This window comes from Struthio camelus, chromosome 1 (assembly GCF_040807025.1).
Source record: "Struthio camelus isolate bStrCam1 chromosome 1, bStrCam1.hap1, whole genome shotgun sequence".
Classification (NCBI taxonomy): Eukaryota; Metazoa; Chordata; class Aves; order Struthioniformes; family Struthionidae; genus Struthio; species Struthio camelus.
Genome location: NC_090942.1, coordinates 204,916,369 through 204,988,457, shown reverse-complemented (window position 1 = coordinate 204,988,457; position 72,089 = coordinate 204,916,369). Strand labels below are relative to the sequence as shown.

Sequence of the window (72,089 nt, the reverse complement as noted above, 5' to 3'; positions counted from 1 at the left end):
AATAGGAAATTGTTTTAAAACAGATAAAAGTGATTTTCTACTCAGGAGGAAGTAAACCTCCAGAGTTTGTTGCCACAGGAGATTGTGGAAGTATCTAGCATCAGCAGGTTTGGAAAGGGCTTAGACAAATTCATGAGCAACATCATGGACAAATGCAAAACAGAACCTGGAGGGCACAAGCAGGGATGAACTCTTATACCATCCCTGATCCAATGGTTGTGGTTCTGTGGGAGTATGAGGGGGTGGGTCAGACAAGTTGGCAGGCTCATCTGCTCTTCCCCTATAGCATCTCCTATTGCCTCTGCTGGAGGCAGTGCACAGGGCTGGATGGACCATAGGCCTGAGTCAGCAGGGCCTTTCTTATGTTCTTCTCTGAAATTTACAGAAGAAATGCTGAAAATATCACAGCAGTATAAACAGGTCTATTCAGCTCTATGTGGAAATGAAAACTTATGGATTGGCATCCACTGTACTGAGCTCTGTGCGTGTGTGCGTGCGTCTAGCCTGCAGTTTCATCCCTGCAGGTCTGGGGCAAGCAAAATAAGAGGCTGGAGTTCAGTGTGTTAATTTTGACCTCTTTACTGGCAAGCCACACTGAACACATCTGTTGTGTCCTTCCCACCAAAGAACTGGCTTTGCCTTCGCACCTGGGCTGGTATTGCTGTAACTGCGTTATGAGGTAAAGGCAAGCACCCACAAAGAGGAGGCCTGGCTGTATCAGCTGAGCTGCAGTGTAACTGCCAGTTTTGCACCAAGTGAGTCATGAAGAGTTACACTTGGACAGTGATGTGTTCTGGGCCTGCAGTGATACCTTGTGAGGAGAGGAACGGCCACGGCCTCAGCACCCCATCCCAGGCAAGGGCAGGGGCTACTCACTCCATGGATTTTGTAATTTTGCTAGGAAGTACCCGTCTCATGCGTGTCAGGACTCTGTGGGGGCAGCTGCTTTTCTCCAGAGCGCAGAGGCTGAGGGTCGCCTGGGCCTGTTCTTTCAAACACACTTCACCGAGGCCACGGCCTCGTGGGCCTGCTTGGGAACAGAGAGAGGAAAGAGATGTGTGCATGGGTATGTGCTCTCCTATCTCTGCACTGAAGATCAGTGTGGACTTTGAAAACTCTAGCAAACCTCTACCAAGTTTAACTTCTGTGCTTAGTCTTTTCTCTCCCGTGTCTTCACCCCACTCACTTTTCTTTACTCATTCTTTGCTACGGGAGTTGTTTTAGTTTGATATTTCTGTTTCATAAAGACACTTTCTTTTAAAATATGGACAGAAAGCTCCTGAGCTCCTGCACTTTCAAAATTACCATGACCTCAGAGATGGAATAACTTTAAATGATGAGCACTAAAGCTATCCTCATGAGCATAAATGAAATATTTAGGATCTGAGGAAGCTTCCATTTTAGCTGTTCATCTTCTTTTTAGTGTGACATTTCTATACAGTTCCTGTACACATACCTCATTTCATACTGACTAAAAAAAAGGCAGGCTTTGCATAGCTACTCACAATAGTGAAGAGAGAGCTTTCATAGCTTTATATACATCGAGATGTCTGTAACAAAGAGCTTACAAGCTCAATCCTTGCAAATATATCCCCAAAGCTTGCAGACATTTTATTTCTGGATCCTGATCAATTGAAAAAGGAACCTGGTTTTCACATTTCTCCAGTGGAAGCTCTAATGCATTTTGAATAGTGGGAATCTCAAGATAAAATTTTGTAGTAGACTTTAGCATATGTGTATTCATGTGAAAGACACAATGAAGGTTTAAGAGAACACTATCATACAAAATAAGAACAGTATAGAACAGAGTATGCATTACCAAGTTAATACTAACAAGAAGAGAATATTATACTTTGGAAAGCAGAAAAATTGCCTTTGCACTGTAAACAACCTTGTAAGCTTTCTCCCACGTATCACAGAATCACAGAATCGTTTAGGTTGGAAGGGACCTCGGGAGATCATCTAGTCCAACCTCCCTGCTCAAGCAGGGTCACCTAGAGCATAGTGCCCAGGATCACATCCAGACGGGTTTTGAATATCTCCAGGGAAGGAGACTCCACTACCTCTCTGGGCAACCTCTTCCAGTGCTCTGTCACCCTCACAGTGAAGAAGTTTTTTCTCAGGTTCAGGTGGAACTTCCTGTGGTGCAGTTTCTGCCCATTGCCCTTGTCCTGTTGCTGGGCACCACGGAGAAGAGACTGGCCTCATCCTCTTGACACTCCCCCTTCAGATACCTGTACACATTGATGAGATCGCCTCTCAATCTTCTCTTCTCCAGGCTGAACAGGCCCAGCTCTCGCAGTCTTTCTTCAGAGGAGAGGGGCTCCAGCCCTCTCATCATCTTGGTAGCCCTCCGCTGGACTCTCTGCAGTAGTGCCATGTCTCTCTTGTACTGGGGAGCCCAGCACTGGACACTACTCCAGGTGAGGTCCTCCCCAGGGCTGGGTAGAGGGGCAGGATCACCTCCCTCCACCTGCTGGCAACACTCTGCCTAATGCACCCCAGGAGACCATTGGCCTTCTTGGCCACAAGGGCACACTGCTGGCTCTTGCTCAACTTGTTGTCCACCAGCACTCCCAGGTCCTTCTCGGCAGAGCTACTTTGCAGCGGGTCAACCCCCAGCCTGTCCTGGTGCATGGGATTATTCCTGCCTAGGTGCAGGACCCTGCACTTGCCTTTGTTGAATTTCATGAGGTTCCCCTCTGCCCAACTCTCCAGCCTGTCCAGGTCCCTCTGAATGGCCGCACAGCCTTCTGGTGTGTTAGCCTCTCCCCTCAGTTTAGTATCACCAGCAAACTTGCTGAGGGTGCACTCTGTCCCTTCCTCCAGGTCATTGATGAAAAAGTTGAACAAGACTTGACCCAGGACTGCCCCCTGGGGGACACCACTAGCCACAGGCCTCCAACTTGACTCTGTGCCATTCACCACAACCCTCTGAGCTCGGCCATCCAGCCAGTTCTCAAGCCACCTCACTGTCCACTCATCTAACTCGATCTTCCTGAGCTTACCTAGGAGGATGTGATGGGAGACAGTGTCAAAAGCCTTGCTGAAGTCCAGGGAGACAACATCCACTGCTCTGCCCTCATCTTCCCAGCCACTCATTCCGTCATAGAAGGCTATCGGGTTGGTCAAGCATGATTTCCCTTTGGTGAATCCATGCTGACTACCCCTGATCACCTTCTTGTCCTCCACATGCTTAGAGATGACCTCCAGGATGAGCTGTTCCATGACTTTTGCAGGGATGGAGGTGAGGCTGACAGGCCTGTAGTTTCCTGGCCTCCTCGTTCTTGGCCTTTTGGAAGGCTGGCGTGACATTGGCTTTCTTCCAGTCCTCAGGCACCTCTCCTGATCTCCAGGACCTTTCATGTTCAACATGTCACCTTTCATGTTCAACCCAAGCGGACATATGCCAATCTCTGCAAGCTTGGGGATAGCCAGCAAAATCCCTACTGTGCAAGTGCGCGAATAGGCAAGAAGTCCTTACCACGTCTTAGTCTTAGTTAAAAAAAAAAAAGTGGAAACTTGTTACACGTTGTAGCAGGTTGCCATATGGCAACTCCAGCCAAGCACAAAAAGGATTCTCTTAAGCTCCCTTTGCGTTATGCCACCACTGCATCTCACTATTAAAATATACGGATAAAAAAAGATGCTAGTGAGATGCTGATGGGGATGAACCCCACTGCCCCTAAGGTTAGTGTTACCCCTGCATTTCTCATCATTGCAAGAGACAAAACCAAGTATCAGTTTCTTGTGGGAATCTCTCTTTAGTGTCTTCACATCAGCATCAAATCACTGGTGGGCTGAAAGAGGAATATTCCTCTGGGTGTATTCTCTGGCAAGGAGATTTGAAAGTGCAAATGGTCAAGTGTAAAATGTCAATAGTGAATAGAGACCTGGGGACAAAATTACTACAAGTATTTGGAAAAAATCTGAAAACTCACCAAATTCCTCCCCCCCCCCCAGTCTTTCAGACTGTCGTGGGGTAGGGTTTGGTTCGTTTAGTCTTCAATGAAGGATTCCTACTACAGAAATGTAGATGGGAAGGGACATCTGGAGGTCTCTAGGTCAACCTTCCTCTCAAAGTGGGACCACCTCATCATCAGGTCAGGTCAGCCAGGGCTCTGTCTAGCTGAATCTTGAATATCTCTAAGGATGGAGATTTTATAGCCCCTCTGGGGCTCTTGTTCCCCTGCTGACCTACCCCTCCAGTGAAAAGTGTTTTTCTAATGTTTAGTTTGAACGTTTCAAGCTGCAGTTTGTGGCTGTTGCCCCTTGTTATCTCATCAGCCACTGTTGAGGAGAGTTTGGAGCTCTCATCTTTACAACTGCCTTGCAAGTAGTTGTGGGCTGCCGTTGTATCCCTCCTTAGCCTCCTCTTCACCAGACTAAGTAAGGCCATATCCTGCAGCTTCTCTTTGTGGTATGTGTGCTTTAGGTCCCTGACCATTTTAATAGCTCTTTGCTGGACCATCTCCCATTTCCTCACATCCCTCTTCGAATGGACACAATGCCAAGTAGAGGGGAATAAGAATAATTTCCCTTGATCTGCTGGGTGTGCTCCTCCCTATGTTGTATCTTTAGTCTAGATATCTACATCTGAGCTACTTCTCTGGATTTTGCTGATAGAGAACTGGAGAGAAATAAGCACTTGTAAGTATGTTTCATCTCATATTTAAGTAGATATCTAATTAGGGCCAAATAAATCTTGTCTTATTACTTTCCACTGGCTATAAAGGGAGAGTGTGGGGTACTTACTCAGTTGAGGTTATCTATCTACAGCGGAAATGTCTAACACCAAATAAAATGAATCCCATCTGCACAGTCCCTAGGGGGTGTCCATCGTTATCTAGTAAATAATGATAACAGAGAATGGGTAATTATCAAAAGCTCCTAAAGAGGAAGTAAGTCTTTTCCAATTCCAATGTACTGAAGTCCTGGTGATGTTTTCTATATGTAGGGCCTGATTTTCAAAGGTGTTCAAGCATATAAATATGCAAATAGGTACCTACTGGAGCTCAGTAAAGTGACCAAACTGATAAGGTATTGAAAAGCAACAATGAACAGGGTTCCTAACTCATCTCCAGGCTTTTGTAAATCTAACTAGGTATCTCAGTTCCTTTGAAAATCTGGCTTTTAATGCCCTTTTGATCCTGGACTTCTTAGTGAGCAACTTTTGGAAATCAGACCCAGCAAGCCTACATTTTCCACAGTGTCAGCCAGAAAGGCATATGATTACATCTGGTACATCGTTTTCCAAATTCTGCTTAGGCAATATCAGTTCACTGTATGTCCCCATAAAAACCACAGCACTATGTTCTCTGCTCTCCTATAAAATATGCAATCAAAAAATGTATCTAGATGCAAATAAGTCTTGATGCTAATGCATTTGCACTGCAATTCCTTTCACAGTTTGAATGTCTTTAATTTCCTTTACCAGATGCAATTCCTGCAAAGAACTGGCAAAATAGTTGCAATTAAAAAGGTACTCTAAGCTATTAGGTTGAAAAATCAATCTTCCCTGACAGTCATCTGTAATTCCCCGTTTGCAGGCGGGCAGCCGGGTAATTACATGTCTCTACCACGCACACATAAATGTGTACACCAACCCTTTTTCTATATCAAGTTGCATTATTTATGGTGACCAAAATATTATTTTCAAAATGACATTTGATTCACAATAAACTGATGAAGAAGCCCTGTGATGCCTTAAAATATCTATTCACCAGAGGAGGACTGTGTGTGTTTGAAAATAATTACAAAAATGAACTCCAGATGGTCCTGCTGTCAAGGTACAGTAGGTCTTTGTTTGGCTTAACTACCAGGAACTGTGGTAGACAGAAATCAGATAATCACCAAGCTGAACAAAGCACATATTTAGTGACATGTCTGTTGTTTTCTGGACTATTCAAGTAGAATACTTTGAACTTGAGAGGAGAGAGAAAATAAACCTGTGTGAGCAGGAAAACAAACCACAGAACCCTTAGATGCTGTGCTGGGTGTCATATTTTGAAATTATGCGTCTATAGAGGATGGTATGGCATTGAACATTTATATATACAGTTCATGATTGAGAGGGATTTTCACAGAATACACAGCAACCTGGGGGAAAAAAAAGGATCAAACTATAACATGTAGGATGAGAATAAGAGCCACCACAGTCTTTGTAAATCCAAACAGGGCTGCTGCTGCCTGAAGAACTGAATGTCTCTCTGTTACTGCTGCCTCTGCTGGCTCATGAAGCTCAGCTGAAGGAGCTCCATGGTGAGGAGTGCCCAGCCCCGATAGCATTGTCTTTCCATGAACAGTGTGGAAACAACCTTTTCTGCCTGTTTCCCTGCCCCATCCCTGCAGCCGGTGCATCACAGCTGGCCCATCAGCAGCTTACGCAGTCAAGCCTGGCCATGCACTAACCTTCTGAGTGTGCTGGGGCATGAAATATCTCACTGGTCTTAGAGGGCCCTGCTGGGGCCATTCTTCCAGCCTGGCCACCAGACGGCAGGCGAGTCTGGAGTAGGGACCTCAGGGCTGCCTGTCCCATTCAGCATGGAGGCACCCTGGGGAACAGGAGCAACTTTCGTGGACAGGCAGTGCTGTTACAAGAGAGTGCTGAAACTTCTGAGCGCATCCTTGGTGCTGGTAAAGGCTATTGTGATATGTATTGTAATAATTATAAACCATGCAGGAGTATAACTATTTTTGATATTGATGCATTTACAATTGTAACACAAACAAACCCTCAAAAAATCCCCAAATAAATCCTCAGACAGGACACAGCTCTCCTCATTCCTTGGTTGTCATCATAAAGAAAACCTCAGTTTAGTCTGCGCTGCACTCCTCTGTTGTTAATCCAGCCTGCATATCCACCACACATTTGGAAAACTGTTTGTGAATCTGCAGTTTCATGAATTTTTGGTGCATGGTTTTTGACAGGATAAAAAATATCCTGGGAACCCACCCACCACAGCTTTTCATCTACTAGAAACTGCAGCTTTCCACTCACTCATCAGGCAACTGAAGGCCACACAAGCAAGCCATGGAGTGTTAAGCAACTGGTCTACGTCAGCTCTTCACAGCTACCAACTGCAACGACCCCTGTTGTACTGGACCAAAGCAGGCGGCCTCCTCTGTTCTCATTAGCTGAGAGGTTTATCTAAGGTTTGGCTCATGCTGCAGCGAGCCAGGGGTTGCACTCAGTTTAGGCATTACATCTTGGAGTAAGGTCTGATGAGCTGAAACCACAGCGCCTAGCAGAGTGCTACAGCTCTGTTAGGTCTCCACCTCAGAAATCTGTACAGGACCATGAGAGGGGATGTGCTGTTTCAGCATATGGATTTTGGAAATAAAGTGGACAGTGGGGTCATGGAGAAAAGTGTTAGGCTGTGTGCAGAGTTGGGAGGATGCCAACTCCTGAGGTAGATGCAACATTAGTGATATTGAAGAACAAGTGCAAACCAAACATTTTACTTGGTACTGCCAAGCCTTCACAACAGAAAAAGCTGATAATTTCTGAGTGGAGGTAAACACTTCACGAAGAGTCAACAATCTGAAAATAAGTCATACAAACAATTTATAAGGACATTATTAAAGCTCTTACAAAGGAGGTGAAGAAGAGGTGAAGAAGAAAAAAATATATGATCATTAATGTTATAGAAAATAGGTTTACTGTAAGCTTTTCCTCTTGTGTTTCAGTGCACACAAAATGGGACTTGCAACGAAATTAAAAAGTAGGAAGCTCAAAAGAACTTAAAGGAAATATCTATTCACTGAACTGGTAAGTGAAGTAACTTCCTTGTCAAAGGAAGTTGTTGAGACCAAGAACTAGAAGGATGCTTTTGTGAGTATCAGAATTACCATGCTTAATTACTCAAGTTCTGGATGCGGCATTAAACAACATGCCTCAGAGCTGATTTTCAGCTCTTACACACCTATAATGAGAAGGGGAGGGGAGGAGAAATAAATAGATTATCTGACACCTGACTACTGCGATACGTTAATAGCTTCTGCTAAAAGTTCTTGTTCGAGCAGAAACAGAGTACAATTCCACAAGCCTCAGGTTCAATCCCCATAAGTCAACCTCTACTTTCCACAGCAGTTGCCTAGCCACAACCTTCTGAGTGACTAATTACTCAAGTTTCATTTGCACTGAACCACGAGGACACAAGGGGATTAGAAAGGTCAGGCAGCACTGGAGTGGTGAGTCACTGGAACAGCATGTTCTCCTGGAGGTGCATAAAGAGCGTATTTTGTCTCTCGACAGCTGAAACTGGTCATCTAAACGTGTCCCAAGGTAGTCCAACATAACTTTTTAAGACTTTCAGAAGCTATGAATTTCCCTGTTCTTCAACATCCTCTTTTATAGAATTAGGAATGTGGATATTCTGTCATTCCAATTGCAATGCCTTCTTGTACACTCCTCCTCATTTTGAAGATGTAGGACACGATATCCTCTAGTTGCCAGAAAGACTCTGTTTGTGAGTGTTATTGGGCATAAGTTTGACATGGCTGCTGGTGGTCTTCAATCCTTGGTGGGTGCCTTTGAAATCAATGGGTGACTGAGGTGGGACAAGCAAGAATAGATTTCTAGTTCTGGAACACTTTGCTCATAGCAAAGCTAATTTTCTAGAACACGATGATAATCAAAGAAATATGTTTTTTCTTTATTTTCTTTTCCTGACTGTTCATATAATTGCACACCTTTGCCCGGATCAGATTCATTTATAAATTGCAACTGGGAAAGACAGTTGAAAGATAATTGGGTAGTTTGCATAAATTAGATCCCTCAGGTATATCTAGGACAAAGTCGAGATAGGCAAGCAGGAGAAAAGAGATGCTAAAAGTACATAAAAAGACAGAATTAATTAAAAAACGACCCACTTAGGCACGTGCAGAGTAGGTTATTTACTGAAACACACAACAGCCCTAAAGGGCAGTAATCTATTTTTAGTTTTTGATATGACTGCAATCAAATGACTACGGAATGTGTCTTCTATGTGTTATCTCTATTATCTTTTTTAATAATAAGGTGGTGAATGATTGTAGGTGGGTTGTCATGTTTTGGAAGAAAAATTCCTTCTGAATCCCACCTCCACCATACAATTTTCTTCTCAGGCTGGTTCTGCACTGAATTATTTGAGTTTAACATGAAGTTATCTAGTTTATTTATTGCATGCTTTCAGTAACTCTTTTTGCATTCGGATTTCTAACAAGTTTTTTGAGACATGTATTGCCCTCCCATAAAATAAGGATGAGCAAAGACTATGTCAGATTATAAGCTAGACATTACTAAAGACTGGAGAGGATATCCTTTTCTTGTCAAAGCTAATGATACAGGTTTGAAACATAATAGCTGTGAGTCGAAGAGATATCAAATGTTATTTGAGGTGGCTGCAAATAAAGTGCGTATTTGGTCAGAATAACTATATATTCCTTTATTTTAGCTACCCCAGCCGTGGACAAATAAGAAATAAGAGACAGCAAATTCATTAGCAAGAAGCGGGAGGTGCTCTGCTGTGGGTTAGCATAAAACAGAGCAATTCATTTTTAAGGTATAGGACAAATTTATATTACCTATGTTTGTACTCTGCAACTAGGGAGCTACTGGTTAACAAATCTGTATAGTAGAAATTTCTTCTCCATAGCAATTGAGAAAAGAGCTTGCTTTCTCTTCCCTGCAGACAGAAGGAGGAGGAGGAAAAAGAGTAGCTCCCCGCCCCAGTCAGCAAATATGAGGCTGTGGTGGAGAACAGAGTTTCAGAGGTTCGTCTACTTAAGTAGCTGTGTAAGGGCTGTGACATCACAATGATGGATGTTTTATAAATGCCTAGATAGGTAGATAGATATGACAACCAGAATAGTTCTAGGTTAAAACTGGAATGAGGCACTCAATCACCATGTCATCTCGAGAAAGTCACTTGACCTTCTTGTTCCTGAATCAGACCAGCTGTAAGAGCTGATAAAAAGCTGATTCTCCCTGAAATACAGGGCTTAATCCAAACTTATTGCTTCCCATGGAAGCCTTTCAGTTGATTCTAATGGGCTTGGGCCCAGCTCTTAAATACTTCACGCTGACTGAACAAGTGTCAGTTTGCTATGCCTCATCTTCCTCCTCTCGCCTTCTTGCCCTCACTCCCCACCAGGTATGCACAGATCATCAGCTGCTAGAGATGGCTGAAAGGCTTCAGAGCTTGCCAGTCTGGCCTTCTCCCTCCCCTCTCTTACCCCTCACTTTCTGCTTGTTGTACATATGACTTCTGTTTATGAGGAGTTTAAAATTTTGGTGTTTTATAAGTGTATTGTGGGGCAGTGCAATCTATCCTACAAGGGCAAAGCTGACAGCTTGGTAATTAAGAATAGAATAAATGCTAAGGGTGAGAGTAGATTGCAGTGAATGACTGATTATTCTTGATAAAAAAATTGCTCTGCTAGTAGTAGAATCCACAGTATTTAAGAGCTGAACAGAGGTGCCAGAAATAAATGCAAACAAATAATGCCTTCGTCAGCATAAATATACTGTCTATGCTGTTCATCTGCAATATATAGTCTATCTCTGCCAGTAACTTCCAACGAATAAGTGACCAGCAAGAGAAGCTTATTATTTGCACACAGATAAATTGACTGGTAAATTCAGAACCTGCATGTCTATTATGTGACTGGAAAGCGAATTTCATTGCCATTGGCACTGCAGCAAGACTAAGCATGGACTCCTCCAGAAACTGAGATATGACTCAAAACAATTTGTGTGAATAATGATGCCTGACATTACTGTTTGGGAAGGATCTTGGAACGCGTGAGAGACAGGAAAGCGCGAATGCTCCAGAAACCCTTGTCTGGAAGAGGGTTGCACCCTGTAAGGATTATTCAAATATGCAAACAGCCATGTTTTAGCCTCCGAGATTTCATTCCAGGTACCTGATACCAAATTTATCCCAACTGAGATTAGACTATACAAATTCATCCATTTATCAGCAACGCAGACCTGTGAGAAATAGGGAAATGACTGTCAGTGCAAACAGCACAGGTGCCACCCTGTGCTCTTGAGCAGTACTCGGGCATCGTGCCGTTCACGTGCAACTTGTATGCCAGGGCAGCATTGCCCGGCTAACAGCAGAGCTGTGTTTGCCTGCAAGACACCGCTATGCAGACGGCTCATTTGGGGATGGTGGGAGGAATAAGCCATCAGAGGCTGCTGAGTCTAGTGTCACTGAGTCACCCTGGGACCCAACGGCACACATCCCCTAGCACCCAAAAAGCTGTTCTCCTCCTGAGAGAGACACTGTCAGCTCCCTCTTGTGAACTGTTCCTCCTGCCCCAGCTCTTCCAGGTGCGTGGTGTGTCCTGTGGCTCTCAGCCAGGGGAGCTCTTGGGATGTGGGATCAGGCAGAGTGGCCATTCTGCTTCTAACAGGGCCATTAACACCTCCTATCACCACGGAAGATTTTGTCTTTCATTTGATTAGGAGGGGGACTGCAAAGTAGATTCCCATAATCACTGGTAATTCTGGCTATATCGTGCTATCTCTTTATCAGTCTTCACTGAAAACTATCTTATTTCCCTCTCCCTCTTAAGGCATGGGAAGAAAGAAAATTCTGTGAAAATATAGAGGGAAAATAGAACCTCTTTTCTCCAGCAAAACATATTTCTAGTAGCATTGTTGTGTGACTTTTAATTTCACCAAAGGAGAGCCAATAATTATTTGTAGTTTATCACAACCGGGGAAAGGTTTCCTGAGGTACAAACTAATTATGTTTTTAAATAAACTGATTGTCTGTGTAATAAATGATCACATTTTCTAATCATTGGGAGATTTATTTTACTTTATTCAATCATGTATGTGTAGAATAGAAACCTTAGTAAATCAACCAGAAAGAAAATGTCTAGATTAAAATGAGAGTTGTGCGACTCCAAGGCATTCTGAAGTGAACTCGATGGGAGAGAACAGGCTGTGTGCACAAAATCCACCAATACATATAGTTTCATATTTTAAAAGAATGGGGGTAATTGACAGGCATACAGAAATTTATGGTCATTTAAGATCAGCTCTGAGCCTGTGCTGCACGGACTTGGCATGTGCTAAAGGATAAAGGCAAAGACAGTCCTGTTGTCTGCAGGATATCTCACAGTCATTTGTCTAAGGGCAGTAATTAGAAATGAGTTCAGGAATGAAGAATTTGTTACTGCATATGACATTTCATTTATGGCTGGCAATAAGTGACATGATCTTATCGTGAAATTAGTCATCATTATAGACTTCTCCTGTTGATCTGTAAAATGAAATGCCATGGGGAGCAGGATATTTTTCATTGTTATGCCAACATGGCTTTTTCATAATGTACATCATTAAAATAAACCTGAGAACTGGAACATGCAATCGTAGTAATAACATTAAAAATATTTAATTTATGTGTTCCTGTGCACAAAAACCTTTTAGTGCCTGAAACAAAAATGATCACAATTTACCCTTAGCAAGGCAGTGTGCAGTGCTGCAAAAGCATCAGTAGAGTGACAAAAAAGTCAAGTTATGGGCTGATGAAGAGCACTGGAGCTAAGCAGCACAGAGCAGCACACTCTGCTGTGGATGGCGAAACCGTTGGCAGGGACTTGCTGCAATGGGGCAGATCCTCAGCTGCACAGTGAGTCCCTTTGCAGTCCTTAGTGAGGCAGTGCAGAGCAGAGAAGGGGCTGGCAACATGTTTTGCAGGACACGCCACGTTTTATTTTTCTCTTCCACGTTCAGAACGAACCATATTGGATGAAAGTCAGTAAGATCTAGGAGATTTTGTCAAAATTACCTGGTGTAGATGATTAACTATAGAAAACCTCAGTTAGGCTTGTTCTTAACCCAAATTCTTGGGGGGAAAGATGTGGCCATGGAATGATGCAGATATTCTAGTAGACCTGAAAAGGCCAGGAAGGTCCAGCAGGAAGCCAGTGGTGAGCTGGGTCAGGAGACAGGGCTGGAAGGGATCGCTTGCTCAGTGAATCCAGTTGTCTTGTGATCATAGGTAATGATCTGATGCTTGTATAGTCATCCAGCACCTCTGTGCAGTGGCCACAAGACTCTCCCCAGTGTATCATGACAGGGAAGAAGAGGTTGAAGTCCCGGTCGCAGCAAGTATATTACAGGTCCCTGTAAATATATTACATGAAATCAGCAAATCATCCTAGGATGTGGATTATGCCCCGGACTAGAGTTGACGACAAAGCTTTCCTCTGCCAATCTGATCCAGAGCGTCTCTTGTCGGTCCCAAATCCCTTGACAATAGCAAATCTAGTAATCAGTTTATTTTTGATTAGTGAGTAGGACATGCTGATCATGCACCTGAGAGATTTTAATTAGACTTGGAGCACGGGCACACTTCCACAATTCTCACGGTCTGGATTGTGAGGACTGTATTGAAGGATGTGGCAAATGCTACCTGAAGGCCTTCTCTCTCTCCCAGAAAGAGCCTGGCAGAGTCGCTGGGGTGACTAAGATGTGCTGGGTGAGCCGCGTGCTCACCCCAGCCTGTGCTGGGCCCTGCCCAGCGGCTGGCTAGGGGCTGTGCTGGAGACCTTCAATCCCCCATTGTGGGAGGAAGCATGCTAGTTCACTTACTGGGACCAGCATCACCAGGTTTCCCTGGTCAACCTCATCCTCCTTCCAGCCGGGCTGTGCCCTGGAGTAGTGGGACTCTCTGAAAGACCACTGTCACCTGCTGGCTGTGAACTGCTCCTGAGCTCCCCAAGGAAGATGCTAGTGGCTAAGACAGGACCAGAAGGGACTGTTCCTCAGCTCTGAGGTGTGTGACATTGACCTCACGATTCTTGGCTATAAGTAAATTTTGTTCACAGGATTAGGATAGCTGGTGAAAGGGTAATGACTCACTGAGAAAACTGGGCTCCTATCTCTTTTCAAGCGGCAGTGGCAAGGGACAGGTTCAAACATCAGTGGGTTACTATCAAAACCCCATTCAAACTCCACAGCCAGAAACCTGGGAAAGTTATTCTAAGCCTTCTCATGTTCAAGTAGATAGCCTTCCCACTCATAAAGGTGAATTAAGTGGCTAGGAGCCACGTTTTCATTAACTACAGGAAACTAATTAGACAAATAAATAAGTTAACAGTAACTAATTCCTAGAGGATTATTATAACAACAGCAGTTTTCTCAGTTTTTCTCTGCTGGGGGCATCTGTTACCCGTCATTGTTCTCTGCTAGCCACATGTGCTGCTTCTGCCACCATGGCACTGTTTCACGCAGCTTGGCCGGCTGGCTGGGTTACTGCTGCACGTGGAAGAAGATGTCAAGTTTTGGGAGCTAGAGATGAGCTCTTGCTCCCCAGAGCTTGCCACAGGGCTTTCGTTTTGCCATACCTTAGCAGAGTGCCTTCTACCACATGCCTGCCTCGGCAACTCTGGTGCTGAACCTCTCTGGCGTTACGGTCACCATTCAACCCACACACGCTTAGATAGGATTCCTGTAGCTATCAGAACTACACAGATTTATCTGCTTTGTTTCTCCCTTTACATTTAAATATCTTCCAAAAAAAAAGTATAAAGACTCCCTCCACAACGTTTTAGCCTGCCCGTTTTCACTTGTCTCTTCTCCGCTGCCTCACGTCACCAGAAGTCCATTTCTTGTTTGCGATTCTCTCCCGGAGCCTTGGGGAGGGGAGGGTGCAGGGATCTGCTTCCACGCTGGGCCACCAGACTTACGCAGGCATATTGGGAGACCCAAGCTTTTACCCAACAGCCTTTCCTGACCTCAGATGGGGCCTGCAATTGCTGAATTGACAAAGGGACTCTGGGGACTAAGCTTGATTCCCTGTACCAGCTGCACTGTTAATTAATTCCCTGGGTCTATATTCGATGCTGTGACTAGTTTTCCCTAAGACAAATCTGCTGTAGACAGGCCAACCAGCCGGGCACTGGACGCTCCATGTTGTCTTACTGCCAGGCCCACAGTTGGTCCCAAACTCCATGTTTAGCAGCAGAGCCATAAGGATAAAGTGCCACGAAAACACACACGAAGGGCCAGGTAGGTGTCATTAGGAGGCTGAGCAGACTCGAATGAATCTGGAGACTCTGAACCTATGCAAGTTTCCAGCTCAAAATCCAGACGAAGAAAGGTTTGCTAGGTAGAATATATAGTCTTAGCTATGTTTACCCTAATTATATTAAATTTCCAAATGTATTGAAATCATCAGAAAAAGCAAGAAATCACCCTGATATACATCACATTATTTGTATAATGCAGCATTTCCAAGGGGAGGGCACATTCCTGGGGAGCGAGAAAATGAGAAAATGGAAAGCTGGAAAAGGTCTCATAGTAGTTAAAGCGTCACCTTTTAATTACCGGAAGCTTTTATTTCTTCTGTGCGCAGAGACAATGTGAACACGTAAAATAAACTCTCTCTGGTAAATGCTTTCCTTTGTGAGGAAATGTTTTCAGGAAGCAAAGTGAGAAGTATTTAAATTGAATTACTTGATGGTCACTGAGGGTGGAAATTCGTCTTGCTGTTTAAAAGTTCAGTGATGCTGTATTCTACCATGCTAACATAAGCAGCCACAGTCCGACAGACTTTTGTAGGTGTAGTAGCATAAGAATCGCTCTCATCTCTTCCCTCCTCCCATCTGTGACCCAGTTAGAGGTCTCAAGATGATCCTTTGGTTATTTAAGCTATAACAGCTAACTGCGCTAGAGCACACTTGAAGGTCACATGCTCAGATGTGTGAAGGGAGTCGTGCAGCTGTGGGGAAGCAGAAGGAAAGGAGGAAGGGAATAACAGGCATTTGGAAATTAGTAAACTGGCACTGCTGGTTCCACACGAATGTCCATTGGCCAGACAGGGCCGCAAGCTCCAAGTCCTGGGTCCAGTCCTGATTGTGCCATGGGCTGGCTGTGATGAGCCTTTAGCAATCATTTACTCATCTGTAACTTTTTAAATTAGGCTTGCTTCATTCTTTGCAATCTTCATGTTAAAATATATTCTAAAAGAGCCTGGCACTAGTGTTATTCAAAAGCCAGACAATCTGGAAGCAAAAATTCATTTAAAGTGCCTCTGAGTGAACAGAAGACTCTTCTGATTAACCTCTCAACAACAACATCCAGCTTCTCAAATCAATTAAGCTATCTGTTGGCTCACATTGTTCATTCTGTTGTATATCAAGTCTGTTTACTGTTTTGCCATTCAAACAAAATGGGAATTGAAGGAAGGAATGCATGTATGCATTTGTGTGGCTACAAATGTGTTTAGTTTCCTTTCTGAAAGGAAGTATATAGCATATATATACACTGTACTATATATAGACTATAGACTATATATATAGATTATACTATATATGGTCTATATATGCTATATACCTGGTGCAATATACACTGCCCAAGGGCCTCAGCAGAAGCAAATCAGTACTTTTTATTACTCCAATTACTCCAGCAGAGCTGGACTCAGATGATTTATATCCATGGAGGATTTGGCCAGCTGAGTCTGCAGTTAGAACAGCTCAGTGCTTGGCTTTACATTTTGAGGAGAGATGTTGGCATGAAAGTTTTGCAAAGCAGGGAAAGTACATTTTCAAAGCCCAGGACATTTCTGTAATAATATCTGTTATTTATGTGGTCAATCTGGTCCACTCCAAAAGCAAAGGAGTTGCTCTTTGGAGCTATTTCTATAATTTATTTCAGGTGGGCAAGGAGTAGAACTTTTCCAAGGAGAAACTACCCAAACCCTCTGGGGAGCTAAATGGCAAGTTTCTCACAGTGGATTCCTAGGAACCTCCCTCTGCCTCTACGCTACAGAGGTTGAATTTACTCATCAAGCCTACTCCTATAGGCCAAAGAGATCTGAGGAAGGCTTGACACAAGAAAACAACCATTAAGGAATGAGGCAGGCCTAGGAAATCTTCTTTATTTTTTTCCTCAAGGATAGTATTAAACAGGACTGAGCAACAAGATGCTACAAATATTCAGTCCAGATCGATTTAGTGAACGATGCATTATCACCAAATGTCAACCCTTAAGGAGAATATATGGCTCCAAACAGGCCTCCTCATCTCCCGTAGCAGATCGCTGACTCGCCAACATTTCGTTGCATACTAGAAACAAGCCTAGAGATTTCTGCTAGCCCAGTTCCACTTGCCCACGTACTTACCAGATTCCTGACAAAGCTCAGGACAGTCACTACCTCTTCCAGGCAGGTGGTGACCACGACCACTTACTTAGCAGGGGTTCTGATCCTTGTGATGAAGAAAGACACTTCTTGAAATAGTAACAGGAGCAACCACCGTTGAGAAGAGAACAAGAACAACAAGCACTGTGCACCTCAGCCAGTGAGGGTGTTCACAGAAAGAGCAGATCCCCAGATCATTAGGGAAGGTAGGTATCTGCAAACTTGAACACCTGCGGGGAGCAGAGTGTACTTGGATTAAAGTGAAAAAAACCTTCCTGAACTCAGTTTGTGCAGTGTTTTACCAGGTCTGAACTTTGCTTTGTGCTTCAGAGTTGTGGCTTCCTCAGCCTCTGGGTAACCAATTATATGCTACAGTCGCTTCCCCTTTCAGTCCTTTATGTACTTTTCTCAGATATCCTGTTGATTCAGGCATCTTGGTGCTTCATATTAACTATTCTGCTTCAGAGTTACTATTTTGCTGTGGCTTTTTGTAAGTGTCAGTCTCCTGTTTTCCCACATAAAGAAATGTGGAATATCCTGGAAAGAATGTGAGATACTAAGAAATGCATTCAGATAAATGCTTCTTTGAGGAGCTGACAAAAACTCATTATAAGAAAAATGAAAAGAACTGGGCAGTGACTTGTCCCCAGGTTACTGGTGGCTGAAGGCCCAGCTGAAGGTCCTCCTTTTAGAACGTTACAGGAGCCACAGGCTTATTTTTCTAAATTGGTGGCAAATACAGTAATTCCCTATTAGATGAGCCTTGTATAGGAAACGAAGGCACCTGAGCTATCCTGCGAGTAGTGCCCAACAGAGGTGAGGGCTAGAGGAGCACAGAGCTAGAGTAATGCTCTCAGAGCCAGCTCGGATCCATGTGTGGGCAGTTTCATTTTCCCAGATCTCCTGAAGACCAGATGTTTTATTTTCTAGGCCAAGATATCAGGGCAGCACTATCAGGCAGATATTTGATTAACGAGAAACAACCAAAAAATCTCACACAGGTTGTCACGATCTCCTGTAATACTCAGTTTAGGGTAAATAGAGGTAAGAGTTGCCCTGGAGAGCCAACATTTGAGGTTACCCTGTGGTACTCGAGACACCATAACTGACATCATAAATAACAGGAATAATTAGCTGTGTGGTGACTGCCAGCAAATGTTCATTTTCTAGAGACCACCACTGGAAATTATTTGCTGACTCATCTTTTATTCATTTTCTGCACGTATATTCTTCTGTAGTTGACCACATCACCTAAAGTGCTTACTAGCCTTAGGTATTCATCTCTGCTAATTCTTTGGGACCTCTTTCTCCCTGCAGCCTAAACGCAAGATAGAGCTATAGCAGAAGCACCAGTTTCCCCCTTATAAGACACTCTTCCAAACCCCAAGAGCATTGCAATTATCACTGAAACACGCAAGGAACTCAGAAGTCCCGTGCATATAACGTCGTTACCGTGCATGTCCGTCTCTGTGATCTGTCTTTTCCTATGAGAAATAAGCTGGGCTTGATTTTGAGAATGCATACCTGGAGATGTGCTAGAAATCCATATGCGAGGAAAAATAATCAGTTTCCTAAGCGCAGCTGAAGACCATGGAGGTCTGACATTTGCTTTTGACAGTTTTGCATCAGCTGGTATGTGCTTTCAGCAGACATACCGCCGTGTTTTGGAATTCATCACCACATACCGATCAAAGCTCCCTTGCTCATTAAGGTCCCCATGTTCCCTCCTATTTGTTGTGCAAGCTACATTTAAGTCATCTGATTCATACATTTTCTTCTACCCTTTCATATAGGTAATAATCTTTGAAATGTAGAAGAGCACTAGTAGCAGGTGACAGCTTCTTTGTAATGATACTGAGATCAAATTGTTCTATAAATTAAAATATGTATTTTTCTTCAAATCTCCAGTAATTCAGCACTGACATTAATTATAGTTTTTCTTATCTATCCTAGTGCCTCTGAGTTGTTTTCTTTCAATGTTTTGTTTCTCATTTCCCTCGCTATGCCCATAAGCTGACACAAACAAAGGATACATAGGCAATTTTTAGGATTTCAAGCCAAATTTGGCAGCCTCTGTGTTCACTTTGACTCAGATGTCAGTCATATATGACACTTTTTCCAGGATCACTGTTTTCTAGCTGGATGAATGTAGGTTAGCAGTGTTAGCAGAGCATTTCCACTTTGGCTAAAAACCCTGCAAATCTACCTTGATTCAATATTGAATAACATTTATCTCTACAAAAACATAGAGAATAAAAACATTTTGAATCCAAAGTATTTCTCTATCCACTCTGTTTTGCATAAGTTCCATCAATGCAATGGAATTTGCTTTGTAGATTGCTGCTAGCTGTGGTGATTGATTGATACATCTCAGGTACTCAGTGTCTTTGTGACCTACAGTTTTTCCTTGCTCTATTGAAAAAAACCAAGCAGATACAGAAATCTCCATTTCCACGGACAGCCACGATTGCTCAGTCTTCCATATCTGTGGGCAATTAATAAACAGTGAAGTGGAGTGGAGCTGGATCAAATGTTTCCATTATAACAAGTTTACTGGAAATGATAATATAAGTCTGCACCACTTTATGTTTTGGTTATGTAGGTCTAGATCCTCTCTGGCTGTTATACGGATATGAATTGAGGCTGAGATATGGAAGAGAGGACATTTCATGCATAATGGTTAGACAGTTTTACAATCCTATGCTTATACAGCCATAGGGACTGCTCTTTTTTAATTTCCTTGAGTGAGCAGGGCTCCTCCTCAGGCCATGCATGGGGGCACCCTAGGAGCAAGGTAAGGTTAGAAGCAGAGGCGTGAGGAAGGGGTATTTGTACATCTCCGTCTCTTCTATGCTTGCCCTCCTCCAGCCTGAGCGTGCTACCAGTGGGCGCAGCTCCTGCACCCTGACTCTAGCCAGTGTGGATTTATGGAAGCAGCACACGTGTGTGCCTGTGTACAGGTACCTTCCAGCTCTGGCTTCCTCTCAGCCAGCCCTCTGCAACCACCCCACTTGCCTGTGGGGAAGGAGCTGAGTTTTCTACACTGCTCCCCATCCTCCAGCATCCTCCTGTATTCCCTGGGTCCGAGGCAGCTGAAACGAGACCCAGCAGGACAGGAGAAGAGGAGGACTCCATCTTTAAGGCTCCGTTTGCTTCCTCCTTCTGCACTCCCTTTACTCTCTCTGGGCTACACAGGGCCCGGAGATGGGCCTCAGTGCGAACTCACAATCATTCATACTGCTGAACAATTAGCACACTCCCCAGCGTGGTTTCGACCCAGGTCTGGGTGTCAGTGTAGGCCAGAAACAGTTGTGGATAAGTGTCTCAAATGTGGCACTTGCATGGTGAGCAAGAAAGGTTAGTTGCATGGACATGAGCCATGCTATACCAGTTGGCCTCTGGGCCAGAGATTGGTCCCTGACTCATCTTATTTACTAGCATGGAGATAGCTCCCTAAAGTTAGGCATACTTGATAAGGTCAGGAGACGACCGGAGATGGTAAGAGAGAAAAAGGCGGGGGGAAAAAGCAGCTAGGAGATATATCTGTTCTTTCACTAGATTATCTTCATATGTCTCATTAATTTTAATGTGTGACAATGAAATAAAAAAGGACTTCCAGTGGACCCACTTCTCAGTTAGCATTCATAATTCCTCATAGACTTACCCTTGTGTAACCCACATAAATATGAGACAGGATCACCTGGGCTGTGCTCTTGAGACCTGAGCTATATGTCTTTCCCGAGGCTGCCCACTTGCTCTTCCCACCACACAGACTATGCCCCTGTGGAGCATCTGTGTAAATTCACTGCCCTGTGATGGGGAATGAAACATCTTTATGCAGACTGGATTAGACTGAAATGTCAAATGCTCACATGTGGCCTTGACTTCCCCACTGGGGAAGCAGACAGCAGAGACTTTCTGACGTCTGTACTGTAAAGAAGGAAGATGTTCAGGAAAGTGGCTGTGAGGTGTAGATGGTCCACAATTATAGCATGCCGAAAAATGAATTTGGTGTCTCACAAGACAGACATAGCCCTTATCACAAAGTCTCAAAGAAGTACAATCCAGGCACGAGACTGAAGGAAATATGAATGTGAATGGCTTCTCCTAAATGTCATGCTCTAAAGATAAACTCCAGGAACACAGGTTCCTCAGGGACAGTCATTTCCAGTGGCTTCATGATATGATCCTACAGCAGAGCATCCTTTGCAAATAGCTGGTGAAATGAACTTGGAGAGTTCAGGCTCAGTTCAGCAATCTCAAGCACAGCTGGTGTGAGAGAGATTGGATTTCCACCCAAGCTGCTTGCTATGGTACCAGGGGAGAGTCAGTGACTGCACATCCAGCCCAGGACAGGTAAAATATCACAGAATCACAGAATCACAGAATCACAGAATCGTTTAGGTTGGAAGGGACCTCGGGAGATCATCTAGTCCAACCTCCCTGCTCAAGCAGGGTCACCTAGAGCATATTGCCCAGGATCACATCCAGACGGGTTTTGAATATCTCCAGGGAAGGAGACTCCATTACCTCTCTGGGCAACCTGTTCCAATGCTCAGTCACCTTCACAGTGAAGAAGTTTTTTCTCAGGTTCAGATGGAACTTCCTGTGGTTCCGTTTGTGCCCGTTGCCTCTTGTCCTGTTGCTGGGCACCACGGAGAAGAGGCTGGCCTCATCCTCTTGACACTCCCCCCTCAGATACTTGTACACGTTGATGAGATCGCCTCTCAATCTTCTCTTCTCCAGGCTGAACAGGCCCAGCTCTTCAGAGAGAGAGGTGCTCCAGCCCTCTCATCATCTTGGTAGCCCTCCGCTGGACTCTCTCCAGGAGTGCCATGTCTCTCTCTTGTACTGTACTTGTACTGGGCTCCCCCAGGCTCTACATATCATTGGTAGAACAGGTGCCCAGGTAGGAGGGATGCTAAATTAGTGTAAAAGGATCTTATTCTATAATCACATTTGCTGGCCTAAATCAGGAGTAACTGTAAGTGGTGTAAAGGAATATATTCCAGTCCAGTCTCCAGTAAGGACATTACCAGTGTTGTGCCCCATTCCCATTTTTTTAAGTTGGATGAAAAAATGATATGCCCCTGGGTGCCCATTGCCTCACAGCTTGCTCACTGCAGAAGTAAAGACTTCTGTGGAAAAGCTCTTGACACCTCTTAGTCCTTGTGTCAATGCACAGACCACAGATCAGTAGAAAAAAAATCAGGTCCTATTTCCATCTGCAAGTTGCCAAGTCCCATTTTCATTTTTAAATGCTTCTCAGGATGTCAGGAGTGGGAAGAAAAAGCCCTGAAAGTACTTCCTAAGCTTGATTGGTTTCGTGTCCTTCTACCTGTAAGCCTCAAGAAGCTGCCTCCTGGACTTAGATGCTACACGATGATGAAAGGAGACAGAGCAGAATTTGTAATTACTGCTTGCTATCAGCTCTAACTGTATATTTATCTGTCAAGACTTTTTGACAAATTACAGGCAGGTGCATGGCACGTCCTACCCTGTGCAGTATAACAAATCCCTCTTGATTCATGCCAATGAAGAGATGCCATCAGACCTTCCAAGACTGGGCAGTACCTTAGCCTGACATTGGGTTTGTGCAGCAAGTACTGAATAAAAGGGCATCTTTCTTAGCTGATTCTTCATATGAAGAGGTGCAGATATTGAAGGGAGGAAATTTACACAGGTTCATTTTCCTAACTCCTCCTTGCCCAGCTATAGGAGATCCTTTGGAAGAATATGAGAAAAGCCATTGTTTTCTTCTACAAAGGACATGGCAATGACTAGGTAGCTTTAAGCACAGTGCGGCCATTTTAGAAGGACCATATCACAGTCTCTTATACTAAAAGATTAACAATATTAGCCTCTTTATGTCCTCTGATCCTTAGAACCTCCATCACGGATTTGCACACTACAAAGACACAGAAAACCTTGTAATACTTTCAAATAATATTTGGCAGAGCCGAACTCTCTTTCAAAAGCGATTTAAAAGCTGTATATTAGAGAGGCCCTTGCCTTGTCTCCATCACACACTACAAGGGCAAAATCATGAACTGAACCAACTGCCACTCTTCTGCTACTAGCTTATGCCTCTTTTTAATGCAAACTCAAGAAAGTGCAACGCGTGAAGAGATTAAGAATTAAGTGGGATCAGATTTTATATGGTTGTATTTTCTGAAGCCATCTGGTTAGCCGCATGTATTAAGAGAGTGAGACAGCTGCTCTAAGTATAACAGTAAAGTTGATGAATGCGGATTAAAACCACCAAGAGCTTAGCATATTAGGCTGGGGAGACACTACACATGCCCTGGTAAACAACTTAATGTCATCACCTGAAATATTCTCGATGCTTTGACTTGCGGAATTGGATCTTTTATATAATATCTTTCGGTTTCGTCCAGGCCATCTGGATTACGAGCTGCCAAAAGCCATAAGAAGTTTGCTGCTAACTTGCTTCAGTGCACATAGTTTTGGTTTTTTTTTCAAAGGATGAGAGAACTGCAAATAACAAGATGTCAAAGTGTTGGAGGAGATTTTCATTAAGACTTCACCCTAGAAACAGGTGTCCTTTTTTTTCCCTAGACTTTAACAGATTGAAATATACACAGTGTGCGAGAAAATTATATTGCCATTTCTCTTCATTGTGGCACAATTTTATTTCTTTAAGCTACGCTATCACCTTCTCCAACATAAGCTTCTGGAGCACAGCACATTTATATTTTGTCTGTTGAACACAAAAATACAATTCAGTCAAGCGCTGAAGACCACAAGGGCTTAAGCCAGGGCTTTCCTGAAGAGTGCTGAAATAAGCTGTGCACTTAAGTTTAGGCATGTTCAGAAATGTTTCACAAAATTGTGGCTACGCTTCCCCTTCTCAACATAGCCGTTGCTTCTACTTTCTTCCTGCGAAATACTGACCTCATGAATACAAAACAGCAGACGGCGAGTATCTGAAACAGCCTGAAAAGTAATTATTCTCAGAAGTAGATGCAGTATAGCACAGTTGTGTAGCTGCCTGCTAGAGCTAGCAACAGAATAGAGTTGGCTGAGGCTGCAACCGTGTTGGTCTGTCCACCCCTCCACCCAACTGAAGGTGCCAGTCCACGCTTGGCTGACCTGGAGCTTGAGGGAATTCAGGACGTGGCAATCTATGCCCATCAATACTGACAAAACTGGAGAGGTGTTAGAAGGTAAAGTAGATATTACACTCTATTTTGCTTCTCTGTGACAGGTGGAAAGCTAAATAGTTTTTGTGGTTATGGGGGTTTTTTGTTTTTGTTTTTTTTTTTTTTACATTTTCTATATTTTCTGTTCAGGTGACAAATTGAAGTTTGTTTGCTCTGTGCTTCATGGGTGACTCCACAGGTGGCTAGAAACAAAGCAGAATTTATCACACACAATACTCTACAAAATTAAACCTAATTGAGATAGAAATAAAGCTGTATTCTTTCTGTTTAAGACTGTCTTTTGAATTGCCTTTGCTGACATCCACTCAGCTGATAAATCATTACCACTTTTGAGTGAAGAAGTCTTTGTTAAAGATTCAGCATTTCCTCTATTTTGCTCAAGTTTGAAAAGACAGCTGGCGATGGATTGACTACATTCAATAGATTGATTCATTCCTGAGTGCATCTTTGACATTCCCAGTTGTTGCACCTTCAATACCTTCTGTGAGAGGAAACTGCTAAATAACTTACATGTTATCATGGCTGAAAGCATCAGATACCAATTTTATCCTCTTGGACGTCTTTCTTGTCTTTGCCATAATTTTAGTCACGGAAGTTTTAGTTACTACCTCCAGCAACAGTCAATCCTGGAAGCAGTTCCTCTGCAGAGATGAGCATAGGTTCTGGGTTTAATTGCCTAGAAAAGCTGGCTGTTTGAATGTCTTCTATTAGAGAACTGGTTTATATTTATAGATAAAACAAGATATATCAAAAGTATCTCCAGTCACCACATCAGGTCACTGCTTTCTTCCAGACAGGGAAACACAAACCTGAAGCCCCACCAAAACTGCCACTACCTTGTAGGATGCACATAACACTTGGGCTCTTTCCCTCTCTGAATTGCACATAGGAGCAGTGCTCTGCCCACGAGCAGCTCACCATGGAATCAGGACCACAGTCTGATTAGAGCTAGAAAAACAAACAGTGGGAAAAGGCAGGCAGGAAACTGCAAGAATTACAGTGATGGTTCACCCTTGAGAACTTAAAGAAATTTTCAAACAAGTAAGGGCGACCTCAGCTTGACATTTCTCATATTGCTAAGATAAAAACAAACAATGGGAGAAAAAAGAGAGATACTCTTCTAGGTCTTGTCTGAACAATGTAAAGGAGTACAAAGACAAACACATACACACACATTTTTACCCATTTGCAGGTGGCATTAAAGAAGTGAACTCTTTGACAGTGAAAAGATTTTCTTCTCTACTTTTGAGTGGTAAATCTCAATTTGCATTATTGTGACATACTGAGGAGGACAGAGATGTACATTGATTTTGTCATTGGTCAAAGCTGTGATGCTTGCCACCAAATGACAGGTTAGTGGGGACCTCTGGTCCCCAAATGTACACTTTCCATTTTGATAATTGGTGCCAAATCCACCCAAGTGTAAATATACGTAAGAATTTTGAAAGTGGACCTAAGAAAAGATTGGCAGGAGCTCAGTGGACAATGCAACAAGCAAAGTAAAGCTTTCCATATCAAAGAAGCGAAATACCCTAACAGTGCTCTCCAATCTTTCCTATGAAAATTTCTCTATTTATGACCTGTTCAAGTATCTATACCATCTGGGTGATTTAATTCACTTTTGTAAACTACGGATCCATGACTAATGACAATACAGATTTCTATGAAGATTAGGTAAGATTTCTCTCTTTTACATTTGCCTTCACTCACTGAAGCTGGCCATTGGATTCATTCATGGATGAAAACAGACGCTGTAAATTGTGTACTTAATGGGTTTGGGGAGAGCTGCTATTGTGTGCATGTTAGAGTTACCAGTTCATTGGTGTTCATTGGCTCACAGGATGAAACTTCCTCCAGTGTGCATGCTCTGAGTGAGCAGCACAGCCCTGGGAGCTGTATGGGTTTCCCTGGGGACATTCTCCGGACTGCAAGGATCTGCGGTCCTTGTCCGTTCTCCTGAATCAAGTGGTAGAACTTCCCACCCCCGCAGTCACTGCCCTGTTCCTCTGCAAAGACTGGGAAGGGCCTTTCCTTTTATGAATATTTTATTTATTTATGACTGTACAGCTCATGGCTACCTGATCAGTACCCCCTTAAGTAAACAACTGCTTCATCATCTGGTCCCATCAGGATCCTTGCTTTGCCCCTCTTCTTCAGTATGCCTCTGTCAGTGTAGATGACGGAGCAACTTTTCCCTATTCCTTGTACTTCCAGAAAGAAGTTAACTCCTGTGGTCAGATAACAGAGAGTATGACATTAAACAGGAAAACCACAGGGAGTCATATTATTTCACAAAAAAAGCATGATTGTTTTCCATTTTTTCTATGTGGGGCATTTATAGAAGCAGAACGCTGGCCTCTACTATTACCAAAGCCAAATATGTCACTTTTATTTGATAACACCCCGGTAATTTTCCAGAAAGCATAACAGCATTCTTAATCTAGAATGCTTACATATGACAATTCTTGAGTAAACAAAGAAAGAAATGAAAGAAAATAATCTAACATGTAGCTGCCTCGTTGCACCTCAGGAACACTTCTCCAAACAAGTAAAACTATACAGATAGAGGATCTTATGCCATGGTATGTAAAAACTAAGAGAAAGTTGCTACTCCAATCATAATTCCCTGGGACAACCAGAGGAAGCTGGGCTGGATGTCCTGAGCAGCTCTGTGTGGCATTTAGTGTTTCTTTGGAGTGCTTCCTTCTGTCCTAATGCATGCATTCAAGACGCATTTCTAGAGTAAAGAGAAAATCAAATTGTTTTCACAGAATTTTCAACAATTTTCTATGTTTAAGACTGTGTTTACTCTTGATCTTTCTGATGTTGAAGGAACTTACAATACACTTCCAAAATGTTGTAAGATTCCTATGTTAGTTATTAACCCAATAATGTGCTGTTTGATAGTAGTGACCACTGGGCAGATTTTGAGGTACAGTCTAGTCTGTCATTCTTTGCCCTGATTTTGTTCATTGACTGAGCAAAATGTGTGAACCTATCACCTAAGGATTAAGGTGAGGAGGGAAGAAATCAGTGATAAAATGGTGTCTGTAAGAAGTTCCTAAGAAAAGGAAAAGGGTCTTATTACCCTTAGCAAAAAGGGTCTGGTCCGAAGCTAGATGTTGCTGTAGATCTGGAAAATGCAGAGTGCCTTCAGTTACCTTCAGCAGGATTTTAGTGCTTGTATCATTTGGCAGAGCTATACTGGTCCTCAGAGGGCTGCATATTTGCCTTCACAGCTCTATTAACCTAACTGATACTTGTTGATTGCCTTCCACATTTTACATGATGAGTATGTCCTGGTGACCTGATACCAGCATCTGTCTCTTCAAACAGTACAAATATGCCTAATTTCAAAATGTTTAATTAGAAACATCACGTTACCTCACTTTATTTTTGTCTTATTCTTTAGAAGTATGTCTCCTTGGTGATCAGGTACTGTGGAAAGAAAAAGAAAATAGATTATCTCCTTCCAGGAGTACACAGCAGCTGGGTTCTGGGAAGGGAGAATAGGGAAGTGGCTAGTTCTGCCTTGACTACTGTGTTTGCTGAAAGGAGAAGTACAGGGCTCTCCACAGAGAGCCAGAAGTCTTCATGAGACATCAGAGCTAAACTTGGAAGCAATGACCTGTTCACGATTTCTTAGGAACACATAGATTGCAGAGGAAAAGGCTGCAGGTCTACATTTGCTTAGCTCATTCTGTTTCCTCTGCAAAAGTAACAAATAATTAGCAATACCCTAAAGGGAAAAAAAAAAAGAAAGAGAAGAATACAAATGTAAGCATTATCTCAAGCTAGTTTTCAGTCCCATTTAAAATTAAAGGTTCATATTGTCAGCCAAACTAAGAGGCTCTGTAAATATAAGGGTAGATTCAAACAGCTTCAAGCTTCCCAGCTTGAAGGCTGTTCTGCAAAATTGGAGATGGCACCAACTTAGTGATTAATGGAAATGTTAAATGCATGAAAGGATAATGTATTCATATTCAGAGCAGCATTACATTACCAATCGGTTGTTTTGTTATAATATGCCTCAATTATCCTGTGTTACTAATGCAAATACGTTTTGATCAGTTGAATCAATAAGAGAATTTCATTATTACAGCTTCTTGTTCAGTTTTGGAGAGCCTGGAAACAAAGAGGTCTTGATTAGCCTTTGTGTAAATGTTGACAAGTGTTACTCATATTGCTTAATGCACTACTGGAAGACACTGAGACTTTACGGTGAGGATGTTGGGCCGGTGGGATAGTATGGGATGGGATGGGATAGGCTAGGAAGGGATGGGATAGGACGGGACAGGGCAGGAGAAGACAGGACAGAACAGAACAGCTCAGTATGGAGCAGAACACAACAGAATATAACAGAAAACCTCACTGAAGATATTCGAACTACAATGACACATATTGACTGACTTCAAGGAGTACTCTGTGACCTTTCTTTAGTCAAGGCTGTGTCTGCGTTAGGAAGCAGTGCAATGCATTGGAGTGGGTCTATACAGCAGAAGAGTTGGTGCCGAGCAGTTGGTGTCCATGTTGCTCGCATTTCAAGGGGGTTTCCTTCAGACTAGATCCAGTCTGGCTCCAAGGACGGATAGCTGCCAGAAAGGTTGCTGAGCACTCCTGATTTGAACTGAAATGCTAGTGCCTGTGCAATAGCACCACAGTTCTGCTGCAGCTGAAAGGAATTATTATAATTCTGAGGGGTTTCTTGTAAAGATAGCTGTATTTGATATCCTTAATATTTCCTGTCACTCTTTCTCTCACTCTCACTGTAATTGCTCATCACAGCAGGCATTCAGATTTTTTTCTATATTTATCTAATAGTAAAATTTTTACATTCTAATCAGTGAGCTCAGCTATGGTCAAAGAACCCCACCAAAAAAAGGAAGAAATGACAGCTCATTATAAAACTTCACACCCTGCCGTTCTTTTAATGTTTCAGAGAACACAGCAGAACTGTTCAACATTTTTTACTTACAAACAATTTTTGATGGAAAAATGAAAAGACCATGAGAGACGAATCAGTGCAGTAGGAAAATGTTGTCAATCAATCAGCTGTATGTCTGCAACTGCAGCTGATGGTAAAAAGATGAACTTAAAAGAATCCAGCTAGTTGAAATATAAGGTAAAAAAGTAAGACGTCTTTCTTTGGGCACAATGCCTGACAGTAACCAAATGGCTCCGGTCTAGAGCTTGTGCTTTAAGGCAAGATAGCAGGAAAGCCACAGAGAGCAAAGCAGTGAGCCAAAGATGACAGCAGACTTAGAGATCACATTCAGAAAAGCCTGGCTATTTTACGCTTCTCTCATGATCATAGCCCTGAAAGCTTGTAGGAGCTGATCAACGGCTTCCGACTTTGAAGGAAAAAAAGTCCATTTACCCTAAGTAGTATCCTTTAGTATTTTTTTAAGAGAAACCAATACCCAGATCATTTTCTTTTTTAGTGTTTTCCTTGTTTCTTCTTTTCCCTCTTAAATTTCACGTAAAACAAGTAATTCATACTTTGCAGCTAGTTTTATGCATGATCTTAGGTTTGTTAGAAGAATTTGAAAAATTATGTTTATATGATTAGCCCAGTGAATACAGAGATCATGATGCAGACAGACAAGCATATTATAGAGTTGCAGTTTTTGGAAGAGGCCATAATTTTCAGAAGCCTGTTTAGCTAGGAAGAAAAATTAGATAAAGTATAGCAAGTTTTACTTGCTACTCCTAGAATAGTCTGTTAACTCCATAAGTCCAGGCTAAGTCTGCATGTGAGAGCAGCCCTTTACATCCTCTTGCTGTGTTTTTAATGAAACGTACATAATTATACTAATTTTCTATTCATTTTGTTTATTATCCCCACTGTAGGCGTATGTGCACATGCATAAATGCAAAGATTTTAAAACATGAAAGTAGGGAGACACTTCTCTTGGTCATTTAATGGCTGAAGGTGACACAGTAACTCTAGAATAACAGCAGCATCATTGAGAGCACACTTTAGCTCATTGCACAGTTTTACAAATTATTGTGGTTTCTCACAGCTCTGCACTGTTGTGATACTTTTAGCTCTCCTTGCTATAAACCTGAGTGAGGCCACTCCTCACCATTTTAACTCTCTTTCATACACAAAGAAGACAGCTTCAAGCAAAATATATCGTCCAGAGTCACTCCCCTTGGCCAGCAGACCCAATCCGGACTGCCAGCCATCCAGCAGTGGTGGACTGGGAATGGAGGGCCCTACTCCTGCCTTTAAATTGAAGACCGATTCACAGCCTCATCCTTTTTCTGTCATTGGGAGATGGCTGGGGGCTCTGATGGAGGTGAGGGGCTCTCCGAGTCGCTGTCCTCCCATGCTGCTACTGGGACGACGGATCGTTCCCACGCCCAGGCAGAATGATCAGTATCACAATACTGATTTAATCTCCTTGCATAGGGCTATTGTAAAAATTGGCTGAGCAGTGGGAAGGAGCATGGCTTACAGCCAACGTTGCGTTATGGCAGAGTCGGTGGGCAAAGTAGGTGCATTTCTGGCCAACGGCCCCTGGAGGAGCCTATCCTGGCAGCAGTGCCCTGCCTGCTGTCCTGGACGTAGAGAAGACAGTGTCACCCTGCTTCTGTCACCCCCTGGGGATGGCCCCAGCCTGGCCCAGCAGAAGGGGACACTCTTCTTTGCCAGTCACAGGCATCAGCAGGGGCAGGGCTCGTCCCTGGGCCTGGCAGGCGTATGAGACATACAGATCACTTCATAACGCTCTGGATTCAAAATGGAATCTTTTTTTTGACTCATGGCAGCATACAAAAAAGTGCCCGAAAGTGTCCCTTTGGCAAGGATGCTCACTCTGACAGCCTCCTGTGCACAGCTGTAAAGGAGCTTAGTCCCCAGTCCGCAGCAGGAAAACCCACAGCCAGTTTCCCACAGCAGCCCTGAGCCACTAGTGACTTTGGGGGGCGGCTTCCCGCAACCAAGCTGCAACTCTCTCCAAAGCGGTGACTTACAACCCATGTGAGTGCAAGGAATGCTTTTCCTCCTTGCTTGCCATGTATTTCAACACAAATTTTGGCGAAACGCAGACACAGTTGAGTTTTCAATGAGAGTCCACGCAGTGCTGAGCAGAGGTCTCAGCCTACAACTGTAACTTGAAGCATTGACAAAATCCAGGCAAGAAGTGCTCAGCAGAGTGTTTCTGAGGCAAATAACTTCTCCTGCTGTGGTGAGAGCTCTGAAATATTTCAGAGTGAGCACAGGAAATTTCTACCTCTCTGTGTATTCATCAAAGACATCATAAGCATTGCAGCACCCGAAGTTCCCATATATTTTATCATATTATTAACAAGCGGATAAGCCTGAATAACCTCTCTCAAAGTTAGATAGGAATAACTATTGAAGATATAAAAAGCTTTTAGAGCGAAGAGAGATTCCCTGGAAGGAGCTGAAGTTGTCTGTGTGCTGAGGGAGGATTTTTGCATCTGCTCTATTCTCACAGGTACAATTTGCTTCCCAGCAGCTCGGCAGCTCTGCCGTCCTACATGCTGCGAAGTCAGACCGCGCTCTCCTTCCGAAATGGCAGCCACCCCAACTGAAATTTTTCCCATTTATTTTCCAGGCAATAATGCCTGAAAGTATGGTAGACCCTGTGGCGGGAAGGCAGTAGAAAGCTTGGCCATCACGAGCACGCCGATGTGGCCGGGGCAGCCTCCCCACTGCTCGCCCCAGCTGCACAGGACTTTCTCTAACACCTGGTTGTGAAGCACAGGAGAGGCTGTGAAATACGCTGAGGACTGGCATTAGTCCGTTGGTTCAAAACATTTGGGAGCAGCTTTTGTGGCAACTAGGCAGGGATATAAGGGGAACATAAAGGAGTCTAGGATTTCATTCCTCCCAGGTGGTGCAGTTCAGTGAGGCACCCAGAACCATGAAATGCAAAAGCACTGAGGGACTCCACAGTGTCCTCCTCAGTCTCATGGCTGCCTCCCGCCTTGCTGGTGGTCAACGACAAGCAGAAAAGGCGATGTGGAGGGACAACCCTTGGGTGATACCTGATAGACAGCAGACTCAGTTGTCTCTGTTAGTTAAAAATTGAAGCTTATTTTTTGTGCACTTGCAAAGGTGCAGTTTAGAAAAAAATCAATAATTCAGGGTGCTAGGAGTAGGGGAAGATGGCTGTAAAGTGCACAGTTATTCCAGCAGGATGTTTCTCCGTTGTGGGTGCAGGCGGGAAATTGCAGCTGTGACTCATCAATTTTCCTGTTCATGGTGTCAGGTATGAGTGTCACTCTATATTCTGAGATATCCTTAGCAAGGATGATAAGAAAAAACATGAAGCACAAAAACAAGTCAAGCAAGAAGAAAGTCCTATACCCCTCAAATATAGGAGAGGAGCTGCTAAAAAGAAAAAAAAAAAAAAAGACTAAGCTTTCTGGAAGGTATTGACGCAGATTAATTTAATGGTAGCCATATGGAAACTGGAAATTCAAGCTGTTTTCCAAAAGACTCCCACCAGTTAAAAGTAGAAATCTTACTAAAATATAATGGGATTTTGGAAACTAATATGCATAGGCTTCTTTTAAATCCCAGCCTTCATACATAAACTGGGTATATTTCAACAGACAGGGCAAGATCTGTAGCAGGTGTAAGTCAGAGAAAGTCTGTTAGAAATGAATGGCTTTAAACTAAGGCTGTTGTCCACAGGAGTATATAAGCACCACACCACTTGTATTGGCTGCTTGTGCATGAGTCCAGTCTGTGCAACAATTTAAAAAGTACATCCTTTAATTAATAATTTTAAGGAACAAGTAAAGCAATGCAGAACAGCAGAAACAAAACCTTTGTGGTAAATACCTCAAGAGAGAGCATCTGGGTTTGTTCCGGATTTGAGAGGTACTAAGTGCATAAGGCAGAGTGACATTAGCCTAAGATTAAGGCTTTGGGCATTGTCACTGTATATTAAAAAAAAAAAAAAGATGAAGACTTTTGAAAATTTTTAGACACTCAAATTTGCCAGGAGTCCCTTCTCCAAAACTTTTCTTGAGCCATTTCCTCAGAAAGTCTACAAGGCACAAAAAGCCAGCAGACTTCAGGAGATGCTGCAGGTGGTAATTACCCACCATGACAATAGAAATCACTAGTAAACACCATTCTTTTTGGATTACACCAACATCCTAAGGGCTTCAGTCTTTTAAAAACAGTTATCATCAGCTGAAAGCACATAGAGCAGCATTAGTGTGAAACCAGGGAAATGAGGATGTGACCCATGACAGATATCCCATCCACACCGCAAGCAGGCTGTGTTTATGGTTTTGTCCTGCACTGATGAGGAAGCTGGCATGTAAAAAACACAAAATAAATCTAGACTACCCAGACAGCAGAAGGCCATCTGGTCTCAAAAAGCATGCAGTGACAACAGTGGCTTTCTCTCTTGAGACCCAACAAGTTGGCATCGGACAATTATTTTGTTTTCCTTTGAACACTACATAATATTGTCATGCCTAGCCCTAGGGATGCCAATAGTTCCCAGGATCCTGGATGGCATCCCTTCATACTGGAGGTTGGTTTCTTTCTTTGCAGCCACATCCATGTCTTTACACAGCTGTTCCTTCGCACAGTTCAGATAGGATCTGGCTGCAGCCTGCACTAAATTGCAGAGTTTACTCATGGGGAATTCAGATGGAAAAAAAAAAAAAAGCCATTCAAGTCAGAAGTTTCATTATATATTGACTAAAGATGCAGTGCCATGGACCCTAGAGTATGCAGACCCACTATGGAAGTTATGGAGTCTGTCAGCTTAGCTAGAGACTGCATCACTAAGAACCTGTTTTTTAATTTCTTTAGCTAGTTTCCTTAAAATATATTCCTTAAAAACACGTTTTTCATGAGAATCACCAATGTTGTTTGTTTGTCCACCTGTTCCATATAATCATTCTTTACAAAGATAAGATTGTAAACGTGCGAAAACTCAAAAGCCTCTGCAATATGAGGGTAGTATGGTTAGCGGCCTATCTTGGATAATTCAATTTCATTAGCAGACCTTTCATCCACAGTGAAAGCAAGAAGAGTGTATATTTTTGCATGCCTATCACTCCTTTGTATATTGCGTTCAATGAATTATCAGTGTCAGATTCACACAAGAAAAAATAAAGTGTTAGCTTCTGTTGCAACCCCCTATATGTTAATATGCTAGACAATGATATTAATTCAGACTTCGGAAGAAGAGGAATCCGCGGGATAGTCGCAATAGAGGATTTCCATGAGAGTTGAGTATTATCCTCTATTACTATCTTAGTTGCTATCTATTTAGTTCTTGCAATGTACAGAAGCATATACAGCTTCAGATGGGCACTTCTTTCTCACTTTTATTTGTCCAAAAAAAACCCTACAAACAGATAATTTGTCAAACTGTGCGAAGCAGCTATGACACCTAGAGCAAAGGGGTCAGGCGCACCGCAGAGAGGGAATGTGGGGCGTACTGCTGAGAAACAGCAGCTGCGTGTGTCCTGATACAGTACTTAGTTCACCAAGGCGAAAGGCATCAGGGTGATAGCCTGCAGTAACCCTTTCATCTCAGACGCTCACATGTTATTGCATTAGGGATGCTCATTGATAGGAAACTGTCATATATCTATATCTCTTTTTTCCTGCTGCCTTTCCTCCTCTTTTGTTACAACATATGATCTGGTTATAATCGAGATGAAATAGAACGATTACAGGAACATAAGTGCATTAGGACCTGCAGTCAGCTGGAATTGTTCTTTCATGCTCTTTTATGAATAGCTGCTGAGTGGTCAGGGGAAAGTGAATATAGGCCCTTGATACAGTTCATTGCTTTCTGCATGAGTTGTGTGAAATGTATACTCTCCATACAATTATCTGACTGAGGCTTTTTACAACCCCGTCCCTTTTTCAAGTGATGGACTAACAAGCAAAGGCAGCGCTGTATATTAGGGTGGCCACAAAGTAGGTATATGCATGATATATTGCAGTGCTGCAGAGCAGCTAATGCTCCATTGCATCTTGTACTACACAGCAGCTCTGCAATGAGTAGTGTAGATCAAAGCAGAGTGCGATACGGCTTTCTTCTTCCAGTAATATAATTAGATCCATTGCTCATCTGTCACACCAAAGTGCTGTAGCACCAGACACTCAGCCATCTGTGACACCACTCTGCTTGCTCCTCCATCAGGCTCAACTGACAGGTTCGCATGTTGTAGTGTGCCCTGGTAGCAGAAGCTTAGACCTCTGGCTTCAGCTTCATCATTTTTTCTTTTACCCACTCATCATCAAAGATGCTGTCCCCAATTCTGACAGGGGACAAAGGACAGAGAAAGTAAGTGTAAAGCTTTACAGAAGTATCTTTTTCTCTGGGTATCTCATTCTTCTTCCCCCTCCATCTTTTGTGTCTTGCCATCTCTTTTTTAGTGTGTTTTTCTTACTCTGAATGCTCCTTGGGGGCACTGGATCTGTCATTATTATTTAGCTTCTCCTGTGTTATCTAGAGCCATAATAAAGCCTGAAGAAGGTCACTGTCATCAGCATATTGCAGTGTAACCCCTCAGAGAAATAGGGTCTGTCCCTAGAGGGAGGAAACATCCAGTGTTTCCGAAACAAGGAACTTGCCCCTTCTAACATGGCAAAAGGTAAAAAACAGCTTCCTTCACTTCAGTGCTGATTTTGCAAACTCCTAGCTCCAAGGCAACTGCAACAGTCAAAGGCTATGATACAGTTTACTGTTTAATAGTGGTCTTCCAGGAGGACACAAGCACGGCGAAGAATGTGTCCCATGGAAGGACTGTTTGATCTGACTTTATGACAGATAGACTCCAAAAAATGAAACTGAGGTGATTTTTTCAATATTTCCAAATATTCCTGCCCAAGTGGGATGAAAAGTGGAAGCATGGCAAGTGTTCACAGGCAAATATTCTTAAGAAACAAAAATTAGATCCCTACACATCAGTTAAAATTCTTCATTTCTGTCATAGGCTGTTTGTTTATGGGGTTTATTATAGTTTCTGGCTGTATTAAAAGCCTTTTTTGACATCAGCAAAGAGACAGAATGGCTCCAGATTATGGTCATGACCTGCTTCCCGATGTTGCCTGGTTAAAAACAAAGCTGACAGTGGTGGACAGGCTGAGGACTAGAACTTCCCTTCCCTGCATGAAATGTGGAGAGTGGTTCATCCCTATGCTTTGCATCAGCCAGAGCCAGCTGAGCCAAGTGCCAGAGGTTATTTTCCACAGTGTCCCACCTTGAAAGGCCCCTATGATTTTGTAGCCATTTCCAGTGGCTGCTACAAGCAGAACAGCTGCAGCTTCCAGTTGCAGCAGTCACTGCTTGCAGAGGGGGAGCTGGGGGCATCTGAAACCTCCACCATGGCCAGCAGAGAATCTTCTTGCCCTGCTCCTCATGTCCTCCAGTACAATCCCTTGCCCTACATGACTAGGAGTATCATCAATTCTTCCTTCAGAAGTAGCAGCCTCTGCTACTCTTGGTATTATTTGTCATCTCTGAATTCACACAAAGTATGCAGCAAAGTGTTCAGTTACACTCTCCTGCAGTACTTTAAGATCACTTGAGCAAGGATGTTGCCAGCAAAAGCAAGCAGGGAAATGCTGTGTTATCAGACCTTGTTTATACGTAGATGAAAGGCTGATGCATTGCTGAACTCTTGTGGGATGCTTTGTGCCACATTATCTGGGAAAAGTTGAATCAGACTGAGCTGGATGAGGCTCTCCTGTCTGGTATATGTCATAGAAATCATATCTTCAGCTGATGCCTTGCCACTAGAGACAAATGGAATAGTCTCAAAGATCTCCAGAAATGAAGGTTTTCTGGTAAGAAATTCTGTGTTTTTATTTTGTATGAAACGTCTCAAGACCTCATTTCCTCATGAGTTAGCATGCTTAGCCCAGGGTTGCACCTCTCCACTCAGCAAGGTGAAGCGCTGCTCTCTCAACAGGAGAAGACCGATGGAGAAGGGGCAAGAGTCTGTCAAGGATCTTGTAAAGTCTTACCACGGCATGCTTATGAGCCATCAGCTGGATTTCCTCAGTGCTCTCCTGTCACCACTTCCCCTGCCTGGCTGTCAGCTCCCTTGGGTGGTCTTTGTTCTTGACGTTGTCACGGAAACATGGAATATTTTTTGTTGTTAGTGGCCTCAGGAGACCATCTACTCTAACACATGATCGGAACAAGGCCAGCTTTGAAATTAGGTGCAACTTCAAAATTAGATCAGATCATATCCAGCCACTTTGCGAGTATCTTGAATTGTGAAGACTTCACAGCCTCTCTGGGCAACTTGGTCCAGTGTTTCACCACCCTTGTTGAGATTTTTTTTCCTAATATCTAATTGGAATTTCTTTTTTTGTACACTTGTGCCCTTTGCCTCATGTCCTACCACTGCACACCTCCAAGAAGAGTCTGGTGTTGTCTTTTTTATAACCTCCCACTAGGTAGCTGAAGACAGGAATTAAATTTGCCATCTCCTCTCAACCTCCCCAAGCCTTCTCTTCTTCAAATTGAACAAGCCCAGCTCCCTCAGCCTCTCCTCGCACACCGTGAGCTTCAGCCCCAGTCTCCATCCGCTGGATTCACTCCAGTATGTCCATGTCTCTTTCGTACTGGTGTCCCCAAACCCAGGCACAGCACTCCAGGATGCTATCTAACAAGTGCTGAGTAGATGGGGTTAACCACTTGCCTTGACTTTCTGCCTATGCTCTTGCCACGCAGCCCGGTACACAGCTGATCTTCATTGCCATGAGGGCACATTGCTGGCTCATGTTCAGCTTGCTGTCCACCAGGACTCCCAGGTCCTTTTCTGCAGAGCTGCTTTCCAGAGACTTTGCAGTCAGCCTATCCTGATGCATGGGATTATGATGTCCAAGGTGCAAGACTTCATATTTATCTTTGTCAGACTTCATGAGGTTGTAGGCCACTTTCTGAGACATGTCTGACAGATGTTGTGAGGTCTCTGGAGGTTGTGTTCCCCTGGGGCCGCTGTGAAAGATTAGTACTGTTCTCACTTAGGCACTTGCTGGTGTCTCTTTTCTGATTTCAGATCCTTGCTGGCAGCAGAGTCAGACCTCCCCTCATCCCAGCTCTTGCAGCGTAAATATTGCTAGATGCTGTGTTACTGGTATTACACTATCATGGCTCAAAGAGGCTGATCTCTCACTGTCATGACTTGAAATTTAGCAGTGTTTAGAAGGGGCTTGCCACTTTGTGAGCTCTATTTGGTTCAGAAAGCATAGTTTCTTCACTTGGCCCTTGGATCTGTTTTTGCTTTGTAACTCTGTTGCCATCTCCAGTTCTAGATTCCCTTGGAACAATGTCTGCTGGTGTGACAATTCGGAAACATCTACTGTTTTCTGCCATATCACATTTTCCAAGTTCCCCACACTCTGACTTAGATATAGCAAATTCCGATGAGTGGCAACTTTTCCTGAGACACAAATAACAGGGTGGTGGGGGGATGTGCTAGCGAAGCACCCTTTAACACTACCCTGCTCTCATATCTTTCCTTTGGCAGCTGCTGTCAGCTGCTGTTGAAGGCAGGGCCAGCTGTACCTTTGGTCTGGCCTGCTTTGACTCTTCATTTGGTTCTGTTTACAACCCTGGACCAGTAAGCAGAGGTGAGTGGCAGCAAATATTGCCAGAAGATATCCACATTGGTATCTTTATTGCCCCTTCTCCTTTCGAATCCATTGATGCGAGGTAGCAATTTCTGATGAACAGCAGCCTTTCACTTAGAGTCTGATTTACTTCCTCTCTCTCCTTATTCTCTTACAATTGTGTCACTGCTTTTAAGTTGGAATATTCAACTTGCTGCTGGCAATAGATAGTAGGAGTAGGCGAGGGGTTATCAAAAGATGTGGATAGGATAGGATGCCAAGGGAATCAGAGGAAAACTTAGGTTGACCCCTCATGAGGTCTCTATCCGTTCTCCTGCTCACAGAGGGATCAGCTCAGAGGTCAGACTAGGTTGTCTGGGAATTCATCGAGCTGGGTCTTGAAAACCTCCAAGGATAGAGACTACACAATCCCTCTGGGCAACCCATGCCATTGCCTGACTGTCCTCATGGGGAAGAAGTTTCTGCATACATCCAATGCATAGAGGAATATACTTAGGTCCTTCAAACGCTGGCTCTGCCCCTGCTCATACAGCCCAGAGTGCTGTTGGCCTTTGCTGCCAGGGCACACTGCCGGCTCCTGCCCAGCTCACTGCCCACCAGGACCCCCCAGGGCCTTTTCTGCAGAGCTGCTCCCCAGGCCGTTGGATCCCAGGTGTGTTGCTGCAGGGGTGCTTCCTTCCCAGGGACAGGACTTAGCGTTTGTCCTTGCTGAATTTAATGGTGTTCCTGTCGGCCCATTCTTCCAGCCTGACAAGGTCTATCTGAAAGGCAGCCCTGCCCTCAAGCATATTGACTGGTGCCATCTGCAAGCTTGATGAGCAAGCCCTCCATTGCCTCCTCCCAGCCACTGATAAACACGTTAGACAGGACAGGTCCCAGGACAGACCTCTGTGGGGCTCCCCTTGTTGCCAGCATCCAGGTCGAGTGCAACCCCTTCACCACTCCCCTCTGAGCCCAACCATCCCGCCGGAGTTTTACCCCGCTGGTCGCCCACCCATTCAGACCATAACATCCCAGCTTGGAGGCTAGAATATTGTGGCAAACAGTGTCAAAAGCCTTGCTGCAGTCGAGGTAAATGACATCCACTGGTCTTCTCTCATCCACAGATCCATTCATTTTATCTGTGAAGACAATTGGTTTGGTCAGGCGTGATTGACCCTTGGTAAATCCATGCTGACTCTTCTCAGTCACCCTCTCCTTCCTATGCCCTGGGATGTGCTCCATGAATTTCCTGGGAACAAAGGTGAAGCTGACTAACCTGTCACTCTCTGTCATTCAGCTTGCCATTCAAATTTCCCTTTGGCCTTTTTTGAAGATGAGTGCAACATTTGCCTTCCTCCAGGCATTGGGGATCTCCCCGATCTCTACAACTTTATGATAATGAGCAGCCTTGTAAGCTCTCGTAGGATCCTTGGGTGCAGCCTGTCAGGTCGCGTGGAACTGCATGGTTCAAGTACTCCCAAGTAATCCCTGACTCAACCTTCATCCACTGCTGGCCATTCTCTTCTTCCTTTAACCGTTTCTTTAAGTACAGAGGCCTGGTAGACTTTGTTGGTAAAGGATGCGGTAAAGAAGGCTTTGAGCACCTCTGCCTTATCTATACCTGCTGTCACTAAATCACCCACTCCATTCAGTAATGGGCCCATGTTTTCCATGTTCAACCTTTTACTATTACTATTACTATTATTGCAGTGGTAGAAGCTCTTCTTGTTGCCCTTGGTGTTCCTTGCAAGTCTCAACAGCAGTCGAGCTTTACCTTTCCTGACAGCGTTCCTACATGCCCGAGGCATGTTTCTAAACTGCTCTTATATAGCCTGTCCCCGCTTCCCTCTCCTGTACTCTGCCTTTTTGCATTAGAGCTCCATCGTGAGCTCCATGTTTGGCCAAACCAGTTTCCTGATACATCTAGTTGACTGAAGCCAGCTGTGCAGCACTTCTGATTGGGCCCTGAGTGCACTACTGGGCTTTGGCTGCCCTGACCAGCCTCACTTAGGACCTTCACCCCATGCCCCCCTTCATCTGCTACTAGAGCACTGAACTTCTGCTGTTGCTGCTGATCTGTGGGCGGAGGGGAAAGCTGTCCTCCTGTTGCCAGAAGTCATGAGTCTGCAGCCTTCTCCAAATTGAGTGTCTCCATTTGTCAGTCCAACAAGCACAGTCATTGGCTGCCTCTCCCTTTGTGCATTTGGGGCTTCAAGCTCCAACCTCAGCAGCATCTCTGTGAAGATCCTGTCAATCTCTTTTCCATCCTCCCGGATGCTGTGCAATCTGCTGACATACTTTGCAGCTCCTTAGCTTGATGAAAGCCCCATAATCAGCACACACCATCCTGCAAGCAAGGACACCATCTGCCCTTGCCCCGCAAGAGGCCTTAGGCATCTCTGCAGCCCCCAAGGTAGAGAGCTGCATCTTCCTTCCAGACCTCGATCTGAGTCGAGGCCCCTGCTGTGTTGCTCTTGCTGGTATTGGGGACCGTGCTTGTGCTGCCTCACCATCGTTGCTGAGCACATATATACTGTTCTCAGCAGAGTTTCTAGGCCCCTTCCATGCACCTTTCTGCACAAAATGCTTCATCTTTTAGCTGCTTCTGCTTGCTGCGCGCTGGGCCTGGCACATATATAGGTCTTTTTCTAGCACCAGCTGAATGGGTGGTTGGTACTTCCTCATCAGCAGTCAGTTGGAGACAAAAGGTCAAAGCACCTTAAGATGAGGAGTAGCTGGACTTTCCTAGGTGTTGCTGCTGATCTGTGGGTGGAGGGAAAAGCTGTGCTCCTGTTGCCAGAAGTCATGAGTCTCCAGCCTTCTCCAGCTTGAGTAACTGCTGTAGCTACCCTTTCCCACAAGAATCAGGCACCCTGCAATCCCTAGGAGAGTTCCCAGGAGTCTCCAAAGAGCCCAGGACACTGAAAGGGTCTTGAAGAAGAACCCAGAAACTGGTGCGCAAACTGCTGTGGCTGTTGGCTGCTCTATTTGCTGTCCTCTGGAGAGCGTGGAGACCATACTAGTACTTGTTTTGTGCATCTGAGTTCGATGTTTCTTCATATAGCTGTCATTAACAGTGGCTCGTATTATCTTATTTTATGGAGTGTCTTGTTGGAGCAAGATGACGGCTTTTGCTGTGACGTAGGAGGAGAGGTGTATACCCATCTCAAGGATGTGATTACACTTTATTTTCTTCCAGATTAGGTAGATTTGTCCAGATAGGTCACAGGGCTGTTTTTCTCTCCTGAATATTGTCATGCAGTGTAATTTATTACAGCAGCCTGAATTTTCCTCAGGAGGAATGGCAGGGTTGATATTTTACAAATCTGGAGTAGCATGCGAGAGGAACAAAAGCCCCTGTTCATGCTACAGACTAGATGTAGAAAGCATCCGTTTGGTAATACTGATCTAATCTTGTGCTTTCCAAAGAGGAGTGGGACTTTGTCCCACAGGGCTACTCTGTCCTGCTCCCAAGGGACAGTTGTGTCACCATGCATTTTGCTGGCATGTTGTGGCATTATTTGGAGGAGAATTAACAGATTTCGAAGGTTGGAGACACCATCACTGCTCTCCAGAGGTTTGTGATTAACTTCTGTGTTAGAATATCAGGAGACAACACTTAACTGTGCATTTGTGAAGTTTTGGCAAAGCCTATTCTTTTATCTTAAAAAGTAATTATTCTCAGTATCCATATTTTCTGTGGTCCACCTCTTCATCCTGCTGTCTCTGGATCCCTCCAGGGATCCAATGGACAGAGGTGTAGGGTTGTAGGGGACCTCTGCTGCCCCAGTATCACCTTCCCCACAAACAAGGCAGTGTCTCCCATCTGGTGTCCTCTGCTCTACAGCAGCTGAGGCCCTCATAGTTTGGAGAGATGATTAGGAGAAGCCAGAACAGCTTAGGACATGAAGGCTTTGAGATGATGCTTTGAGGGAAGAGGTGCGGATGTGATCGGTAATGAAAGCAAAGGCTGAGGGCTTGACCGTGAACCCATCCCTTCACACATGGGCACCTGCACCCATGTTGCCTGCTGATCACCCTGACCCCTCCTCCTCTTTGCACCACCCTCTTTCATCTCCAAGGGACAACAGCAGTGCGCAAAAGTACAAATGGTGTCCCTTTCCCACTGCTGAAGATGCAAAAGCTTGGCTCAGAATTTTTATTTTTTTACACTTTTCAGTGTGTGACATGAAGGCAATGTGAATGAGGCTATTCTTTATTGGTAATTCTGAGCTTTCAGCATATAAAAATATATAATCTCCAGTCAAATATGGAAAATAAAGTTAATGTCTTATCTTCAGTGCTCTGCAATTTCAGCTAAGGGAAGATAACGTGCTATAATTTTAAATCATTGATTGAAAACTTGTTCATCACAAAGTATCATTGCTGTGCTCAATTTTTCCACATTCACACTTGTGCTGACACAGCTGCAATGAAATTTTAATCTTGTCTAATCACTAGCACAGAACAGTTAGGAGGCCTGTGGTTTTTATGAATATATATTCAGTACACCAGTATAGCTGCATCAGTGGAAAGCCCTAGCAAATCTAATTCTTGATTACTGTAATTCAGCAGTCTCTTATTCGAGGTTATAATTAACAACCTTCCAGTGCAAAGATAAAAAAAAAGTTTGTGAGGTTGCTGCTAGATTGATGGAGATAAGTCATTTGCTTGGGAGAAGTAGGACTATAGTGAAGACAAGGTGAGTAACTGAAATATTACTAGAAAAAATGTTCCAAAGCTCATAAATAGCTTACTAGACAAAGGCCTTTAGACAGACAATGAAATGTATATGCCAAAATCAATTAGGACCTTATGAAAATTTCATCAAAGTTTATGCTAAATAATTCCACCCTAGATAAAGCTACATTTCATTAATTTTTTATTGTTGCTCATTTAAATTGAAGTGATTACAGCACAGAGAAGAAACGTTATTGTCATAAATTAATCTAACCATAGTCCAGGGATCAGTTTGGGGTAAGCTCTTTGGTTTGTTTTAGGATTCCTGGTCCTCCTGCAGGAACCAACTTAGAATTTTAATGAATCACTTCCAGTGAAATTTACATGTGTTCTAAGAGTGGGAAGTGGACATCAGGTCTCTTCTTATACAAGCAAGTGCCAAATCTCTGCGTAAAACACTAGATTTTGGCTTAGCAAATCTCACATTCTTTTCCAGATCCTGGAACAAGTTTGGCTGAAGGGCTGGAATGTGTCCTAGCGCCGACCAGTGCAAAGCGTGGTGATGCAGTCACGCTTCGTACCGAGGACGGGGCAGGTCCCAGCAGGAGCTGTGGGTGTCTCATGCATCTGGGGTGCACAGCTCCAGCAGCCAAAGCACTGCCCAAGGACAGCGGGGGCTGTGCTGCTCCTGGGGGGCCAGAACGGTGTTTTGGAAAGTTATCAGTTCCTCAGGGTTTTTTGAAACCAAGATGACTTTACCTCTGCATAAACTTGTGTTGATTGTGGAGTGGCATGCCTAAATTTATGTTTTCCTGGAAGAATTCCAAGGCTTGCCATGAGCAGTGTGTTTATGCGCACCCCATAATATTTCACTTATAGTCTGGCCCAAAGAGCATGGGGTTTACCATCAGGATGGAGGCTGGAGTTCCTGGAAGGACGTAATTCTAAAAAGCCTTTAGGGGAGTAAAAATAGATAAACTACTCAACATTTTATGACAGAAAGAGTTAATGAAATTCTTGGCACTGTAAAAGGGAAGTAAAGAGTAAGGGTAAAGAGGTGCCTTTTATCTTTATGTACAGAGCTGGCTAGACTAGGCCTAGAGCAATGTGCGATTCTGGTGCATGTGTATTAAAAGAATCATGAAAAGTTCCCAAGAGTGCAAAAATACCCTAAAAGTTGTAGAATTTGGAGGAAATATCATTTCCTGTGAAATTTAAAGAGCTCCATCAGTTTAGCTTTAGCAAAGAAAAGGTCAAGGTGACTTGAAGAGGAAAATTAACTGGGAATGGAAATGCTCTTTAATTCACCTCATAACTATGGTAACTTTATAATTATAGCAAGAAACGATGGTTCAAAGCAAGGCTAGATGAATTTAAGTGAAAAATAAGGCACAAATATGTATTAGGGAGGTGATTAACTATTGAAATAAAGTATTGAAGGAAATGGTAGGTTCTCCATCCCTTCATGGCTTCATATGCCTTTCTGCAGTTTACCTGAGTCAAATACAGATTGCCAGAGCCAGCACAGAGATAACTGGGTGAAATTAAGTGGTCTGTGTTCTAGCTGTTTCTAGAGCTGAGAATCTAGATTGTTATCTTTGTATTAGATGTAGATGATCTAATTTCACCTTTTAAACTTAAAGTTTATCAGTATTCTAGCAAAGCATTCATTGGCTCTGAAAACATAACCAATCAGCTGGCTGTTGATATGGCAGGCAGAGGTTTTGTTAGAAATGCAAAATATCAGAACATCCGTGTGATTAATGAAGCAATTGAGACACAAGTGATTTTTCATTAGCAGAGCAAGTGTTTGGTTTAAAAAGTGAGAAAGTGGGGTTTGTTTCAGAGAAAGCAAAATTAATGACATTACTGGAGCACCTTCCAGTATGAAAAGACACAGGAATATATTCGTATTGGTAAAGGTCAAGCTAACTAAATGGCTGTCATAACTGGCCAAAAATAAAATACTTACTTATAAAAATAAATAAGCAGTACATTTAATACAGTATGAATACTCCAACAAATATCAATACCTCAATTGTCTAGGCACCTAGACAATTATATTTAAATTTATAAAAAAGGACTACAACAATATGAGACATCTGCAGATTTTACACCAAGATCTCTCTTTGTAGCCTCATCATGCCCAAGGGACATTTCAGCCTGGACAGGGATGCCCTGAAGAGCCCTGTACCAGGTGTTCAGTGCTGAACCTCTGAACTAGGGGATTCATCTCTGTTTCCAGATACCTGGGTTGGGGGCCATCCTGTCCCTATCCATCTCAAAGCAAGCTCTGGACATGTGGCAGTCAGGGAGCAAATCTGGTTTTCCCAGAGTCCTGCGCCTTGTACTACTCAAGCTGTCCCGGAAGAAGCATGGCACACCAGCGAAACAGCCCAAGCCCAAGAGCTGGAAACCAGGGAAAAGGAAACTATGAATGTGGGATGGGTGTCACAGCTCCAAGGGCAGGAAACAAAGATCTGTTATTCTCAAGTGGAGATGGCCATCTGCCTTCAGTGGCAGCTTTGATCTACTCTTCCTTCGGAAGGAAACTAAATGTTACCTTCAAAAGCTATAATTCTGAATGCAAGTGTTTCATACTACTCCACTTCACAAATAAAGTCAGATGAGTTTTCCTGGGAATCTAAATAGACGAACCCTTAGCTTTGGGACCAGAATTAGCCTATTTCAGACCTTCTTATATGCACTGATTAGGTGATATCAAAGTGTCTCCTATTACTCTCAGGCACTACCTTGTTGCTATTTATGGTGTGTTGATACCCTACCCCACCCTAGGGATGCTACCCTTCCTATTGTCACATTCTTAACATAAAATACCAAGTATGGGAATTAATATGCAGAAAGTCCAGGCAAAGCCCTCCCACTGGCATATAGCACATATTTGTCTTTCTGCCAATGAGAACATTTGCATAAGTATTCAGCTTTCCCTGGGCTGATGATGAATGGTTCTGTGAATGTGGTTTGGTCCCATCTCTTCTTCAGTGCTGACAAAGGTGAAGAGAAGCAAAGGAAGGAAATTAAAGCCTTTCCCCTCAAGGGATTTGGTTAACCATATCCATCTGGAACATTTTTATTATCAGGGAGAATAACAAGAAAAACAGATGAACTGTACAGGAATTTATTAGCAAATTTCTTCCCTCCTTTCCCCTGAAAGAAAGGCCTTTCTGAACATTCATCTTTAATTCGTATTTCACCTCCCCTTTTCACCTTCTTTTCTGAATTTCTCCAGCTAGCACAACTTAGTAGTCTTCTCTCCAGTTCCCCAAAGTTCTTAATGTTTGGTGAATAGTCTCCACTTCTCTCCTTTAAACCTACCTGAGAGTTCCTCCTTGCTATGTATGCTCTAGCAGCACGTCGCCTGACACCTCCACAAATTTTAGTCCCTCTTAGCATCTCAGGGGGCAGTTATTGTCTCCAGATCCAAGAGGAACATTTCTCAAAGTCTCTCTTCATTATTTTGAGAAAGGTCATGCTGCCTCCCAGCACTGACTCTGTCACAGCTTGTCTTGGCACCTGAGCTTCTTTAAATACATTGGCTACAAAAGGAAGACTAGGGAAAATGTGGGCCTGCTGCTGAATGGGGCAAAGGCCCTAGTGATGAAGGATAAAGAGAAGGCAGAGATACTGGATGCCTTCTTTGCCTCAGTCTTTACTGCTAAGACCAGCCCTTAGGAATCCCTGACCCTGGAGACAAGAGAGAAAGACTGAAGAAAGGAAGACTTTCCCTCAGTCGAAGAGGATTGGGTTAGAGATCATTTAAGCAAACCTGACACCCACAAGTCCATGGGCCCCGATGGGATGCACCCACGAGTGCTGAGGGAGCTGGCGGATGTTATCGCTAGGCCACTCTCCATCCTCTTGGAAAGGTCCTGGAGAACAGGAGAGGTGCCTGAGGACTGGAAGAAAGCCAATGTCACCCCAGTCTTCCAGAAGGGCAAGAAGGAGGAGCCAGGAAACTACAGGCCTGTCAGCCTCACCTCCGTCCCTGGAAAAGTCATGGAACAGCTCATCCTGGAGGTCATCACTAAGCATCTGGAGGAGAAGGTGGCAATCAGGAGTAGTCAGCATGGTTTCACCAAAGGGAAATCATGCTTGACCAACCCGATAGCCTTCTATGATGGAATGACTGGCTGGGTAGATGAGGGGAGAGCAGTGGATGTTGTCTACTTGGACTTCAGCAAGGCTTTGGACACTGTCTCCCATCATATCCTCCTAGGTAAGCTCAGGAAGTGTGGGCTAGATGAGTGGACAGTGAGGTGGATGGAGAACTGGCTGGATGGCCGAGCTCAGAGGGTTGTGGTGAATGGCGCAGAGTCAAGTTGGAGGCCTGTGGCTAGTGGTGTCCCCCAGGGGGCAGTCCTGGGTCCAGTCTTGTTCAACTTATTCGTCAGTGACCTGGAAGAAGATCATTGAGTGCCTCCTCAGCAAGTTTGCTGGTGATACTAAACTGGGGGGAGTGGCTGACACACCAGAAGGCTGTGCTGCCATTCAGAGGGACCTGGACAGGCTGGAGAGTTGGGCAGAGGGGAACCTCCTGAAGTTCAACAAAGGCAAGTGCAGGGTCCTGCACCTAGGCAGGAATAATCCCATGCACCAGGACAGGCTGAGGGTTGACCCGCTGGAAAGCAGCTCTGCAGAGAAGGACCTGGGAGTGCTGGCGGACAACAAGTTGAGCAAGAGCCAGCAGTGTGCCCTTGTGGCCAAGAAGGCCAATGGTCTCCTGGGGTGCATTAGGCAGAGTGTTGCCAGCAGGTGGAGGGAGGTGATCCTGCCCCTCTACCCAGCCCTGGGGAGGACCTCACCTGGAGTGCTGTGTCCAGTGCTGGGCTCCCCAGTACAAGAGAGACATGGCACTCCTGGAGAGGTTTGCTGTAGGACATGAAAAGATCCATGTACAGTGTTGAAGTAGTAGTGCGCTGATAACGTCTTTGCAAATACTGATGTAGTAACACTAATAATTGCATTTTTGCTTTTCATGAGGCTTTCTGCTAAAATCGTCATGTGGAATGCACATGAGTTTGTGTGCTTGATTTGTATTATCACAGGCTTATTAGACTTAGTCCTGGAGAAACTGATGGGTCTATTTGTAGAAAGAAAGTAAAATACATGCTTTGTGTCTACAAAGCAGATCTATTGGCACAATCTGTCTTCCGAGCCCTTGTAGTGATTCTAACCGGAAGATCACAGCACATCTAGACATTCACGATCCAGGCAACAGGTAACGCAAGCTGGTGCAGGCCCATGCTGCACTGCGTGGCACAGCGCTGCAGCGCATATATGGCTGGGCTTGCAGGCCATGCTGGCCTGTGCACATCCCTGGTGGAGGATGGCCTTTGACAGCTGATCACAGTGAGGAGTTTGGGGGCAGCTCCCACTCAGCAGCAGCGATGGCACCACCTACCTGTCCTCATCTCTTTCTTGAAGTGAAGCAGCATGTTCTCATGTGAACGTCCTTTTGCTTGAGAGTAGAAATGATGAATAAGATTGTTTTCTTCTAAGAAAATCCTATAAGAGCTCTAAAGATCAACATGTTGGGGAACCTCTCCATGGGCAGGATCTACACCGCATGCCATGCCCTGGCTGGAGGTTCATCCGATGCTGCACAGCTCAGGGTTCCCAGCATCTGATGGGATGTAAGATTATCTACACCACTGTCTTGTTACTTATAGTGTTCACTCCAATAAATGGCATTTTAAGTAATACTTTACACAGCCTGAGTGCCTTTCTTACTGGGATGATAACGAACAATAGCCCCAGTGCCTCGTCCTGGTGCACAGCAACCCTGTGGTGGTTCCTGAGCTGTCCTGATCTGTCTGTCCAGCATGGAGTCCGGATGGGTACATGGTACTTAGCATCTCTGATCCCTTTTGCTCTGGGAGCTTGAGGTCTTACAGCTCCCAGAAGTGGCAGACCCCACAAAGTTTATGACTGCCACTGTCCACTCTGGTATTACACTTGGACCATGGCAGCAGCACAGCAATGCACAGATGAGTAACCTGGGTATGCCAGAAGGCAGGCTCCTACTGAAGAAAAGGTGCCCAAGAAAATAAAGAAATTGCCTTTTGAGGGTTTTTCAATTTTTGAGGGGTAAATCTGCCTCTGTCTCTACCTGCTTTCTAGGCTTGCCTCACAGGCATTCAGCTTTTCTTAAAAATCAAGGCAGATTGGCCTGCTAGAAGTCAAGCCAGCTATCCTAAAAGGAATTTCACAGCATAATCTGACTTTCTCTCACCAGAATCAGGTGTGCACAGTGTTTCCATGGGTGAGGTTCACAAGGTGCTGAGCTGCAGCAGAGGCCTTGGATCAGCCAGGCGGAAGCCAAAAAGCAAGCGTGTCTGAGACAGCTTAATATTGAGCCTGCTGGAGGAGGAGGAGAAGGAGGAAGGTTTCATCAGTACTGTTTGTGCTTCCTGCACAAGCAGCTTTGGCTAACAGTGCTGCTGGTTCTCCAGAGCAGTGGAGGCCTTCTCCTCATAGCCCTATACGAACATACAGCAAAGCATACATTTCATAAGCAACTGAAAACTGGATCTTATAACAGAAAGCGTGCTGCAGCTTTATCTATAGCTGTTGTTTCCTGTGCCTTTGACAACATACACGCGCAGACTGAAACATCTGGGACACAGTAGTGCTATCTGAATTAGATGCAGAATGTCCCAGGAGCATTTAATTGCACACATATACAGCATACAAGAGAGGTAGTTGTGTTAATTATGGGTATGAATATGCTTTTGAGGATGCGTAAAATAGCCGGTTGAGCTCAGCGTTTACCAGTCACTGCTTGAGAACCAGAGCTTTTAATATACTTCCAAAAGCTGGGCTACATTTTGGAAAAAAAATATGGATCCAGTGGGAGACCTCTTTGAATCCTGTATTTCCTTCATCTTCTGGATTTGAATTTCTTTAAACTACAGTTTTAAAGCTCCCAAAATAGACCCAACACCCTTCAGAAGTCCCAGATCGATGTAATAGCAATAACTGAAGCTTTCCCTGTCAGTATTTGCAATATGAGAACTCTGAGGGCATTTCTCCTGTAACATTTCTAGATAAGCCAGGGAATTCCCACATGGAATTAATTCTCCATAACAAGTGTAAGTCAGGATGGATATGAGCATCATAAGAGGTAGCCTTTGCTAAACTTTTGGAAAAAAAAAACAATTTATTTACTATGCAAATGTATGAAATTAATAATACCAAATTTAGATTTCTTCTTCCAATATCTTGTTTGTGCAGATTATCTATAGTTCATGACAAATGCTCTAGATCTCCAAATCAGTAGTCTTCATTCACTTCATTAAAACAACTTGATGAGGAAGGTTTCTTTTGTGAATAAGGGCTTGAGAGAGCTAGCAGAGGGAGGTGGACCAGATGGCAGTAAATGACTCTCAGCAGAACTGAACACGAAACAAGTAGGAAATCACAAAATCACAGAATGCCCAAGGTTGGAAGGGACCTCTGGAGATCATCTGGTCCAACCCCCCTGCTCAAGCAGGGTCATCTAGAGCATTTTGCACAGGATCACCTCCAGGCAGGTTTTGAATATCTCCAGAGAAGGAGACTCCCCAGCCTCTCTCTCTGGGCAACCTGTGCCAGCGCTCTGTCACCCTCATAGGAAAGAAATTTTTCCTCTTGTTCCTCATATTTCCTCATATTCAGATGGAACTTCCTGTGTTTCAGTTTGTGCCTGTTGCCTCTTGTCCTGTCGCTGGGCACCACGGAGAAGAGTCTGGCCCCATCCTTTTGACACTCTGTCTTTAGATGATTGTATACATTGATGAGATCCCTTCTCAGTCTTCTCTTCTCCAGACTGAACAGGCCCAGCTCTCTCAGCCTTTCTTCATAAGAGGAGGAATGGAATTACGTACAGTGGTCAGGATCTGCAGTGGCAAATAAGTCAATTTTTGGAGTTAGCAAGTTAAAAAAGTAGGTTTGAAAGCAAGGGTAAGAATATCCTTCTTTCAAGAAAACTCTTATTTTGAGAGGTGTGATGATGGTGCAGACAGGCAGTGAAAATATCTCAATGTCAATTATGTTTGATATCAATTGAAAAAACACTTTGTTGAGTGTATTGAAGACTGTTCATTTTTGTAGCCTTTCAGTAGGAAAACTAGACAGGAGGTGGACAGTAATTCATGTAAATTGCAAGGAAAAGCCCAGGAAATCAAATGTTAACAGCCTCCACAGTGAAACAAAATGAGTTAATCATAATTATTGTTATTACAATGTGTATCAGGGGAATTAATAATTGTTAGTTAATTGTCATCAGTGCCATCCTAACTTTCTCCAAGTGCATTTGCATCTTTTCCACCTCTTATTTGGTCTCATTAGTTTAAAGAGATGCTGTCAACTTGAAAACCATGCTCTTTGAAAGAATAAATTAAAAGCTGTTGCTCTTCCCCTTTGCCAGTTATGACTTTGCAGTTATATACTGCTATTATAAAAATGTTTTTTCTTCCTCATGTTCAAAAACTACCAAAGGAAAACAAACCACTGGGGAACAGTGAAACTGATTTTAAAAATGCCATCAAAGTTTTGAAGTAAACAAACCGGAAAATCTATTTCTTTCTGGTTTCCTTCAGTGCTTAGAATCTACTGAGCCCAGATGAATACAGTACCTGAGTCAGAGCTGTATTTTCAGATAAATGTCATGCAGAGTTACAGACAAGAATCAAAGCTTCAGCTAGGTCTCTCTCATGTTTCTTAAGAGAGCTGCATTTTACAGGAAAAGTTATCTGTGTTTCTTATCAGTGGGGAATAGACCCTGGATAAACGCAGGGATTACTGCAGCAGATGCATTGTGTTGAATTTAAAGTGAAGACTGAACCTTCCTCAAGCTTATGCGTGGATACTGGGGAACGATGCTATTGTAGATGTGTGAACCATTATTATTACTCATTTTAGAGACAGGTCCATTACAGTGCACAGTCTGTAATTTGACTGATGCTCCACAGTACATGGTCTGTTATTTGTGTTTGTCTCCTGGTCAGAGTTTTCATTATTTGTACTGTTATAATGTCCTCTTTATGTATGTACTTTATTATGTTCTAGACAAAATAAACTTTTTTCACAGCTTTGTTCAGTTTTCTAAGACCTTTCTGCAATGAAGGTATAGTTGTGGATAAGCCTACACCCCAAGTTTCCCAGGTTAAAAAATAAAAGATCAATCCATTTACTGCATTAAATGTTTATAAATGCTGTCAAAGTATGATAAGATTTGAGGAGAGAGTTTGTATCTTTTTATTATATGAGCTAACAGACACAGAGAAATTATATTATCTAATCAAATATGTTTTTTCTACCCATATAGCTGTGCTTATTACAAAGCAGGGGGTGACTGCCGATGTCATCAGGCCTGGAATGGGCACCACCACGGGGTACCGGATGCTCGAGCCATCTGTCCATGCCTCTCTGCTCTGCTGCTGGCCAGGGAAAGCATCTGCCCTGCTCCCACCCGGTTCCCCTGACTGCGGATGTGGACTCGACCCTTATGGCACGGTCAGAAGAGCAGGTTTGGTTAGCCGGTTTTTGTTCAGTCCAACAATTTCTTCTGTCACATCCAGCAGTTTCTCATGCCCTCTTTGATCTGCTTCTGCTCAGGCCAGGCCAGGGTATTTGCCTGCAGCCCTGATAGTTTTGTTTATGTTCAGACCATCCACAGCACAGATCCACAGCACCCTCCTGTCAAAATTAGATGTATAATAGGCTTATCGATCTCACTGTGTCATGATGGCAGCTACTGAAACGGAATGCAATAGGAAATGAAAGGGCCAAGGCTGATACGCTGGAAACTGAGCTAGATTGCTGGACGAATAAGGGGTCATTTTCCTCATCAACCTAATTTAGGTCCATAAAACAGTGTTTTAGGGAGAGTTAAAATACCAGAAGCATGGCTGTACTCACAGGCTTATTTTCCGTTAGCATGCCTCCCCATCTCACTTGTTGTAGAAAGACTGAGCTACACTGGGCAGCGCCGACCTTTCTCTATCTGATTCAGGAAGGTCTATGATGGGTCACGGAGGGGTACCCTGGTGAACTCCCTGTCCCTAATGGTTACAATCAGACCTCAAATGGTGTAGGAGAGGAAAACATAGCTGCTGCAGCCATCCCCCCTTTGCATGTCCTTTCCTGTCTCCATGCCTTTTTTTTTCCATTCAAGTTTGACTTTGCTGGCTGAGAAATCTCCTACCACACGCCTGTGAGACCTCATGTTTTGAGTGAGATGAGAAGAAATGCCGGCATCGCCACCTCTGAGATATGCTTGCAGGGCGCCTGCGTGGCCAGCGTGACTGCGTGCTGTCCCCAGCTGCAATGATGTAAGTGAGACACAGCAGCAGAGAAGGAAGCTGCACATGTTGCCTGCCCTGCACTTTTCTCTGCCTTTGGCTTGTGCTTGTCTTGTTTTACCTTCAGGGAAGAGGGACTGGACTTGAAATACAGCAGCCACAACAGCCGCTCCAACCCGTCTCAGCTAACGTCCCTCCTCTCCTAAGAAAAAGGACTCATGCTGCCCTCTTTAACACCTTCTAAGACTCCCACAGTAGGATTTGGGCCTTTTAAAAAGTTTCCTCACTAAAGGGAATAAGGGATATTGCTGCAATAAGAGTCTTAATATCATAGGTTGCAAATGCATTAGCTATTTGCTTTCTTTCTCTGTATCTTTAATAAAGGGATTTAAAGGGTTTTCTTTTTTGATGGTATCTAGACTGGGATTAAGGAAACTGAGATCTCTGTTCTCCATCCCTCAGATTTTACTGAGAGATTTTGTTGGTGCCATATATTAACAGGGTCACAGCAACACCTCACTTCTGGGTCTGTTCCTCCTAAGAGAATTAGACCAGGAGAGCTGTACTGGAGTACAAAGGGTAGAAACAAAACAGACATAAAAGAGAAGAGAAATTAAAAATATGATAACACCATGCTCCGGAAGGTGGGGCAGGAGGTGAAGCTGACAGGAGTCTTTGGGAGGAGATCAGCAGCCCCACATCCGAAACTGGAGATGGAAGAGGTCAGCAGGAGGGGTTTGCTTGCTCTGGGCTGGTGCTTTCTGCCTTCTGCTTCACTGGACCATACAGGTTGAATACCTGCAGGCTACAGCCTGGGGACCCTCAGGGCATGCTGCCCTTTCATTGAGAGGTGACTCACTTCCCACAGCTGCTGTCTGTCTGGGGTGTAGGAGGACACAGCCTTCCAGCCCACACTTGGGCACAGGGATGGATGAAAAGACTTGCAAACCACCCACATTTTAATAGCCAAAAGGCCAGTGCCAGCATGGCCGTATGTACAAGAAGAGATGGCCATGAACAGAACATCCTTCCTTCAAGAGCCCCCCTGTCACATCTCCATGACCCAGATCTCCTTCTCCCTAGCTCATAACTGACTGCCCAGAGGCTGTAAGGCTGGCCTAGGTGGGGGCATACGATTTCTCGCATCCTGGAAGCACAGACCTCAACTGGTTGTTGCACACACCCAGCCTCCTGAAGGTCTGTGTCTTGAGCAAAACTTTGCAATTTGCACGTGGAAGCCCAGACTACTTGCTTGGAGCAGAGGTATGAGCGACACCAGAGTGCGATATCTTCCAGTTTGGGCTCGCCCTGGTAAACTTGTATGGATCTGCAGCAACTTCAGCCTCAGCTTGTAGGAAAAGGAAAGTCCAGCAAGTGCAGGCATACATCTCATCACACAGATGTGCCTTCTCTCTCCTCCCCTGACATGCAGACCCCTGTGAAGGCCTGCCTCAGAGCTAGGCTTTTGTGTCAAATCAGCTCCCAGCCAGCTGGTCTGTTCTGGGCTAATTTTGAGGCAGTGCAAAGACCTATTGCAAAGGTCTAGTCTACAAAGGGGAGCCCTCCTCTGACTGCTTTGTGATCAGGCAGGAACGACCTGCTACCAAGTGCTCCTGGGGCTGAGGCATACAGATGCCACAGCATGGCTAGAGGGTGAGTAGCAGCCGGACAAGTGTGAGGACTGTTGGGATTACTCTGGAAGACTGGAGAAGCTAAAGGCAGCTGGGACTGAAATAGGCCACATCCATACAGCACGTAAGAGTTTCCTTAGCCAAGGAACTATTTATTCCACCCCAGAGACAATGTCAGGTGTGAATTAATCCATATGTGTATGATGTAGTAATGCACCAACAGGAGAAGCAACAATGTTGATGTTGAGATGCACCAAAACCACTTGCCAGGAACCACAAGAAGCATCCCAGTCTTTCTGCTGGAAGGGTTTAAAGAAGGATCGAACATGCTGGAAGCTTTTCCAGCCTCTTGCACAGACTGTATTTCCAACTATGGCCTGGGTATCACTCTTGGGACAACAACAAGGTGTCTGTGAGCACTGCAGGACGAGTGGGCCCTGAAAACCGTAGAGGCAGTAGATTTTGCCTGCAATCTGTAAAGTAACCAAGACAATATGCATACATATATATAAAAATATATATACTTTTTAAAAATACTTCCTTAACTGATGCAGTGAAGATCTATAATAATTAAAAGGACCAACAACATCTAATTTGTGCAAGCTGGTACTGTGATGTTGCTGCAAAGGGACCTAGGACACCTAAAAGGGTCTAGGCAACGTGCTGAGTGCAGAACTGGCCCCAATGGGGCTGTGTTTGTCGGCGGAGAGCACAGGAATTTCCCCTGGGTGTGCCAGCAGGTGGCCCTAAACCCTGGTCTGAAACGGCGTGGAAGCTCTGCAGCCCCACGTTGAGGCTGTCCCTTGGACCAATATCAGGCCAGCAGAAGCCATCTGGAGCAGAGCAACATCCCCATCACATTCCCAGTTCCCAGCTCTAGTTGAAGCCTCCAGACCTCTGAGTCCTTTAATGTTTTATAAATAATGCCCTGAGTCTTGAGGGCTTGTGCATTTCTGAAGTGCTCATGTTGAAGAAGGATGCTCTTTCTCTCTTCTGTGACTGGGAGAACGGGGTCGCTATCCTGTATGTCACAATGAACTGTCACTTCCACTCAGGTGCCATGGGAAAAAGGCTGCTGGCTGGCGAACCTCAGGCTACAGAGCTGTAGAAAGAGCTGCCCCAGTATCTCTCAGATTTGTTAAGAGGCTACCATAATCTGCTGTGGTTTTGGAGGTACTGAACATTTCACGCGTTTGTTTTGTAAGCTGAGAGCTTCAAAAGCATCAGCGGTTTGATTGAACTAAGAGAGAAGCCCCAAGGGCTGGATGTTTGCCTGAGCCACTCTCAGACAAGCTGTGTCAGACCCTGTGGGAGGAGAGTGCTCCCCGCACCCAGGGTCGCACCAGGGAGCACAGCAGGCTGCACTGCTGCCCTGCACCCGCCACGGGAAATATTGGTGTGAGCAAGCCTGCTGGCTGGCTGAAACAGTTCTGATCTTATCCTGATTGCTACACTTAACGGACTTCCTTGAAATTCATATGGAAGAAAGGATTACATTAGGAGGGGTAAAGCCCTTCAGAGAAAATAGGAATTCTCTTCAGATTTCCAAATGAGAACTTTCCTTTTTCAAAATGAGCCCCATCTATCTTTTCTACAGATCCTGAGTCTTTTGGTTATTTTTTTTCTACAATTTTTTTCAATTTTATCGATCTCTGCCTTCTTGAGTTCTGGCCACCGTTAGAAAATGAGGTGCTAAAAAAGTAGGATTTTTGTCTGCTGTTTTTATTCCTCCCAACAGCAGCAATGCAAGGGATATGAGATCCAAGGGAGAGCTTTTCTCACAGGCTTTCTAATGTTGTGAAGTCCAGAGTTCTGAAAGCTTAACTGAGGAGTTTTATGAGCCCACACGTTGAGTCTGATGGTGACGCTGGGTGCCCTCAAGATGACTTGCCTTAGCATAAGTCTCCATTGTGTTTCTCATTCATCAGCTCCCCAGAGATGGCATTGTCTTTCCTTATATCTCCAGCTGAACAACATTCACATGAATGCAGAACTGACGAATTTCATCTCAGCATGTATCAGCTTTCAAAAATAGTGACACTTGGGAAACACAGTTTTAATTAAAAAAGGACTTAGCAGTTTCTGCAGATTTCCCAAGGATGTTTGGCTTCTGGAGGACTTGCCCTTTCTGTTTTCAGCGTCATGTAACCAGGCTCTGTCTAGGAAGGATTCATTGTGCATGAAACCAGAGACTGTATCCTTTCAGCATCGTGAAACCAGTACCACACCTTATTGACTATTGGAAACATGGGCCAGGAAGGAACTTTTGCACTCATCAGGCTCAGTACCTTGCTATCACATGCAATCATATTATACGATTCCCTTCTTAAATATACTGACATCCATCTTAAAAGTAGCTTCAGTTTTTGCTCCCATTGTTCCTACTGAAAAGCTGTTGCCAGGACATCATTCTTATGGTTAGATATGGCTTAATTTTCTGCTTAAATTTATTCACGGCCCTCTTACACTCATTTGTTCCTGTGCTAGCACTACCCTGCAGGTTTTCTGCCAGTTGATGTCTACCCCCTGATGTTACACATAAATGGAAACTGTTTCTCTTCTTAGATTTTATTTTGCTAGGTTAAACAAGCCACATTCTTCCAGTCAGCTCTTACACGATCATCTCTCCGTTCCCCGCTCCTCCTAGATGCATACTCTGCACTTCAGTGGGCTGAATTTATCTTTCTTGAACACGAAAAGCAATATGTACATAGGGGAAGAAGTGCATACGGCTTTACAATGCTGTAACTATTGGTCCTTTGTGATTATACTGTACTGCCCTTCTGGACAATGTTTTGGCAGTATGAAAGTGATCCACCCCCCTTCCTGTACAGGAACAATGCCTGCTACCCTGACACAGTGATGTACACGAGGAGGAATTCAAAATTGCCATCTGCCTGGTTTTACCATTATTTCTTTGCTTTCACAGCCTACTGTAGATGGATCGTGCACCAGGTTCATGCGTCCAGGTTTCCTAAACCCTCACAAAAGTGGAAGAAGGGGGTTGAGGGGCTGGGGGACTTCCCTGCTGGGAGCTTGGGGATGCATTTATCTGAAGAGACATGTTGAAGATAGGCAGTATGATTTCTTCTGAGGAAATAATTGGCTCAGGACAGAACACGGGTAACTTTTGAGGAGCTAATCAGATGAAATCCATCTGCAGGGATGGTAGATATGACAGTCGAAGCGGACAAGCTTGTTCTCTTTTGTGGTCTGCCTTTATATTCTTAAGACAGTGGCATTTAACCCATTTTTTTTCAGTATGTATTTTCCTGGCCAGCCTATAACCATGGAGGGAGTTTAATTAATTAATTTATTTGTTTATTTATTTATTATATGTAGGCAAGGGGGACAATTATTTCCAGTGAAGATAGCCATAGAGAGGTATTTTGGTTTTATATTTGCTATATGCTCAGATGATATGGCAAGAGAATAGCAATATTTTACATGTAACTAAGCTACCTTTTTCCCATTGCTGCTGTCTAAATAAAAAAAAATCACTGCCTATACTCTCACTTCTCTGTTCCTGGTGGCCTTCCGAATTATAATCTGCTATGTTCATTAAGAGTTCATTAAAATCGATGGACCATTAAAGCCTACCCGGTAAATCTGGCAGCAGTCAACAGATTAAATTCAAGGTCCAGCCAAACGTATTAGAAACAGTTCCTTACTGACCACAGCCACTCCAACAGAGACTTGTGTCAGGAAATGAAATGCTGTCATCTCTTTGGCTGTCAGCTAGCCTGCTGTTATTTGTGCTAAGGCTTCCCCCGCTGTGAAGATAGCTATATTTACAGTGGTTATTTATTCAGCACCATATTATATTTAGCTATTACTCATATGGTGACATCCTCTTTTTCATTTGGCTAACTGCAAGAGAACATCTTGCATATAAAGTACAGCTTTCCTTTTATTTTTTTCTTTTCCAACTTGATTTTTTTAGTCTTAAGAAAATAAAATTGTTTTAAACAATTTCCTCATATCAAGGGCTTTTCTGGGAAAAAAGGCAAATGCAAAGACAATTTTCTAGTATTTTCTATATATACCCCACCTTCCTAACCCTGCATACACTTATACTTGTACCTCGGTTCCCAGGATTCATTTTGCTGACATCAGTGGGAAGTTCCCAGGGGTTATGTAAGCTGCGCACCTTCAGAAGTATTTGTAAGGTCTGGGCCCTAGACTGTAACCAGTATTGTAGCATTTTCACATTTTATTAAAGACACTCTACTCTTCCTATGATCTAAGCTTTATGAGTATAACTAGAATTTCTTACAGCCTCAGACACTATTTAAGCTGTCTAAAAGTTAAGCGTCTAATTTGAATGAGTTGACTAGGGTTTTTCAGAAGTCAAAGAAGAGAGAGAGGCATGTCTAAATGGCAAACTGCTTTGAGGTGAGTAAAAGCTCTTTCTGGAAATGTTGTATGGCTTAGACAACAGACTACAGTTGATTTTGAGGATCAAAGCAACTGGAAGGAATTCCCTCCTGTCTTACCGATGCCTACTGTTTCAGAAAATAGCAGGCCCTTACACGAGGCAAAATAATAACACTGTAGATGGCTTATTTCATTTTTATAGGATGAAATAACTCTTCAGTAGATTTTTTTCATTTTACATGAGTCTATTTTTGGTTCCCTCAACCCCAGAGAAAACTGACTAAATGGGGATAGGATTATAATGGTTTTTCAATTTTAACGAAAAACTACATATTTGTCAGAAAAAAGAAAAATGATCTCTAACTGATTTTTATGTATTTCACAGAAAAGTGATACATACATAAGTATGAGACAGAATGGAGATAAACATGGAGAAACAGGAGCATAGCAGAGGCATAGAATAGTTTATAGCATGACTTGAGGCAATATTTGGTTATTTCAGAAAAGCTATTTCTCAAATTAATCGAACAGGCTTTTGGGTACAGAATCTTGTCACTGCTTGGCAAAGATGTAGGTCTAGCCTTATTTTATTACTCTGATCTTGCCTAAAGTAATTAAAATAGACTATAAAATCAACTATCTGAACTTGTATTCAGCTAGATGGGAGCAAACAGAGGAAATTCATAGTCATTTTTTTCCAAGCAATTTGCAGGCCGGAACTAATTAATACAAAAAATGATTACAAGAAATATACTCTAGTATTAACCTCTAGCTTAGATTTGTTCAGCAGGCTAATAAGCTATTATTTGCTTCAGATAAGTTAACTGCTATTGTAATTTTTATGGTGACACAAGCATAGGCACCTTTTCTCAGTGTAATCATCCTTATTCCAGTCCCTTACCCACCACCATCAGTTGGTCTCAATTGAGCAACATTCATTTTGCATGTAACAATGACTTTGTAATAAGCACTCATTAGTGTGCAGTTGCTGTTTGTTGTTCAAAGTCTGCTCTCTGAGGTGTGATGAACACATTCATCTCCTGTTGGCATCCACAAGGACATATAGATGCACCATTTCATAGATGATTTATCTATTAAACAGATGATATTTCACTTGCAGTGCTTATAACTTCCTGATCAGTCCTGACATGTCAACCAAATTTCTGTCTTTTGTGTTTGTGAGGGTTAGTACATGGAGCCACGTATATATTTCAGTACCTTTTCCATGGATTCAAACATTGATCACTCCTGGAAAAATGTATGATTTTGTTTGATATTATTTTCTTCCTGGAAGTGTATGAAGTGCTGCACTTGACATTTGCATCTTGTTTTTCAGTGTGAAGTTGTAAATTAGTCCCAGATGCCTTGCAATTTAGGCATGGAGACTAGTGAACTTCTGTAAAGCTTTTGATGTTCTCTGTCTGTGATTAAAGGACTATAATAAATCTACCCACAAAAGAGATGCTAAAAAGATGGAAGCTGGAACAGCTTCATAGGAACAGCTTAATCATCTCTCTGAAAACATGGGCTTGCGTTGAACAGACAAACATTTCTTTACTATAATTTCCCAGGTTATCAGGTGTTATACAGGGAGCTCTATACTGTGGCATATCAAACAGCCTTATCTTCTCTTACAACACCCACTGGAGACAGAAGAGAAAACACTTTTTCCCATAAGGTGAATTACTTGCTGCATAATAATGTTATGATAAAAACTTAGTTAGCTTTCAAGCATCATTTAATTGATATTAGAAATATCTGGGAGTATCTGATTATCTGAATGACTAAAAATAATTTGGGAAATTATTTTTATCCCTATGCCACTGTCTAGCTTTAGAGACTTAAATAAGGTCTTTACTTCTTCCTCTGAAACAACTTCAAAACAATACGTTCAAAAAAGGCCAAAGAACAACCCAGGGAACTACAGGCCAATCAACTTAGCTTTAGTCCTTAGTAAAATCATAGAACAAGTCCTCTTGGAGCACATCCCAGGGCATAGGAAGGAGAGGGTGACTGAGAAGAGTCAGCATGGATTTACCAAGGGTCAATCACGCCTGACCAAACCAATTGTCTTCACAGATAAAATGAATGGATCTGTGGATGAGAGAAGACCAGTGGATGTCATTTACCTCGACTGCAGCAAGGCTTTTGACACTGTTTGCCACAATATTCTAGCCTCCAAGCTGGGATGTTATGGTCTGAATGGGTGGGCGACCAGCGGGGTAAAACTCCGGCGGGATGGTTGGGCTCAGAGGGGAGTGGTGAAGGGGTTGCACTCGACCTGGATGCTGGCAACAAGGGGAGCCCCACAGAGGTCTGTCCTGGGACCTGTCCTGTCTAACGTGTTTATCAGTGGCTGGGAGGAGGCAATGGAGGGCTTGCTCATCAAGCTTGCAGATGGCACCAGTCAATATGCTTGACGGCAGGGCTGCCTTTCAGATAGACCTTGTCAGGCTGGAAGAATGGGCCGACAGGAACACCATTAAATTCAGCAAGGACAAACGCTAAGTCCTGTCCCTGGGAAGGAAGCACCCCTGCAGCAACACACCTGGGATCCAACGGCCTGGGGAGCAGCTCTGCAGAAAAGGCCCTGGGGGGGTCCTGGTGGGCAGTGAGCTGGGCAGGAGCCGGCAGTGTGCCCTGGCAGCAAAGGCCAACAGCACTCTGGGCTGTATGAGCAGGGGCAGAGCCAGCGTTTGAAGGACCTAAGTATATTCCTCTACTTTGTACTCATTGGACCACATCTACCCACCCAATACAAGGCAAACATCAAGAAACCGGAGCGAGTTTGGCAGAGGGCCACCTGAGATGGAGCACTTGTCCTGTGCGAAGAGGCTGGGGGGAGCTGGGATTGTTCAGCCTGGAGCAGAGATCGCTTCGGGGGCACCTGAGAGCAGCCCGCAGCCTGTGAGGAGGTCATCAAGATGGCAGAGCCAGGCTCTTTAGGTTGGTGCATGGTGGTAAGATGAAGGATAATGGACCTGAGTTGAAACAAGAGAGGTTCAGACTGGATATATGGAGAAACATTTTCCCATGAGGACAGTCAGGCAGTGGCATGGGTTGCCCAAAGAGGTTGTGTAGTCTCTGTCCTTGGAGGTTTTCAAGACCCATCTGGATGAATCTCCGAGCAACCCGGTCTGACCTCTGAGCTGATCCCTCTGTGAGCAGGAAGACGGGCCAGAGATACCCTGAAGTCCCTCCCAACCTGAATTATCCTCTGAGGGTGTGATCTTATAAACTCATTCTGGTCGTCTTTGGGGACAGAGCATTGGCCAGTGCACTGGTCTGCACTGACCTGCACTGGTCTATCAGTCATTTCAGGCAGACCATCCTTGCATTGCCATGACTGTGATCTTTGGATGTGGATAACCATAGACTATCTTTTCTGGGGCTCCGCTTTCTTCAAGCTATATAAGGCCAAAGCCCAAGTTAGAAGCAGTGGCATAGGAGGGGTAGAAGGGCCATTAGGGAAGTTGAAGCAACACTCAGGTCACCCAAGTGAGCTTCAGGGGTCATGCTGTGTTGGTAAGAAGAATACCTGTACTTCAGAGCAATAAGAAAGTTCAGTCATGTCCAGGGAGAGAAGGAGCTGTGGACAGAATGACCGGAAGGAGAAGTGGAAGATGCAGTCCAGTTCACAACCTGTTTCAGTGGTGTCACCTTCCTACTGCTTTTACTTTTCCCAGTTGAAAGCTCCCTGAGGCAGGCACTCAACTCTCCTGGTCCTGGCACTCTGAATTTGCAGCTGCTGTGCAAGGGTGAAGCAACTGTCCTCCTTGTTTCTCTTCACTTCCACCATCTAAAGGACGCTCACTGTAAGAGCGTGGGCCTCGGCTCCAAAAGTGAACAGGGCAAGTAGACTGTGGGGTCTCTAGAGACCTGTGGAGGTTTCCCCTTCATGCTTCCAGACCTTCCCAGAGCCTGGGCTGGGAGGACTTTCTCAGGCACAATTACAGCCAGGAAGTCCTTGGAAGAGTGGATCTGCAAGGACACAGGCTGCAGGAAGATGACAAAAGTCCACAGTGAGTGTGCTTCCTAGGTTTGGCAGGTTCCCTGAAGCCAGATCCCCCCTGCCTGGGAGCTGAATTTTCATGTGAAATGTTCCTGAGGACATTGCTTACACTCAGGACATCTGGAGCTCTTACAATTCTGTCTAATTCTTCATTCCAAATTACTGTCATATTCGAGTTACAGAAAATCCTCACTTAAGGCAAGTATTAGAAAGCTCCTCAGAAATTCATCTGATTTATCTACTTTGAGGCTTTCATATCTTTTTCTGTACCTCCATTAGCTATTAACTGATAAAGGTCCCGTCAGCTCCATCACTTTAGGATGGAGTCCCTAGTATGACATTGAGAGCTCTGTAGGGAGCAATTCGTGTTGTTCATCTGTTATTTAGTGTTTTCATTCTTCTTGTGAGCGTAAAATATCACATGCTCTATTTTCAAGGACCTTAGGTGCTTTTTATTATGAGGACTCAAATCCTCACTAAAGCCAAAATGCCTAGAGCACACTCAGAGCACACTTGTTTTTTTCTCTTTTAAACCCACATATTGTGATGGTGCAAGGCATTTCATAATATACTGCATAGCCTGAAATCTGCTTCCTTTTACTTTAGTCTCCATTAGGCAGGAGGTTGAATGAGCATCCATGCTCCTTTTCCTTCACCATTCTCTTTTTTCTATATCTCTTACCTTCTGCAAAAGCAGCCTCTAGGAAAATCTGGGGTGTGTGTGAATTTACCGCAGCTCTGTTCCTTTGCAGGATCACTTTGACACTGGGATAATTGTGCCTGGGTGCTGCTAAAGAAGGGCTGACACAGGTAGCAGGCTGGCAATAAAGTGCAAAGTGGCTGTATCACACCTGAGGAGCTCCCTTGTGTCATTCATGTGCACAAAATCTCCTGAACTCAATACAGATCCTCATGGATGCAAAGATACTTGCTTATGTAAATATTTGTCAGTTTAGGTCCTATGTCAGAAGTAAAGGCATGAAATAATTCCTCACGGTAGAGGAGGAATTCAGGACACAGAGATTCTTAAAATGTTCTGACTCTTTGGGAGCTCTGTCCTGAATTCATCATCTTGCCTTAGGTACTTCATGTAGGAAGAGATGGCAACTTTGCATATTTATTTGATGAAGAAATCTTCTTCCAGTGACTTGTATTTGACTTGTTTGCTGGGCTTTTTTTTTTTTCAGTGTCATATAATTTCCCATCAGCTTTCTTTTCTGTTCATATCTAGTTCTTTCCATCTTTCTAGAGTGGATTTGTCCCCTACTCTTTTTATCAGAACCTTTTAATCATTTTCTTTGCTCGTAAGTGGAATCTTTCAAATCTCTTCTGGTTTATCAGTATCCTCCTGTACTGAAGTGCTTAGAAGTATACACAGCTCTCCAGCTGCAATCTTTCCTAAAGACATATAAAAAATAATAATTACTTTTCTGCCCTTATATATGATACCCCGTAGTATAATATGCCAAAAGACTTTGTCTTCTGTAGCAGCTATCACAGTGCACACTCATATTTAGCATGTTTAATTTGTTATCTACTATCACCTCCAAAATTAATAAGTTATTAGCAGCTTTGGAGCTCTCTGGACCCTCTGGGACTTTCCTCTTTAAATATAAGCATCAGCCTCATTAATACCATTATAATTTATTCATCATTCTCTAACGTTCTATTAAATTTTTCTCTACTTTCAAAGTTAGAATTAAATGTGTGTATGAACTATGTTCATTTCTGACTGAGTACAGGCCCTCCAGGAATTGAGGAATTCGACAGTTAGCTGATGAATGAGAGACAGTCTCTTCCAGCATGCTCAGTTATCAATTAGATTATGAATATTGGAGGGTGGAAATGATTGGCTATTTTTCTTTTTTTTTTTTTGCTTGATCTTTCATGACTAATGGCAAAGTGTGTTGTGCTTTTAATATCAGTGAAATGATGTCAGGAATTCATGCCAGGTTTTAGTTTAGGAAATGAACCTTATTCACAGCATACCCGGAGGTGCAGTAGGTTCCATATTATTTGGAGTCATTAAATCTGCACCGGCTGGTAATGGATGTGTTATTATTCAGCCACAGCTTCTTGGGCTGGATAGAAAATCTGTTGAATCTCCAACTCCTCTATTAAGCCAAAGATAAGAAGACATTGTTGTAATTAATTCAGGGCTAAAATCTACCCAAGTAATAAAGTCTTGGATCATTCTGCTTTTATTAGGAAGTACTTCTGCAAGCAGGCTAGAAACAGACCTTTAGCTACCTTATGCAGAAGCTGCGGATGGGGAACAGTGGGCAGAGCCATGTGCCGATGTACAACCGACTGCAGCTTGCATTTACTGGCCACACAAACACTTTCCTGGGGCTAATTAATCGTCCTGGAGCCTGGACTGAGCAGACACCTGTAATGGGAAGTTTGATGGGGAGGCACTGGAAGGGATGAGAAATGACTGAGCCTTGCCTAGATCCCCCCAAAAGTCTGTCTGCACCTTCTGCAAAGCTGCTTCAAGGAAGGGGGCGATAACGAAATGCTGTTGCAGAGCACTAGCAGGTTGCAGTGACCAAGAGCAGTGTCCAAGAGGAATAACATTGTCACCTGGGCACAAGATGGTGCTGGCCCACACTGAGAGGAGACAGTAGAGATAAGAGGTCTGCCATCTTTAGGGAAGTAATTTCTGAAGTGCTGAAAGAAAGCAATTGTTAGCAATTTTCTGGGAGAAAAACAGCATGCAAGTTATTGATTGATTGTTATTGTCAGGTAATCTGAGTGCAAACTTTCTGTAAGGAAAGGGCAGAGTATCAAATACATATTTCACAGTTTTTGAAAATGTCTAGATCAAACTGACAACAGGTAGAACTACAGTCCCTTCACTTTGTGTAATATATGCTTCCAAAGTTCAATAGCATTGTCATAATTCAAGTGTTTGCTTCAATCATTATTCATATCTCCTGTTAGCACTGGAGCTGGGAAAATAATGAAAATATTATTCATAGAATGTATTAGTCCCCAAATTTCATGCATCTCATTGAATAAATTGTTGAAGTATTATTATCTTCCTCTTCCCCCTCACTCCTCCTCCCTGTCTCCAGGGTCTTTGAAATGACTACCCACAAAGAGGAGCAGACACAATTGCAGGTGTGTTGGTCCAAGGTGGAGCCAATGCAGTTATCTTGCGTGAATTGGGCAGCTGGACAGGACTATGCAATGAAGGATGTGTGTGGCTCCTTCATTTTGCTTTATGTATGGGACCTCAAAAGATATGTTGGACAGGAGCCTAAAATGACACTAGTTGCTAGGTATAGACAACTGAATCACACCCCAGATAATATTTAAAGAACTAATCTTCAGCTCTTTAGAGGTAAATTGTGTAAGGTAGTTCTGCCTGTTAGTCCCCAGGGTTGGATGAGGCAGTACCATCTTCTGCTTGGTTTCTGCAGCTGAGCTGTGCTTTCAGTTGTGTTTCTGGAAAGGCATCAGGCAGGCAGCAGAGCAGTGGGAGAGGGGCTAGATTTTTCATGACAGCATTAGAAGCTTGTGCTGTCTAATGAATGTTACTTAATGAGATAAATTTTACAACCTCAAGGCTTAATTGTTGACTTTTAGCAGTTATCAGCATTACAGGCTAAACTCTTTGTCCCCTCAGAGGAAGGGGGATCAGGACAGGGCTATGTCCTTAAGTCCCAAGTGGAAGTACCTTGGAGTTACGGGCTTCAAATGTTTGCAACCAGGAAGAAACTTAAAATGTTGTGTGCCCTGTCCACCCCTGCTGAAGTGTGGGAAAGACCCTGAGAGCCACATGTGGTTTATGGGGTAGAGTACCTGATCCGATAAAGAGGCAAGGACCTGAACTCCCCCATGCCTGTCTACCACAGCCAGCTGTATGGGTGGGTCCCATCACTGCTCTTTCTCTTTGCCTTGTCTGTCTAGATGACATGAGCTTCAGGCAGATGCTTGTACAAGATGACGTACTGACCTTTGCACCGAGCCCTGCTCTGTCTTACTGCTCCAAGGCAGGACGAAACAATTCATTTCCCCCAGCTTATATGTTTACAGGACAGATGACTGCAACCTAGCCTCCCTTTGGAGCTCAGTGAAGTTCTTTCCTGATGAGAGAAATTGGTGCATATAGGGCCTGATTCTACCCTTTCTTAAATGTATGCCTTAGGATAGGAGAAATTGCTTCCCTGAAGCACCTCTCTCTCTCTATTGGCTGTAAGGAGAGTCCAAGAGACCTAATCAAACACAGATGTCCACATCTGCACTGTGGATGGCAATATTTTGTCCCATAAAACCCACTGTTGTGCAGCTTTGGTGATCCCAACATCACACGGACCCTTATGTGCCCATGGCACAGTCCCCATGCTGCAGGGGACGCCGGGGAGCTTCAGGAGACTCTGCAGTATCTCTCATGAGGACTAACCTCAGTTAGTTAGAGCTGCTGATGACCTACCCTCCAGGTTTTCCTGCGTGCAAATGGATCTTTTTACATATTTGTCACAGTCATTACTGTTGAGGTGGAACTGTTTTAGCTGAAAAAGTCCTCATCGCTCAGCTGATAATTTGTATTGTTTGCCCCTCTGCCTAAAGTGTGCGATAGATGGCCGTGGCCCAAGAGTCTTTTCTAGCTCCCTGTAATCATTACTAGGTGAAAACATCTGTTCAACACTACAGGCTTTGCAGCCTTACTGAGAAGCTAAGCCACATTTGCGGACAAGAGCACAAACCTGCAGGAGTTTAATGCTGTCTTTATTGCTTCTCTGACCACTTACATTTTACCTTTCAAAGTCTTTCTGTAAGAAGTGATGCTCCCCCTCTCACAACTCTCTTTAGTCTGCTCTGTTCAACTGTCCCTCACCCAGTGAGCAGAGCAAGCTCCTCCTGTCATTTGCCTTGGTGGTGGTGGGAAGTGAGCATAACTAGGCACTCCACTGGCTACTAGCCATTTCCACTGTGCCTTTCTGCACGTGTCTGCTCATAGACTTTTGTCTGTCCCTCTCTCTCCCTTTCTTGGCTGTTGGGTTCTGTGGGATGTTTTGGAAACTCCTGTCTTTTTTTAGTGCTGAGCACTAGTTCAGACTTTGCATTGGGGGGGCAGGCTGAAGCAGTGTCTGCATTCAGAGATACATGTGTTTAATTTTAACTTCACTAATAGCCTTTAAAAGGTCAGGTAGTAATCTGCATGTAAGTGCTTTGTAGGAGAGAAGCAAGGGTGAAGTGTGAGTTATGAGGCTGTGTAAATGGTGCAGCAATCCAGGCCCTCTGTAATGCAGGGTAGCCCAGCTGTTTTGCAGTGACTGAAGACCTGGCCCAAGGAAAAAGTGAAGCCCTTTCTTCCTGAGCTGTAAGCAAAGCACAGACTTTGCCGTTCAAGCTCCAATAGGGCAGAAGAAAAGGCCTGATAGACACAAACTACCTTGATTTTTCACTCCCAGACACCACAATCTTTCAAAGAGCGGCGGTTCCCTTCTGTTTTGTTTCTGGCTGCTCTGTTATTTAGCTGTATGCGTCCTTGCTGTCAGAGCAATGTACAAGGACCCAGTCACAAGCAGTCCACAGTGCTCCTAGCTCTAGGACTCAGGGAAATAAGCTGGGAAGGCAGAAGAGGGGGGAATGCGTTTCTTACTAGCTTTTTAAATGACTGCTCACTTTCTGTGACTGCTTGCAAGAGGTGCAAAAGATGTTACTAGGAATAACGCCAGATCACCCAGAGGGCTTTTCAATCACGCCCCGTCAGCCCAGGCTACGCTGTTTACTGATAAATGCTTCTCAGGCGCAGCATGGGCCGAAGAGCTCATCACACTCACTCATTTCAGCCAGCAAAAGGAGACAGCTTGCCTGTGGATCACCTTCAGTGCTCGATATTCAAAAAGGGGGCTGCCAACATGACCCCCAGAGCAGCAGCAAGCTGTTTAGGGCACTGAAGCGTTGCACGCTCAATGCACACCTGCAAGCTACCTTCACACTCCGAATAAAGCCTACCATTAAGCCAATTTGAACACATCAGGGGTGCCTGCCTCTTCATGAAAAGGGAGTTAGCCTTAGGAGAGCCAGGTTCCCACCTGGACTAGAGGGCTGCACAGCAGCCCAAGAAGATAAAACCCCCTGGCCCACCCTTCATGCACCGTCTGGATTGTGGGTGTGAATGCAAAGCAAGCGTCCTCTCGTCCTCACTTTCTGCCTGCAGGAAGAAGAGCAGAGCCCACCTGGAGCTGAAATGGTCAATATTTGCCTTTGCTTGAGCGCAGTGCATGGCCTACAGTGAGGGACACATTTCTCCTGGCATGGCTTTCTGTCTTACTCCAGGTGTGACACAGATGGAGGCAAGCTGCAGAGTTGCCAATGCGGTTGCTCTGCCTATTGTGAGTTGTGGGTTTGAGGCACAAGCTACTCTGCAAGCAGGCAAATTGCCTGGCCCTACGAGCCACATACAAAATTTCTGCATGCCTGCAAAAGCATGCTGCAAGGTTCAAACCATGCTCCTCGGAGGCCCACAGAGCAGGAAGTTCGGAGCAGCTCCTGAGAGGGAGTTGCAGGTGTGAGGCTGGGAACCTGCGAGCGGGGCCAGCTCTCCCTCTCGCTGCCTCACCGCTCATCAGGATGTATCATCCAGCCCCAGATCTTTCGTTTGGCTGCTCATGGATCGCCTGTGCCTCAAGACCACAGCTTTCTTGCCCCGTCCAGTCTTCCTAAGCACAGGGGGGCACCTTCAAGGGAGCTTTTGCCCCTTTTTTTTTTTTTCAGAGCATCTTTATCCTCTGTTGCCGGGAAAAAAATCCACAATTCGTGGCTTAAATCAAATGAGGATCGAAGCAGTTAGTGAACTGTATATGCAGGATCAATATCAGTAATACAACAGGTAAACCACAATACTGGACACTCACAAAATTTAATAAACAGCTACAAATTTCAAAGCACCATTCTACAGCTAATCCCCAAAAGTTCTGGTCACACACACAGCATGAACCTATGTTGCTCCCTGCAACCCACTAACGCAGCACCGGTGAGAAGGTCCCTGGGCCCACGCACACACACCCCAGTGTGGGTCCCACCTGCTGCCCGTCGTGCTGCCACTGCACCAGCAGGATGCCGGCTCCTCGCAGCAGCTGGTGGGGCTGCTCTACCCACCCTTGGCAGAGGTTGTGATGCTGGCAGTGCTTCTCACAGGGTCACACCAGGTTTTGACTGCTGCTTTACCCACGCCAAGGTCTCTGTCGACTGCTACACATTTTCATGCTTCTTTTACACTTCTTTTCAAGTTGAATTCCTTATTTCAAAAGCTTCTTTGTAAATCCCACAGTCTAGCCAAGGGAGAGCCATGTGGTTCCCCCTACACGGCCCATGTCAGTGCATCCCTGCAGCTTGTCCTGCCCTGTCCCTTAGGCCACTACTCCCTTGGTCATAAGTCATGTTCTCCGAGTTTTGCCTGCTCACTTGATCAACGACCTCCACTGTCTTTTCTGCCATACGACAGAGGCTACGTGACCTCCTGGGGTCCTACCAGACACCACTGTCCCTATCTGCCCTCCTTGCCAGGAGAAGTGTCCCTTTCTCCTCTCCCCCATGCAGAGACCCACCTTCCTCCCCTCCCAGCCACAGAGCTGCCTTCTCCTTCATCCCTGCAACGGGATCCAACGGTGATCCCTCCCTTGCCCACGGTGCCAGCTTGCACCGCTGGTTCTGTCTTTAGACCTTCTTTCTGCTTATTCTCTTCCCTTTTGGGGTAGGTGCCAGTTATAATTCTATAAAATTCCCTTGGGCTCTCTTGAGCTAAGTATGTTATTCCCCTGGAAGACACCTACAAATACTTTGCCCTTCCAGATTTTGTCTTCCAGATTTCACAGAAAACAATGTAATTCTGCCAACTTTTGGCCAGAACATCCTCTCTGAAGTTCTGCAAGAGACTGGAAACACTGCTGAAAAAGTATCCTCTCATAGTGAGACAGATCATAAACTTACGGATCAAGAAGCATCATCAAGGTTTTGCAAGCATAGTCAGTTCTTACCATTTTGGTTCTTTTCCCATTTTCCCCCTTCTTTTAGGTCCAGGTCATGCCTTCAAATTGGCCTGATTTTCAGAGGGGGAGTTTCGTATTTTATGTGTTTTGTGTATGTGTGTGTGTGCGTGTGCACCTGTGCCTTCTTGGAACAACTGCAGTTGACTGCAGTATTAAAGAAACCAGAA

General features: G+C 44.0%; 1 long non-coding RNA gene across 3 annotated transcripts; it reads left to right on the top strand.

The window, feature by feature from the left end:
* The first annotated feature begins 24,070 nt into the window (after positions 1-24,070).
* LOC138065609 (uncharacterized) lies at positions 24,071-59,561 on the top strand. 3 transcript variants are annotated; one of them, XR_011138706.1, is made up of 4 exons: positions 24,071-24,331; positions 52,924-53,124; positions 53,773-53,929; positions 54,027-59,561. It is a non-coding gene; the product is annotated as an uncharacterized lncRNA (long non-coding RNA). The 3 variants fall into 3 exon arrangements; XR_011138707.1 differs by having other exon boundaries at positions 52,924-53,129; positions 53,773-59,561; XR_011138705.1 differs by having other exon boundaries at positions 24,074-24,331; positions 53,773-59,561.
* Positions 59,562-72,089: the final 12,528 nt, after the last annotated feature.